The sequence below is a fragment of the Oncorhynchus tshawytscha genome, linkage group LG13 (assembly GCF_018296145.1).
Source record: "Oncorhynchus tshawytscha isolate Ot180627B linkage group LG13, Otsh_v2.0, whole genome shotgun sequence".
Taxonomy (NCBI): Eukaryota; Metazoa; Chordata; class Actinopteri; order Salmoniformes; family Salmonidae; genus Oncorhynchus; species Oncorhynchus tshawytscha.
This window is the reverse complement of record NC_056441.1, coordinates 21289327-21361415: the sequence shown is the minus strand read 5'-3', so window position 1 is coordinate 21361415 and position 72089 is coordinate 21289327. Positions and strand designations below refer to the sequence as shown.

The window sequence follows — 72089 nt, the reverse complement described above, 5'->3', positions numbered from 1 at the left end:
GCTGTATTCAGCATTTCACTGTAAGGCCTACACCTGCTGTATTCAGCATTTCCCTGTAAGGCCTACACCTGTTTGTTGTATTCAGCATTTCACTGTAAGGTCTACACCTGCTGTATTCAGCATTTCCCTGTAACCTACACCTGTATTCAGCATTTCACTGTATTCACCTGTTGTATTCATTTCACTGTAAGGTCTACTACACCTGCTGTATTCAGCATTTCACTGTAAGGTCTACTACACCTGTTGTATTCAGCATTTCACTGTAAGGTCTACTACACCTGCTGTATTCAGCATTTCACTGTAAGGTCTACTACACCTGCTGTATTCAGCATTTCACTGTAAGGTCTACTACACCTGCTGTATTCAGCATTTCACTGTAAGGTCTATTTCCCTAAGGCCTACACCTATTCAGCATTTCCCTGTAAGGTCCTACACCTGTTGTACAGGCCTTACACCTGCTGTATTCAGCATTTCACTGTAAGGTCTACTACACCTGCTGTATTCAGCATTTCACTGTAAGGTCTACTACACCTGTAAGGTTTGTTGTATTCAGCATTTCCCTGTAAGGCCTACACCTGCTGTATTCAGCATTTCCCTGTAAGGCCTACACCTGCTGTATTCAGCATTTCCTGTAAGGTCTACTACACCTGCTGTATTCAGCATTTCACTGTAAGGTCTACTACACCTGCTGTATTCAGCATTTCCCTGTAAGGTCTACTACACCTGTTGTATTCAGCATTTCACTGTAAGGTCTACTACACCTGTTGTATTCAGCATTTCACTGTAAGGTCTACTACACCTGTTGTATTCGGCGCAAGTGACAAATTCGATTAATAAAGTAACAACCAACAGCCAATAACAACAACCAGTGATATTTCTTAGTCAAATAGAGTTTGACTTTGATCGTAATAAAACCATAAAATTATTATTTTGTGAAAGGCTTGCAATAAATGAGTGCTCAGTTACTCAATATTATTACAAATTGTTATAGGTGATTATTGGCAGCATGTAAGCCTATCTCTCTCCAACTGCTTGTTAGGTTACCCTAACAGTAACCTGTTCCAATACTGTATAGTCAACTTTTCTATACTTGCCATAGTTGGCTTCATTGTGACAACGTACAACTGGGTCCAGGCTAGTACAATTGATTTGAGATTAGACAGAGAACATGCTTAACATATAGATGGAAGACAGTAGCATTTAGGGGGCTGGGCTATGGCTGTCTTCATAGACAAATCAATCCGTCCCTCTGTAAGATTTCAGATTTCAGCTCCACTATGGTTTTCAAGACTGCTGTTAATTTAAAAACTACAGAGATTGGATCTTAATTTGAGTCTGTCTGCTACAACAGGAAAATAATCCTGCAGCAACAGGAAATGTAAATTATTATGTGATTATAATTAATGGACATATTGTGTTAGGGTTGATACATTAGTCGTCTGACAATGTAAAGTGGAAATTACAAACTTTAGAAGCCTTTTAAAACCTTAAATACAATAAAAGTTTGCATTTCCTGATGTGCAGGAAAATTCTCAGCAACAAAAGAGTGATCAAATTAAGATCCTACATCTGTCTCATTTTAGTTTGATAGTGTTCTAACACTACATGTTCAACACTTCCTCGACATATCTATGAGGTATCTCTCTAGGCCTAGTTTGTGAATATGCCTGTCTATGCATTCCTTCTCTAAAATATAAAAAGGAAGCCTTTCTTTCTGTATTACAGTTTGTTGTAAATGTAAAAATCTGATGCGTTGACTTCTTTTAGAAGTGTTGTTTGGGAACATTTCTGAAACACAAAAACTGGATTGATTTGCTTACCACATACATATCCTGGCCTTGCATGTCGTTGCTGCTTAGTTGACAATATACAACCTGCGAGCTGCTGTGGTGACAGACCATTTATTATCGAAGCAAGTCGTGCCGGTCTGTTTTAGTAGATATACAGTAGAGCTACTATACACTTGGGTGAGGAATGTATTTCCTGGTGGACCACGCCGGCAGTAAAAGTTTTGTGTTAAGTGGGTCAAGTGAACAGCAGAGCAGTGCCATGTCATCACTTCACATTCATCTTCACTCACAGTGGTACTAACTAACTGCATGGGGATTTGGGTGTTTAAAACCAGATTATACATGGCAAAATGTTGAAATATGATAAAAGTTGAGATATGATGCTGAACATATTTTGTGTCCTTACTGTATGATGTGCCACTCCAAAATACCTGTGCAGACTCACCATAACATAAGACATGCTCCAGTTCCATAAAGTGCAACCATTGGAATGACCGGTGGACAAATATGTACTAGATTGCATGACTCATTGTGCTACTCAATGTACAGGTGTATTATGGATCAAATAAAATGTTACATTGTTTAGAATGCTAAATTGTCCAGTATCCTGTCACACAGGGACTTACTTCTGTAGAGGTGGAGAAACAGAGATGGAATCATGGAAACGGAATTAAAATAGAAATTGAATTATCATTCTATGGATGGAAACTTTTTTACTTTTAGAAGGCCTCTGAAGATGGCTGTTAATAAAGCTTTGTCTCGACCTTCACTGTCTGGTCATTGCAGGTCAGATGGACCCGTATGGGCACTACAAGAGGAAAAAGCACATGGTGCCAAACCTCTAATCTGCCCTTTTGATTGTTGATGCATTAACGTGAATGACAAGCGATTCCTCTCAGTCACAGTTAGTTCACATCAAGGAAACATTTCACAGAAATCATCTCATTTGTCACTCCTATATAATAATGCATGCAGGAACAGGTGTTTTGTTGCTAACTGAAATTTTAATTTCACACAGTCGTTTGGAATCCTGTTAGTGTCATCACAAATGCTTTCTCATTCTGCACTCTTAGAAATAAGGGTTCCTAAAGGGTTCTTCGGCTGTCCCCATAGGAGAACCCTTTTTGGTTCGAAGCAGAATTGTTTTTGGTTCGAGGTAGAACTCTTTTTGGTTCCATGTAGAACCCTCTGGGGAAAGGGTTCTACATGGGACGCAATAGGGTTTTACCTGGAACCAAAAATGGTTCTTCAAAGGGTTTTCCTTAAAAGATGGGAGAAGCAACTTTTAAAGGCCCACTTTAAAAAAAGAAGAAGGATCTTAACAGCTTTTTTTGAGCGTTTAAATAATGGATTCAATTAAATTAAGGAGTTGGACTTTAAGGCTTTGCACACTATTAATCAGACACTTGTGAACACAACAGGACAACTCAGGACATGTACAAACAAGCCTTTGTGAGTATGGTGATACACATTTGGAGGAACAGGGGCAGGTATGAAAAGTGAGGTATAGAAAGGTGTAACCAGACCTAGGCAGGTATGAGTCGGTGGAGAGGCAGGTGTAACCAGACCTAGGCAGGTATGAGTCGGTGGAGAGGCAGGTGTAAGCAGACCTAGGCAGGTATGAGTCGGTGGAGAGGCAGGTGTAAGCAGACCTAGGCAGGTATGAGTCGGTGGAGAGGCAGGTGTAAGCAGACCTAGGCAGGTATGAGTCGGTGGAGAGGCAGGTGTAACCAGACCTAGGCAGGTATGAGTCGGTGGAGAGGCAGGTGTAAGCAGACCTAGGCAGGTATGAGTCGGTGGAGAGGCAGGTGTAAGCAGACCTAGGCAGGTATGAGTCGGTGGAGAGGCAGGTGTAAGCAGACCTAGGCAGGTATGAGTCGGTGGAGAGGCAGGTGTAAGCAGACCTAGGCTGGTATGAGTCGGTGGAGAGGCAGGTGTAAGCAGACCTAGGCAGGTATGAGTCGGTGGAGAGGCAGGTGTAAGCAGACCTAGGCAGGTATGAGTCGGTGGAGAGGCAGGTGTAAGCAGACCTAGGCAGGTATGAGTCGGTGGAGAGGCAGGTGTAAGCAGACCTAGGCAGGTATGAGTCGGTGGACAGGCAGGTGTAAGCAGACCTAGGCAGGTGTGAGTCGGTGGAGAGGCAGGTGTAAGCAGACCTAGGCAGGTATGAGTCGGTGGAGAGGCAGGTGTAAGCAGACCTAGGCAGGTATGAGTCGGTGGAGAGGCAGGTGTAAGCAGACCTAGGCAGGTATGAGTCGGTGGAGAGGCAGGTGTAACCAGACCTAGGCAGGTATGAGTCGGTGGAGAGGCAGGTGTAAGCAGACCTAGGCAGGTATGAGTCGGTGGAGAGGCAGGTGTAAGCAGACCTAGGCAGGTATGAGTCGGTGGAGAGGCAGGTGTAAGCAGACCTAGGCAGGTATGAGTCGGTGGAGAGGCAGGTGTAAGCAGACCTAGGCAGGTATGAGTCGGTGGAGAGGCAGGTGTAAGCAGACCTAGGCTGGTATGAGTCGGTGGAGAGGCAGGTGTAAGCAGACCTAGGCAGGTATGAGTCGGTGGAGAGGGAGGTGTAACCAGACCAGAGCAGTCCCAGGGCAGGAGTAGACCTAAAGGCTGCCCTGAGGGCAGATAGAGAGCAAACACTTTCAGACAAATTCCAGCCCTAGGCGCAGGTTGACGTTTGTTATCAAGAATCTTGCCCTGGAGATATAACTGAGCCATTTCCGCTAGATGGGTCAGCTGCAAAGTCAAAATTGGCAATATTGTAAAAATTCATGACAACCACAATGTGCTTTTTGATCTTAATTTAAGGTTTGGGTTAGGCATTAGGGTTAACAGTGTGGTTAATGTTAGGGTTAGGTTTAAAATCAGATTTAGCTAGCTGTACCAGCTAGTGACTACTCATGATGAAAAATGCTAACCTGCGCCCCAGGCAGCCAGTCTTCTGGATCTGGGACTGTAGGACAGTGTAGTAGGCAGCGTAATAGTAGGCAACATGTTCAGGCAAAGATCTCATGGGGCTGAGAGATATTCACCTGACTAATCACAGGTGTGTGCGTGTACACGCACGCGCGCGCGTGTCTGTGTGCGTGCGTGCGTGCATTTGTGCGTGTGCAGGTGTGTACGTGTGTGTGCGTGCGCGTGCGTGTGTACATGTGTGTGTGAAAGAGAGCACTGAGAAAAGTATGTCAAAGAAAGTTAACTATCTAATCAAATACATTAGAGAATTTTTATGATAGCGATTCATTTTGGATTAATTTTTCGCAGAAAGGAACATTTTCCCAGACTTGTCTCAGTGGGCCTACCATTATGCCAGATAAAAAATCCATGTTTAAGCTCTTTGGCACCAAGATAAGAACTTTCTCCATTTACAACCAGAGTGAAATGTCCTCATAAATGTCTCCCATTCGACATTTATTAGAGTCAATACTGTATATCGCCCCTAAAATATTTAAAACTACTAGACAACTGAGTTATGGAAACATGGCTCTAAAATGATGCAGGAATGTTTGCTCTTTTTGTATGTGCACATAGAATCTGTACAGTTGAGCGTTTCTTATTAATCCTTTTACGGACTTGACATTCACTGTGCCATGTCCCCTCTAGACAAAATGTTATTATTCAATCAGATATGCTACTCCTGACTTTAACACAACATTAAACATTTCAACCATAGAAAACAAAACAGGGCACCATTTGTGAGGCTCACAATGTATGCTTTCTTAGCAATCTCAAAGATGCTCACAAAGTATGCTTTCTAGCAATCTCAAAGATGCTCACAAAGTATGCTTTCAAGCCACGTCAAAGAGGCCTACTTTGGTTCGTAACCGAATTACCACCATGTAGTCGGTTTAAAAGGATTCCTAAACAGAGTGTGTCTGATCACGTAGGCTAGTTCTAATTCCTAGACGTTTGTCATGTCTCCAGTCTCCAGGCCTCCTATCGCATGGCTGTATATGTCCATGGGCTGTATGGGAGATGTCTGTCTGTGGACATGACATGCTATGAGGAACTGGTCATTCCCTAGTGATGTAAAGTCAATAGATATGTTACAGATTTCTTTTCCAGATTGGCTTTCATGATATCAAAAGTCTCCTGTGATCATCTATATCAAATTAAACTTCATTTAAAGTTTGATTTGATTTGAGTCTGTGACACAGATGTAACTATCGAAGCAGTAGACACATCTCATTTAAATGTTGATAATTGGTTGAGTTGTCAATCAAACACAATTCAATATTACTTTTGTAATCCAGTAAATAGCCTACAGTTAAGTCTTCCAAACTAATGTAACATTCTACCTTAAAATAAGTAACATCCATGGCCACATTGAGGTTACTGTACTATACATTTCTTCTTATGTAATCATATAAAGCGTGCATGTTCAAGATAGCATGCATAGGTCTGCACAGGGCTGTGGAGATCTTCTCAATCGCTGTAGCAATCTTCGCAGAATCTCGAACGGCATTGATCAGTTGCACTTTTAATGTAATCTCAACCGCAATCCAAATCAAATCAAATTCAAATCAAATTTATTTATATAGCCCTTCGTACATCAGCTGATATCTCAAAGTGCTGTACAGAAACCCAGCCTAAAACCCCAAACAGCACGCAATGCAGGTGTAGAAGCACGGTGGCTAGGAAAAACTCCCTAGAAAGGCCAAAACCTAGGAAGAAACCTAGAGAGGAACCAGGCTATGTGGGGTGGCCAGTCCTCTTCTGGCTGTGCCGGGTGGAGATTATAACAGAACATGGCCAAGATGTTCAAATGTTCATAAATGACCAGCATGGTCGTATAATAATAAGGCAGAACAGTTGAAACTGGAGCAGCAGCACGGTCAGGTGGACTGGGGACAGCAAGGAGTCATCATGTCAGGTAGTCCTGGGGCATGGTCCTAGGGCTCAGGTCCTCCGAGAGAGAGAAAGAAAGAGAGAATTAGAGAGAGCATATGTGGGGTGGCCAGTCCTCTTCTGGCTGTGCCGGGTGGAGATTATAACAGAACATGGCCAAGATGTTCAAATGTTCATAAATGACCAGCATGGTCGAATAATAATAAGGCAGAACAGTTGAAACTGGAGCAGCAGCACGGCCAGGTGGACTGGGGACAGCAAGGAGTCATCATGTCAGGTAGTCCTGGGGCATGGTCCTAGGGCTCAGGTCCTCCGAGAGAGAGAGAGAGAGAGAGAGAGAGAGAGAGAGAGAGAGAGAGAGAATTAGAGAACGCACACTTAGATTCACACAGGACACCAAATAGGACAGGAGAGGTACTCCAGATATAACAAACTGACCCTAGCCCCCCGACACATTAACTACTGCAGCATAAATACTGGAGGCTGAGACAGGAGGGGTCAGGAGACACTGTGGCCCCATCCGAGGACACCCCCAGACAGGGCCAAACAGGAAGGATATAACCCCACCCACTTTGCCAAAGCACAGCCCCCACACCACTAGAGGGATATCTTCAACCACCAACTTACCATCCTGAGACAAGGCTGAGTATAGCCCACAAAGATCTCCGCCATGGCACAACCCAAGGGGGGGGCGCCAACCCAGACAGGATGACCACATCAGTTAATCAACCCACTCAGGTGACACACCCCTTCCAGGGACGGCCTGAGAGAGCCCCAGTAAGCCAGTGACTCAGCCCCTGTATTAGGGTTAGAGGCAGAGAATCCCAGTGGGAAGAGGGGAACCGGCCAGGCAGAGACAGCAAGGGCGGTTCGTTGCTCCAGAGCCTTTCCGTTCACCTTCCCACTCCTGGGCCAGACTACACTCAATCATATGACCCACTGAAGAGATAAGTCTTCAGTAAGGACTAAAAGGTTGAGACCGAGTTTGCGTCTCTGACATAGGTAGGCATACCGTTCCATAAAAATGGAGCTCTATAGGAGAAAGCCCTGCCTCCAGCTGTTTGCTTAGAAATTCTAGGGACAATTAGGAGGCCTGCGTCTTGTGACCGTAGCGTACGTGTAGGTATGTACGGCAGGACCAAATCCAGGCCACAGTGATAACATATTAATATGTTGTATAAATACACACAATATCTGACATTGTATTCCCATTTTAACTTTCCTGTGCTTTTAAATGGTTGAATGCACACTGATAGACATTTGGGTGATAACTAATCCAAAATCTGACAGGTTCAGGGCAGGGTACTGGGTGGAGGTCAACTAGAACAGTGACTAAAGTTCAGGGCAGGGTACTGGGTGGAGGTCAGCTAGAACAGTGACTAGGTTTAGGGCAGGGTACTAGGTGGAGGTCAACTAGAACAGTGACTAAGGTTCAAGGCAGGGTACTGGGTGGAGGTCAGCTAGAAAAGTGCCTAAGGTTCAGGGCAGGGTACTGGGTGGAGGCAAGCTAGTGGTGACTATGTAACAGTCTGATGGCCCGGAGATAGAAGCTGTTTATTAGTCTCTCGGTCCCAGCTTTGATGCACCTGTACTGTCTCCTCCTTCCAGATGGTAGCGGGGTGAACATACTGTGGCTCGGGTGGCTGAGGTCCTTGATGATTTTCTAAGCCTTCCTGTGACACTGGTTGCTGTAGATGTCCTGAGGGGCAGGCAGTGTGCCCCCGATGATGCATATGACTGACCACGCCACCCTCTGGGGAGCCCTGTGGTTGCGGAAGGTGGAATTGCCATACCAGGCGGTGATACAGCCCGACAGTATGCTCTCAATGGTGCATCTGTAAAAGTTTGTGAGGGTCTTAGGGGCCAGAATAGAATAGATCCAATCAAATCAAAACCATCAGATGGAAAGTGACTGCAAACAGAATAGAATGGCACTATGTGTGTGTTCTACTGGATTAAACTATTCCACTTTCTGCCCATCAGAGGTCTTTGTTCCTGTTCTAAGCTCAGCAAGTTTAAAGAGGAACAACGTGTGGCAGCGGGGGAATGTGATGTGTGGTGTCATCATCATCATCCATCATGGAGCTGCGCCTACAGCCTAGTGTTGTGTAGCATGACGCCACCCTGGTGTTGAGTAGCATGATGCCACCCTGGTGTTGTGTAGCATGATGCCATCCTGGTGTTGAGTAGCATGACGCCACCCTGGTGTTGTGTAGCATGACGCCATCCTGGTGTTGAGTAGCATGATGCCAGCATGATGCCACCCTGGTGTTGTGTAGCATGATGCCACCCTGGTGTTGAGTAGCATGACGCCACCCTGGTGTTGATGATAGCATGATGCCACCCTGGTGTTGAGTAGCATGATGCCACCCTGGTGTTGAGTAGCATGACGCCACCCTGGTGTTGTGTAGCATGACGCCACTCTGGTGTTGCATGAGCCACCCTGGTGTTAGTAGCATGACGCCACCCTGGTGTTGAGTAGCATGACGCCAACCTGGTGTTGTGTAGCATGACGCCACTCTGGTGTTGAGTAGCATGACGCCACCCTGGTGTTGTGTAGCATGACGCCACTCTGGTGTTGAGTAGCATGACGCCACCCTGGTGTTGAGTAGCATGACGCCACCCTGGTGTTGAGTAGCATGACGCCACCCTGGTGTTGAGTAGCATGACGCCACCCTGGTGTTGAGTAGCATTACGCCACCCTGGTGTTGAGTAGCATGACGCCACCCTGGTGTTCGAGACGCATGCATGCACACACACCCATATGCATTAACACCATGTACAGATTTTACACATAAGTATGTACAGTCATACATTCTACGATGTGCAGACACGGGCACACAAAGTAAAGCACACACACACAGAGTAAAACACACACACATTACACAAGCATTCCAGCCAGCCAGTGATGTCATGAGAATGCTCTCTTTCCACGTGCAGCAGCCTCTATCCCTGACATGGCATCAGCTGCACTGCTCCTAGAGTCGTTCATCACACTCCCCTTTGTCCTCCAACACCCGCCCCCCTTCTCTCTCTCTTCATCTTTCTTCCACCCCTCTCCCTCTCTCCCTCCTTCCCACCCTCTATCTCTCCCCCTCACTTTATTTCTCTCTCTCTTTGGGCCACTTGGAGTCGCACCCCGCTTGTCCTCGTCTCCAGGGAACAATTTATCATTCAGAGTCCTCCCCTCTGTCTTGGTGCCAGCGGTTCCTCTGCACCCTGTACCGACCACCGCTTTCTCCTCTCAATAAAGCCAATGCCATGCAGGCACAATACGCCGCCCATACCACTGACACCCCCTCTTCCTGTTACTCATTTGCAAGGGTTTCATTTTATTCTGCCATAGGAAATCAGCATCAACTCTGAAGTGTGTGTGTTTGTGTGTGTGTGTGTGTGTGTCTGCTTTGGACCATCATTGTTCTGTTTTTAGTGTTCACAGAGAAATATGAGGTGTCAGTCTCGTCAATATGCCAGGGTGTTAAACTTCATGAATAGCAGGAGTTCCAATATTTCACAGCACATCAACTCCCTGTCATAGAATCTATGCAAATGAAAAAGTCCTTGAATACAAGTTTGAATAACTACATATAGATAGCTCCTCTACAGTGCAAAGCACATCCTCTGAGCTCTAATGCATAGGTGGGTGTGAAGTCCGGGTGAGGCCCTTTGCTGCACCCATGTGATGTACTGTATATTTACTGGGTGGAGTTGAGTGGCATTTTATACACTTTATTTCAAGACTACTTTGCCTCCAGCCATTTGAATCAACCTTGAAGCCTATTGAGTATAAGATAATAAAATAATCACACCCCCTGCAGACTTGAGAATTCCATGAGGTCTCATTTGTCCTCCAGAGAAGGGAGAGTTTCTCAGTGATTGAATTTAAAGCCCTTCTCTCCATTGAACCTGCTAATATCTATCTGAGAGACCCTCACTGCATTAATTACCAAGAGTGCCGGAGTGGCGTGACTTGAAGGACAAAAGAGGACAGATGTTCCCTGGACTCTCTCTCTCTGTAAGACAAACAGTCTGTGAATGTGAGTGAGTGAGTGAGTGAGTGAGTGAGTGAGTGAGTGAGTGAGTGAGTGAGTGAGTGAGTGAGTGAGTGAGTGAGTGAGTGAAACCCAACGTTTTGCTTGGGTTTAAGAAATGTTTGGAACTACTCACAAGGGAAATCTTCCAATACAGAATTCCAGACAGTCATTGCATTGGGGTTTGTGTGAATCTCTGACTTAGTCTTCTGTTGTTCCTGATAAACACATCTCAGAGGGGTTTGCACGCACGGCACAAGCCTAGAACGTTCTCATGCCTGCAGGAACAAATATTGTGGTATCCCATGAGAAACGCTTACACTGGGAAACTACAGTTAAAGTAACAACTAGATCACATTACCTTTTAAATATGCACATACTCACACTTCAGTTTCTATGACAGCTTATAGCAACTGTTATAATGCCCTATACATGTATCATAAGGCATTATGAATGCACTAATAAAACATATGTCTATGCTTTCTAAAATATGTGCCTCGTAGAAAGTGTCACCAGATTCATTTCTAATTGGATCATTGGACTGAACCGCTGACCAATAGCAGTAGCATTACAGCCTGGATTACAAACTGACATGGTTTGTTTCACCATTTGGTTGTTTCAACATTCAAAGCTTATCAGTTTGGAATCCAGGCTAGTAGTGTAAACCCCTGTCTAATTCTGTTGCTGCATCCTCTGCCTGATGAGATGATAATTAGCAATTAACTTCCCAGGTTTGTGCCTTCAGGGTAAATATCAAGGTCTAGTCTTGATGAAATAGTTCAGCCCCCCATGTGGTTGATTTACTGCTTCGCTGTATTTCACTCTCTCCTTGTCAATTATATCTGCACTCTCTTCTCTCCTTCTTCTCTCTCTCGTCTTCTCTACATCCACCCCCCTCTCTTCCTCTATCATTCCATTTCTCTCTCCTTCCCTCTCTCTCCAACTAGCTCAGTAGGAGCCAGGTGAGTTGGCATTATTCTGCAGTACCTGCCAGGCATCTAACGCCTCCTCTCACTCACTGAGCTAACCATGCCATATAAGTAATGCAGATACAGTACTCTGTCTTTTAATCAGGCGATCACAGACACATTTCAAGATAGAAAGAAGGACATTTTGGCTTTACCTGTGTTGTTTTATTTTTTTGATTTATTTTTTTGATGTGCAAGAAGAGATACTGGTGTGCAAAAGAGCAGAAAAGTAAATAAAATAAAAACAGTATGGGGATGAGGTAGGTACATTGGGTGGGCTATTTACAGATGTACTCGTGACACTGTTTCAGAGGGAGCAGCAACTTCCTTGCCTGGTCATATCTGTTATTGCTGTCTTGCCAACTCCTATAGTTAACAATAAGACAGCAAAGATCTGGGACCAGGCTGGCAGCCTCCTGTGTTCTGCATATTATGCTGCTCAGTGTCTGTCTACATGGGTAGGCACTAGGCAGCATGCACGTGGGGATCGGATTGATGTTCCCATTGTGCAGAGCGGAACAGCAAGTATCACGCATGCACACACACACACACACACACACACGCACACACACACACACACACACACACACACACACACACACACACACACACACACACACACACACACACACACACACACACACACACACACACACACACACACATACAGACAAACACTGATTAGGGAGACCCCTGTTGCCAAATCAAATGTCTTCAGTGGCTTCAGTCAAAGATTGAAATGTTTTCTGTCTGAGGAGTAGGTGATCTGGCACTCCATACACTTCTTTACCTCCTTTGTAGTTGTGATGGAACGCTATGCTATTTGATGGAGTAGGATTAGGCTATATGTACTGTATATTATTTTAAATTCAGCAGATGTATATCTGTGTTCTTACCAGCTTAGTGCTGCCATGCCTTATAGTAGGCCCTTTGGTGTATCATGTGAGAAGTCTATAAGTCTGTAATTGATGCTTAATTACTTTACGGTACACTCTCTTCTCATAGCATCCTGTAGAGCCTGTGTTTTTACAACATTTCACAGTTTCCTGGAAGGTTGAATGGAAGTTGATAAACTGCCTTCCTGTCATCATTTGCCAGATTTTTTATACTCCCAGTTGTTATTAGTGTAATAATAAGGAATTATCCTTGACCACGCCCACAAATTGGGGAAAACCAACATTCTTTCTTATTGATCCACATAATAAAAGAGGCAACTTCCTCGTTGATTTTATTTGTTATACAGAAATAACAAAAGCTGCTGAAAAGCTGCTGTGTTGATCAATGAACACGTAGCCAGGTGTAAAAACCCGACCTAGAGCTACATGTAGCTATGTGTGTGGAAAATATTTCATCACAGGCGTTGTGTCTTTAGTATCATTAAAGGTGAAGACTGTTATTTCATCAAATCAATTCTCTGTAATTATTAGTACGTGATTAAACTAATCATGTAAATGTAATTAACTAGGAAGTCGGGGCACAACGGAAAATCTTCAGATTACAAAGCTATACTTTTCCGAATATAACTCTTCAGATATTTTACTATCTTATCAATTAGTCTTCTATTAATGAAATATTCTTTACCTTACGTCTCATTTCAAACGTCGTAGAATTCTTGGTTATTTGCATGAACCCAGCCTAAATTACGAATCATCCATACACCATTTGGCTTAATCATTTATTTACTAACTAAATAATCACAGAAATGCATACCAAACAAACAGTAGATATTGGTTTGTAACAATGATAGGGAAGATCCCCTAGTGGGCTAAACTGATATGACGGCTTGGTGGACAAAGAAAAGGGGGCGTGGACCGATAAAGGAGCGGGAAAGACAAAATGGATCATTTCACACAGTGGATATTATATTAATTGAAATGCTAATTCTTTGCATTCAGGAATTCTTTGCTCATTCGGGAATAATTACAATCAATATATTTACACCCATGTGTTGTTGTTGTCTTCTCTGTTGGAATCGTTGGTCAGTCTGCTGGAGAGTCAGTACATCAGAGAGTCTCTGGTTACTCATGGTGGTAGCTCTATTGGCGGCTCCTGATAGTATCTGTTGTAATGGATACGTCAGGCGTCCATTGTTCTTAAAGTAGATGTTTCGGCGGTTGTCAGTATTCGCATCCCAGATTTTGTCACGCCCTGACCTGAATATTCTTTGTTTTCTTTATATATTTTGGTTAGGTCAGGGTGTGATATGGGTGATGTATGTGTTTTTGTACTGTCTAGGGTTTTTTGTAGGTTTATGGGGTTGTTTACCATCTAGGTGTTTATGTATGTATATGGTTGCCTAGATTGGTTCTCAATTAGAGGCAGCTGTTTATCGTTGTCTCTGATTGCCGACCATATTTAGGCAGCCATCTTCTTTGGGTATTTTGTGGGTTATTGTCTATGTGATGTTGCATGTTAGCACTCAGTTGCTATAGCGGACACGGTTGTTGTGTTTTTTTGTATAGTTTGTTTAGTGTTTGACTTCATTAATAAATAGAAGATGTATTCATATCACGCTGCGCCTTGGTCTCCTCAATACGACGATCAGATTTACATCATTTCTAGCTGCAGACTAGTAATTAGTATCTAAGATTTGCTCTTATTCTGTAGGAATTGATAGTCTCAGAGTTTCACCATTTCTAGCAGTGTAGCCAATAAGCCACGTGGTATGGTTTTCTCGTCTTGGTACTCAACCATTGCAACCACAGCTCACACTGGGGGTTTGCTTAGTCTGAAGAGGATTTCCTTGGGAGGGGGTTTCATTCGTAACAATAAAAAAGGGCGGTTCCATGATGCCTGATCATGTCTGTGCTCACGGGGGCGTGGCCAATGACTTAGTTAAACTTTACAGTGAATACAATTCTCTCATTCTAAAGGTTAACATCACATTACATCATTTCACAAATAGTTTCATCTTTACTCATTCATTTTATACAAGAATTAGATGCAAACTCCATTCTCACAAGTGGACATATAGTTTCATTCTCACATTTTGGGGATTTAGGAGTTTGGTCAAGTGAAATCCTTTGTTCACTCTGTGGTCTCTCTCTCTGCATGACCAAGGGGAGAGAGACTCCACCAGGAATGTATGGCTTGAGATAACAGAACCTGGGAGTAGGAGAGAGTGAAAGAGAGGGGGAAGCAACGATCTACACCCAGAAAGGGCCACGTCATGACACACGTAAGAAATTTAACTTGTTTAGTTCAGTCTGTTTGTAACTCCACTCACTTCTTGTAGCTAGCACTCACTCACTCAAGTGGCTGCTAGCATCCTCATGAAAAGGGGCATGAGAGAAGCCCTACAATATTAGCTTTTTGTAAGTAGTGAGAATGCTAGGGAGCAGGCAATGTTGAAAATGTATCTTTAGTCGTGTTGTACTTTTCTTAAATGTAGTTTTGTAATTGACTAAAACAAGCAGACAACAAGAAAATTGCATTTTGAAAAAGGATTAAGTTTTTGCTGTGGGCCAATGGAGTAACCTAGGTAACCACAGGTTGTTGTCCCCACAGGAGGCCAGGGTCACGAGATTCTACCTAATACCAACTGGGTCTATATGCCAGTTCCTGTGAAGTAGAGATACAATCGCCTGCTGTAGCAGCTGGATGCATCTCCCCATGCTTGATCTGGTAATAAAACACTTCCTCTCTTCTGGATTCCAGATTTTAATGAACAATCAGACCTGTCTCCAGGGCCAACCTTCACAAATTGCTTTTGCCAACAGAGACAATAGAGGCCAGAGACTCGGGCTGCACTGACCGATGAGTGATGAGCTAGCCTGTCGATCAGTAGCAGTGTTTGTGTGTGTGCGCGTGCACGTGTGTGCTCAGACAGAGGATGACAGAGTGGTAAGGAAAATTATAGAGATTAAGGAGGATGAGTTAATCATTTGCACCTGACCTTCTGAGTCAGTGAGACACCTGGCAAAAGGAATTGATATGCAAACGCAACGCATTAATATATGTACCTGCAGCCTCCTAACAAAATATCAAGTAATATTCATCAGGTTGTTATTGTAAGGAAAATGTTTCATGAATAATGTTTGGAGTCTCATAAGTCGAACCCCACCCAGTGTTTCAAAATGTTTGATTGTTGCTGTTTAAAACTACAGCTGAATCTGTCTTCAATGACAAATCTGCCATGGAGATTTGGTGATGGGAGTAGGGATATTAGAAATTCTATCTCGTATACATGGCTGCTATGCTTTACCTGACTGCAACACAAAAATAATCATGTTTTCTCATAATCAACAACTCCACATTCAAAAAGATGCAAAAACACCTTTTTATTACAAGCATTAGAGTCGTGAGTTTCTCCTCTCTCTCTGATCTAGTCATGGCTCAGTCAGGGCTACTGAGATGGAGCTGGAAAAGAGAAAACAACACATTCTCAGCATCATCCCTTTCACAGAAAACCATTTGATCTGTAGACACAGTTTTCAATGGGCTAAATGTCCCAGCATGGCTGTATGAAACAAAGAGAGCCCATTAATAAGGATGGTTAAGCTCAGGCAAACTCAATCAAGCGCAGCTAAAAAAAGTATTTAAGCCTCCCGAGTGGCGCAGTGGTCTAAGGCACTGCATCACAGTGCTAGCTGTGCCACTAGGTTCACAGTGCTAGCTGTGCCACTGGGTTCACAGTGCTAGCTGTGCCACTGGGTTCGTGCCCGGGATACCCATGGGGCGGCGCACAATTGGCCCAGCGTCGACCGCGTTAGGGGAGGGTTTGGCCAGCAAGGATGTCCTTGTCCCATTGTGCACTAGCGACTCCTGTGGCGGGCCGGGTGCAGTGCATGCTGACACGGTCGCCAGGTGTACAGTGTTTCCTCCGACACATTGGTGCGGCTGTCTTCTGGGCTAAGTGGGCATTGTGTCAAGAAGCAGGGCGGCTTGGTTGGGTTGTGTTTCGGAGGACGCACGGCTCTAGACCTTCACCTCTCCCGAGTCTGTGCAGGAGTTGCAGTGATGAGACAAGACTGTAACTACCAATTGGATATTATGAAAATTGGGTAGAAAAAGGGGTAATAAAATTACAAAATAAAAAGTATTTAAAAGCAAAAAGTTTAAAAACACTATAGCCACCAGTTTTTCACATTCGTGTTTTTTAATCAGAAATTATTGGGTACCTTCATGTGGCTGTAAAATATTACTGTTCTCATATTTTTTATCTATACATTTTAGATGTGTATTCAAATGGATTTTGTTGCAAAATGATGTTCGAATCCTGTATATTTGAACATGATATGTGGTTGTCTCTTTTAGCTACATTAAGATGAATCCACTAACTGTATCTACTAAATGACTATGGGTGTGTTCGTAAATTTAATCTGTAGTGCCAGAGCTTGCTCAGGGTGAGCGCTGGGCATTCGTAAATTCAGAGCGTTGTCAGATTGTCTGTTCATAATTTCTGAGCATTTCGCTTTCAGAGCACACACTGTCACTTGACGCTCTGGCTGAGGAGTAGGGTTGATCCAAGTGTTCTGACCTCACAACGGCAGTCAAGCACCCAAGCTAACTGGCTAAAGTTAGCTAGTTTACTAGCTATTTCCAAACACAATGAGAGAACACCCCACTGTGACCATTTTACTCCCTCTAGCAGAGCTGGTTAGGGTGTTTTCATGTTATCCAGAGAGTTGGTGACTGTAACTGTGCTCCTGGCAACAATTTAATTACTTTTTTTGCCAACATTTACTGACACCGGTCATACTCAACAGGTGTTGTGTGTTTGTAAATTCATCAGTTATTCTGCGCTCTGGAACGCTCAGATGAGAGTGTTCTGAAAAAGAAGTAGATAGCCAGAGTGAATTTACTAACACACCCTAAAATGTCCAATGTAAATATTTGACATACAGATCTCATATTACTGTTTTGATTAATTTATGTTATCTACATTTTAAAGTATTGACGACACAAAATGTATAATTTGTACAGTTCTTTATAAAAAATGTAGTGATTTGTTACATTTGACTGTGTAAAACCAAGCAGTGCTACTTTTTTCTCAGAGAGTGATGCGGATATATAGCGCTTTGCAACAAAACATGATTCTTTGTCTCTCTGAAATGAAATCATCAAGAGATAGATTTCAAACAAATACATGTCTGTAATTTAAATAACCTCATGCCATATTTAGATGTGGAAAATACATGTCTGTAATTTAAATAACCTCATGCCATGATTAGATGTGGAAAATACATGTCTGTAATTTAAATAACCTCATGCCATGATTAGATGTGGAAAATACACATCAATCTCTTTCATAAGTTCTTTAAACAATCAAAGTCAATTTACCAATATTTCTGGAAATGGGTATATAGCGTTATGCAATGAAACTCTTCAAATATGATTTGAACCCAGGTATGATAGTATTAGTATTAAACATCATAAAACTCTAACCTTGTTGGGTGCTGATAATCCATCAGTGAGGCACCCAAATCCATTTGGCAACCCTGGGAGCCACACCCCCTGGGCCACCTGTGTGTCCCCCTCAAACATGCTCCACTCTGCCCTGTACCTCGCGTGAGTCGCATCCCCGCTCTCCCCTCCCATGTCCACCAGCTCCATACGCAGCATCATGTCTCTCCCCCATTGGGCCAGAAACAACTGGGACGCTTCACCACTAAGATAGCTGGAGAGACCAGTATAGCTGGACCCCAGGCACGGGAAACATGGAGGGGCCTGCACCACCTCCTCATCCTCCTCCCGCCTCTCCTCAGCCTGTGGGGATAAAGGGACATCCACCAATCCTATTGGTTTATCTGGCTGTCCGTCATTAGAGGAGTCTGTGTTCCAAGGGCTCCCATTGGTTGAGTCTGAGCTGTCCGGGCACTGTGTGACCTCTGATAGGGAGATGTCCCTTTGTGGCTTGTGTCTGCTGAGGGTGAGACAGCGCAGCGAGGTGAGACAACCAGTAAGCGACGACCACACATCCTGTATTTTCAGCACAGACAATTGGCTGTCACATGTTCTCTTGTCTTCTTTGTCCTTCTCTTTAGACAGTTTACATTCCGTCTCTAGATCTGACTTAACCATCTCTTTGGCTGTCACAAGTCTATTTGTGTCCTTTGTCAACAGTCCATCTTTCATATTCCGTGTCTGGGATGGGTTTTCTGCTTTTCCCCGGAAGCAGACACAGCTGAACCTCCGGCCTTTCTTCATCATAGTCACCACAAGAAGAAAGAGCTCCCTGATGAAGCTGCCTGCTACTGTACAGAGCTGCGATGAAACAAATGTGGAATGAATCTTACCACAGATACACAACACCCTGTGAGCATTGCCTGCCCTGGTCCTTTATGACATAATCACTGCATCAGTGACAGTGACACATCTCAAATGGAAATGTGGAGGATTTCACAGATAGAAGAACCCTGATAATGCTTTAATGTTCTATTCCCATCAGTGAGTGCCTTGAAGGACTGTGATGTCACATTGGACGATGTCATCATACAGGACAAAACCTATACTAATAAAGAGTAATGATTCTTTGGTTTAATGGTTTATGTTTATGTCATGGTTAAGCTAGTTTAAGGGGAACAAAAAGTCACTCCTCCCCATAAAAAAACAAACCATATGAATAAGCATGTCTTTACAAGTGAAATAAGGCTTTTGACTATCGTCCAACAGGCACCATTTTCTAACATATGATTCAATATGAATCCTAATGGGTATTATTGATTATAATGTTAATCATTTCCATTTCCCTATAAATATGACACATCACAACAGCACAGTACAATGCTGTATGGGTCAGTGTCTGTACGGTTGTTCATAGAGAGCAATCTGATATGTGAAACAGCAGCTGTATTGAAAGCAAATACAGGTTTTATATACCTGATTTATGATTGTATGGATCAGATGTTGCTGCTCTGTGTATCAGAGTAATTACTACCCAGACAGGTCTCATGTTGCTTCTCTGTGTATCAGAGGTAATTACTACCCAGACAGGTCTCATGTTGCTTCTCTGTGTATCAGAGGTAATTACTACACAGACAGGTCTCATGTTGCTTCTCTGTGTATCAGAGGTAATTACTACCCAGACAGGTCTCATGTTGCTTCTCTGTGTATCAGAGGTAATTACTACCCAGACAGGTCTCATGTTGCTTCTCTGTGTATCAGAGGTAATTACTACCCAGACAGGTCTCATGTTGCTTCTCTGTGTATCAGAGGTAATTACTACCCAGACAGGTCTCATGTTGCTTCTCTGAGTATCAGAGGTGTGTAATAGCCAGACAGGTCTCATGTTGTTTCTCTGTGTATCAGAGGTAATTACTACACAGACAGGTCTCATGTTGCTTCTCTGTGTATCAAATCAAATCAAATCAAATTTTATTTGTCACATACACATGGTTAGCAGATGTTAATGCGAGTGTAGCGAAATGCTTGTGCTTCTAGTTCCGACAATGCAGTAATAACGAACAAGTGATCTAACTAACAATTCCAAAAAAACTACTGTCTTTTACACAGTGTAAGGGGATAAAGAATATGTACATAAGGATATATGAATGAGTGATGGTACAGAGCAGCATAGGCAAGATACAGTAGATGATATCGAGTACAGTATATACATATGAGATAAGTATGTAAACCAAGTGGCATAGTTAAAGTGGCTAGTGATACATGTATTACATAAGGATGCAGTCGATGATAGAGTACAGTATCAACGTATGCATATGAGATGAACAATGTAGGGTAAGTAACATTATATAAGGTAGCATTGTTTAAAGTGGCTAGTGATATATTTACATCATTTCCCATCAATTCCCATGATTAAAGTGGCTGGAGTAGAGTCAGTGTCATTGACAGTGTGTTGGCAGTAGCCACTCAATGTTAGTGGTGGCTGTTTAACAGTCTGATGGCCTTGAGATAGAAGCTGTTTTTCAGTCTCTCGGTCCCAGCTTTGATGCACCTGTACTGACCTCGCCTTCTGGATGACAGCGGGGTGAACAGGCAGTGGCTCGGGTGGTTGATGTCCTTGATGATCTTTATGGCCTTCCTGTAGCATCGGGTGGTGTAGGTGTCCTGGAGGGCAGGTAGTTTGCCCCGGTGATGCGTTGTGCAGACCTCACTACCCTCTGGAGAGCCTTACGGTTGAGGGCGGTGCAGTTGCCATACCAGGCGGTGATACAGCCCGCCAGGATGCTCTCGATTGTGCATCTGTAGAAGTTTGTGAGTGCTTTTGGTGACAAGCCGAATTTCTTCAGCCTCCTGAGGTTGAAGAGGCGCTGCTGCGCCTTCCTCACGATGCTGTCTGTGTGAGTGGACCAATTCAGTTTGTCTGTGATGTGTATGCCGAGGAACTTAAAACTTGCTACCCTCTCCACTACTGTTCCATCGATGTGGATGGGGGTGTTCCCTCTGCTGTTTCCTGAAGTCCACAATCATCTCCTTAGTTTTGTTGACGTTGAGTGTGAGGTTATTTTCCTGACACCACACTCCGAGGGCCCTCACCTCCTCCCTGTAGGCCGTCTCGTCGTTGTTGGTAATCAAGCCTACCACTGTTGTGTCGTCCGCAAACTTGATGATTGAGTTGGAGGCGTGCATGGCCACGCAGAGTTGTATCAGAGTTGTGTAATAGCCAGACAGGTCTCATGTTGCTTCTCTGTGTATCAGAGGTAATTACTACACAGACAGGTCTCATGTTGCTTCTCTGTGTATCAGAGGTGTGTAATAGCCAGACAGGTCTCATGTTGCTTCTCTGTGTATCAGAGGTAATTACTACCCAGACAGGTCTCATGTTGCTTCTCTGTGTATCAGAGGTGTGTAATAGCCAGACAGGTCTCATGTTGCTTCTCTGTGTATCAGAGGTAATTACTACACAGACAGGTCTCATGTTGCTTCTCTGTGTATCAGAGGTAATTACTACACAGCCAGGTCTCATGTTGCTTCTCTGTGTATCAGAGGTAATTACTACCCAGACAGGTCTCATGTTGCTTCTCTGTGTATCAGAGGTAATTACTACCCAGACAGGTCTCATGTTGCTTCTCTGTGTATCAGAGGTAATTACTACACAGACAGGTCTCATGTTGCTTCTCTGTGTATCAGAGGTGTGTAATAGCCAGACAGGTCTCATGTTGCTTCTCTGTGTATCAGAGGTAATTACTACACAGACAGGTCTCATGTTGCTTCTCTATGTATCAGAGGTGTGTAATAGCCAGACAGGTCTCATGTTGCTTCTCTGTGTATCAGAGGTAATTACTACCCAGACAGGTCTCATGTTGCTTCTCTGTGTATCAGAGGTGTGTAATAGCCAGACAGGTCTCATGTTGCTTCTCTGTGTATCAGAGGTAATTACTACCCAGACAGGTCTCATGTTGCTTCTCTATGTATCAGAGGTGTGTAATAGCCAGACAGGTCTCATGTTGCTTCTCTGTGTATCAGAGGTAATTACTACACAGACAGGTCTCATGTTGCTTCTCTATGTATCAGAGGTGTGTAATAGCCAGACAGGTCTCATGTTGCTTCTCTGTGTATCAGAGGTAATTACTACACAGCCAGGTCTCATGTTGCTTCTCTGTGTATCAGAGGTAATTACTACACAGACAGGTCTCATGTTGCTTCTCTATGTATCAGAGGTGTGTAATAGCCAGACAGGTCTCATGTTGCTTCTCTGTGTATCAGAGGTAATTACTACCCAGACAGGTCTCATGTTGCTTCTCTGTGTATCAGAGGTGTGTAATAGCCAGACAGGTCTCATGTTGCTTCTCTGTGTATCAGAGGTAATTGCTACACAGACAGGTCTCATGTTGCTTCTCTGTGTATCAGAGGTGTGTAATAGCCAGACAGGTCTCATGTTGCTTCTCTGTGTATCAGAGATGTGTACTACCTAGACAGGTCTCATGTTGTTTCATGATGAGGTCCCTGGATATCAATCTCTGACTGATTGGATTCTGATTACACTTTGTGTGTATGCTGCAATCCACACACACACACACACACACACACACACACACACACACACACACACACACACACACACACACACACACACACACACCTTTTACAGTTACAGTAGCATCGCTGGAATCATTTACTGTCCCCCCTGCTTGCAGTGGACTACATCAGAGCTGATGGCAGAATAAAACCATTCCTCCTACAGCCCTGCACCAAATACATTGGACATTCTGAATAATTCAACTTGGAAGAGATCATATAAATACATTGGAAGACATTATCACAAGTTACGGCTTTCCCATCGCTCTGCTTTAATGACACTCCACATAGATGCAAAGAGAGGCTGTCTCTGTGGGTGCAGGTTAGCACTAGCTAGTTTATATGTGATGCATTGAGAGGCTGTCTCTGTGGGTGGAAGTTAGCACTAGCTAGTTTATATGTGATGCATTGAGAGGCTGTCTCTGTGGGTGGAGGTTAGCACTAGCTAGTTTATATGTGATGTATTGAGAGGCTGTCTCTGTGGGTGGAGGTTAGCACTAGCTAGTTTATATGTGATGTATTGAGAGGCTGTCTCTATGTGTGGAGGTTAGCACTAGCTAGTTTATATGTGATGCATTGAGAGGCTGTCTCTATGTGTGGAGGTTAGCACTAGCTAGTTTATATGTGATGCATTGAGAGGCTGTCTCTATGTGTGGAGGTTAGCACTAGCTAGTTTATATGTGATGTATTGAGAGGCTGTCTCTGTGGGTGGAGATTAGCACTAGCTAGTTTATATGTGATGTATTGAGAGGCTGTCTCTATGTGTGGAGATTAGCACTAGCTAGTTTATATTTGATGTATTGAGAGGCTGTCTCTGTGGGTGGAGATTAGCACTAGCTAGTTTATATGTGATGTATTGAGAGGCTGTCTCTGTGGGTGGAGGTTAGCACTAGCTAGTTTATATGTGATGCATTGAGAGGCTGTCTCTGTGGGTGGAGGTTAGCACTAGCTAGTTTATATTTGATGTATTGAGAGGCTGTCTCTGTGGGTGGAGATTAGCACTAGCTAGTTTATATGTGATGTATTGAGAGGCTGTCTCTGTGGGTGGAGGTTAGCACTAGCTAGTTTATATGTGATGCATTGAGAGGCTGTCTCTGTGGGTGGAGGTTAGCACTAGCTAGTTTATATGTGATGTATTGAGAGGCTGTCTCTATGTGTGGAGGTTAGCACTAGCTAGTTTATATGTGATGCATTGAGAGGCTGTCTCTATGTGTGGAGGTTAGCACTAGCTAGTTTATATGTGATGTATTGAGAGGCTGTCTCTGTGGGTGGAGGTTAGCACTAGCTAGTTTATATTTGATGTAATGAGAGGCTGTCTCTGTGGGTGGAGATTAGCACTAGCTAGTTTATATGTGATGTATTGAGAGGCTGTCTCTGTGGGTGGAGGTTAGCACTAGCTAGTTTATATGTGATGCATTGAGAGGCTGTCTCTATGTGTGGAGGTTAGCACTAGCTAGTTTATATGTGATGCATTGAGAGGCTGTCTCTATGTGTGGAGGTTAGCACTAGCTAGTTTATATGTGATGCATTGAGAGGCTGTCTCTATGTGTGGAGGTTAGCACTAGCTAGTTTATATGTGATGTATTGAGAGGCTGTCTCTGTGGGTGGAGATTAGCACTAGCTAGTTTATATGTGATGTATTGAGAGGCTGTCTCTATGTGTGGAGATTAGCACTAGCTAGTTTATATTTGATGTATTGAGAGGCTGTCTCTGTGGGTGGAGATTAGCACTAGCTAGTTTATATGTGATGTATTGAGAGGCTGTCTCTGTGGGTGGAGGTTAGCACTAGCTAGTTTATATGTGATGCATTGAGAGGCTGTCTCTGTGGGTGGAGGTTAGCACTAGCTAGTTTATATTTGATGTATTGAGAGGCTGTCTCTGTGGGTGGAGATTAGCACTAGCTAGTTTATATGTGATGTATTGAGAGGCTGTCTCTGTGGGTGGAGGTTAGCACTAGCTAGTTTATATGTGATGCATTGAGAGGCTGTCTCTGTGGGTGGAGGTTAGCACTAGCTAGTTTATATTTGATGTATTGAGAGGCTGTCTCTGTGGGTGGAGGTTAGCACTAGCTAGTTTATATGTGATGTATTGAGAGGCTGTCTCTATGTGTGGAGGTTAGCACTAGCTAGTTTATATGTGATGTATTGAGAGGCTGTCTCTATGTGTGGAGGTTAGCACTAGCTAGTTTATATGTGATGTATTGAGAGGCTGTCTCTATGTGTGGAGGTTAGCACTAGCTAGTTTATATGTGATGTATTGAGAGGCTGTCTCTATGTGTGGAGGTTAGCACTAGCTAGTTTATATGTGATGTATTGAGAGGCTGTCTCTATGTGTGGAGGTTAGCACTAGCTAGTTTATATTTGATGTAATGAGAGGCTGTCTCTGTGGGTGGAGGTTAGCACTAGCTAGTTTATATGTGATGTATTGAGAGGCTGTCTCTGTGGGTGGAGGTTAGCACTAGCTAGTTTATATGTGATGTATTGAGAGGCTGTCTCTGTGGGTGGAGGTTAGCACTAGCTAGTTTATATGTGATGTATTGAGAGGCTGTCTCTATGTGTGGAGGTTAGCACTAGCTAGTTTATATGTGATGTATTGAGAGGCTGTCTCTATGTGTGGAGGTTAGCACTAGCTAGTTTATATTTGATGTAATGAGAGGCTGTCTCTGTGGGTGGAGGTTAGCACTAGCTAGTTTATATGTGATGTATTGAGAGGCTGTCTCTATGTGTGGAGGTTAGCACTAGCTAGTTTATATGTGATGTATTGAGAGGCTGTCTCTATGTGTGGAGGTTAGCACTAGCTAGTTTATATGTGATGTATTGAGAGGCTGTCTCTGTGGGTGGAGGTTAGCACTAGCTAGTTTATATGTGATGTATTGAGAGGCTGTCTCTGTGGGTGGAGGTTAGCACTAGCTAGTTTATATGTGATGTATTGAGAGGCTGTCTCTGTGGGTGGAGGTTAGCACTAGCTAGTTTATATGTGATGTATTGAGAGGCTGTCTCTATGTGTGGAGGTTAGCACTAGCTAGTTTATATGTGATGTATTGAGAGGCTGTCTATGTGTGGAGGTTAGCACTAGCTAGTTTATATGTGATGTATTGAGAGGCTGTCTCTATGTGTGGAGGTTAGCACTAGCTAGTTTATATTTGATGTAATGAGAGGCTGTCTCTGTGGGTGGAGGTTAGCACTAGCTAGTTTATATTTGATGTATTGAGAGGCTGTCTCTATGTGTGCAGGTTAGCACTAGCTAGTTTATATGTGATGTATTGAGAGGCTGTCTCTGTGGGTGGAGGTTAGCACTAGCTAGTTTATATTTGATGTATTGAGAGGCTGTCTCTATGGGTGGAGGTTAGCACTAGCTAGTTTATATTTTATGTACTGCTCTAGGACTGTGGCTTCTGCATCACTGGAATAAATAACTCATCACAATAAGCGCCTACCTTGTTTTATACTGATGTTGCAGCCAGGTGCACAAAGAGCTCTTCCTGAGAGTTAAAGCAGCAAAAGCAAATGATGTATCTATTATTATAAACAATGTGAGTAGTGTATGTCATGTCAAGACAACTCCAGTGACTTGGATGCCTTGGGATAATCTGAACACATAATTGAAAGGAATGTAGTCACGGTAAACGTTGTAGTAAATCTGCGGTGACGCTGCTGACGATGACATGGCAATATATTTCACTGGCAAACATCTTTGTCATGTCCCTGAGGGAGAACAGGAGAATAAACTGTGTTGAGGCTTCTGGTGTGTGTGTGTGTTGTGTTGTGCGTGCGTGTGTGTGTGTGCGTGCTTTCCCTGGTGGTGTCAGTGTGAGGGTCTGTCTGTTGACTGGAACTGGTCCCTGGGAGACTGTGATCTGCAGTTCACTTCCCAAATCCGCTCTCTTCTATCATCTGGCAGTGTTGGATAGCCACTCATCTGAATGAGCTGAAAACTGCCTCCCAAATGGCACCCTATTCCATATACAGGACCAGTCAAAAGTTTGGACACACCTACTCATTCAAAGGTTTTTCTTTATTTTTACAATTTTCTACATTGTAGAATAATAGTGAAGACATCAAAACAATTAAATAACACATATGGAATCATGTAGTAAACAAATAAGTGTTAAACAAATCAAAATATATTTTATATTTGATTCATCAAAGTAGCCACCCTTTGCCTTGATCACTCTGCGCTCCAACTCATCCCAAACCATCTCAATTGGGTTGAGGTCGGGTGATTGCAAAACTGAAAGCACGAACCACTGCTTTTAATCATGGCAAGGCAACCAGAAACATGACTGAATAAAAACAGTGTAGCTATTCCCTCCACAAGGCAATCAAACAAGCTAAGCGACAGTATAGAGACAAAGTAGAGTCGCAATTCACTGGCTCAGACACAAGATGTATGTGGCAGGGTCTACAGTCAATCACGGATTACAAAAAGAAAACCTGCCCCGTCGTGGACACAAACGTCTTGCTCCCAGACAAATTAAACATCTTCTTTGCTCGCTTTGAGGACAATATGGTGCCACTGACACAGCCCGCTACCAAAACCTGCAGGCTCTCCTTCACCGTGGCCAACGTGAGTAAAACATTTAAACGTGTTAACCCTCGCAGGGCTGCCGGCCCAGACGGCATCCCTACCCGCGTCCTCAGAGCATGCGCAGACCAGTTGCCTGCTGTGTTTACAGACATATTCAATCAATCCCTATCCCAGTCTGCTGTTCCCACATTCTTCAATTGGGCCACCATTGTTCCTGTTCCCAAGAAAGCTAAGGTAACTGAGCTAAACGACTAGTACTTCCGTCATCATGAAGTGCTTTGAGAGACCAGTCAAGGATCATATCACCTCCACCCTACCTGACACCCTAGACCCACTCCAATTTGCTTACCACCCCAATAGGTACACAGATGATGCAATCACACTGCACACTGTCCTAACCCATCTGGACAAGAGGGATACCTATGTAAGAATGCTGTTCATCGATTACAGCTCAGCATTTAACACTATAGTACCCTCCAAACTCATCACTAAGCTCGAGACCGTGGGTCTCGACCCCTCCCTGTGCAACTGGGTCATGGACTTCCTGACGGGCCGCCCCCAGGTGGTGAGGGTAGGAAACAACATCTCCACCCCGCTGATCCTCAACACTGGGGCCCCACAAGGGTGCGTTCTCAGCCCTCTCCTGTACTCCCTGTTCACCCATGACTGCGTAGCCATGCACGCCTCCAACTCAATCATCAAGATTGCAGACGACACTACAGCGGTAGGCTCGATTACCAACAACAACGAGACGGCCTACAGGGAGGAGGTGAGGGCCCTCAGAGTGTGGTGTCAGGAAAATAACCTCACACTCAACGTCAACAAAACAAATAATCTGATTGTGGACTTCAGGAAACAGCAGAGGGAGCACTCCCCTATCCACATCGATGGGACAGTAGTGGAGAAGGTGGAAAGTTTTAAGTTCCTCGGCGTACATATTACGGACAAACTGAAATGGTCCACCCACACAGACAGTGTGGTAAAGAAGGAGCAACAACAACTTGTCACCGAGAACACTCACAAACTTCTACAGATGCACAATCGAGAGCATCCTATCGGGGTGCATCACCGCCTGGTACGGCAACTGCTCCGCCTACATCCGTAAGGCTCTCCAGAGGGTAGTGAGATCTGCACAACGCATCACCGGGGGAAAACTACCTGCCCTCCAGGACACCTACACCACCCGATGTCACAGGAAGGCCAAAAAGATCATCAAAGACAACAACCACCCGAGCCACTGCCTGTTCACCCCGCTATCATTCACAAGGCGAGGTCAGCACAGGAGCATCAAAGCTGGGACCGAGAGACTGAAAAAAAGCTTCTATCTCAAGGCCATCAGACTGTTAAACAGCCATCAATAACATTGAGTGGCTGCTGCCAACATACTGACTCAAATCTCTAGCCACTTTAATAATTAAAAATTTAATTTAAAAAAATGTATCACTAGTCACTTTAAGCAATGCCACTTTATATAATGTTTACATGCGCTACATTACTCATCTCATATGTATATACTGTACTCTATACCATCTACTGCATCTTGCCTGTGCCGCACAGCCATCGCTCATCCATATATTTATATGTACATATTCTTATTCATTCCTTTACACTTGTGTGTGTATAAGGTAGTTGTTGTGAAATTGTTAGATTACTTGTAAGATATTACTGCACGGTCGGAACTAGAAGCACAAACATTTCGCTACACTCGCATTAACATCTGTGTCATGTTCTGACCTTAGTTCCTTTGTTTCGGCGAATGGAGTTTGCACGATGATCAAGGAAGCCCAAAGGCAGCCCCCAAAATGTTTTGGGGTGGGGCACACAGGGAGTGTGGCTAAGTCAGGTAGGAGACCTGAGCCAACTCCCCGTGCTTACCGGAGAGCGAGAGGCACCGTGTTAAGCCGTGAGGCGCACGGTGTCCCCGGTGCGTGTGCATAGCCCGGTGCGGTACATTGCAGTGCCTCGTATCGGCCAGGCTAGAGTGGGCATCGAGCCAGGTGCCATGAAGCCTGCTCAGCACATCTGGTCTCCAGTGCGTCTCCTCGGGCCGGTGTACATGGCACCAGCCTTACGCATGGTGTCCCCGGTTCGCCAGCACAGCCCAGTGCGGGCTATACCACCTCGCCGCACTAGCCTGGCTACGGGGACCATTCAACCAGGTAAGGTTGGGCAGGCTCGGTGCTCAAGAGCTCCAGTCCGCCTTCACGGTCCGGTCTACCCGGTGCCACCTCCATGCACCAGCCCTCCAGTGTCAGCCCCCCGCACCAGGCTGTCTCTCCGTCTTCTCCCTACAGGTGCTCCCGCCTGTCCAGCGCTGCCAGAGCATTCCTCCTGCCCAGCGCTGCCAGAGTCTCCCGGCTGCCCTGAGCTGCCAGAGTCTCCCGTCTGTCCTGAGCTGCCGGAGTCTCCCGTCTGTCCTGAGCTGCCAGAGCCGCCAGTCTGTCCTGAGCTGCCAGAGCCGCCAGTCTGTCCTGAGCTGCCAGAGCCGCCAGTCTGTCCTGTGCTGCCAGAGCCGCCAGTCTGTCCTGAGCTGCCAGAGCCGCCAGTCTGTCCTGGGCTGCCAGAGCCTCCAGTCTGTCCTGAGCTATCAGAGCCGTCAGTCAGCCAGGAGCTGCCAGAGCTGCCTGTCACGCCGGCGATGCCAGAATCGCCCTTCACTTCGGAGCTGCCGGAATCTCCCGCCTGTCCGGTGCTGCCGGAGTCTCCCGCCTGTCCGGTGCTGCCAGAGTCGTCCTTCACTATGGTTCTGCCGGAATCTCCCGTCCATTCGGGACCCGTGGCTAGGGTCCCCAGTCCGAGGTCGGCGGCGAGGGTCGCCGCTCTTAAGAGGCGGTTAAGGAGGCGGAGAAAGACTATGGTGGAGTGGGGTCCACGTCCCGCGCCAGAGCCGTCACCGCGGACAGACTCCCACCCAGACCCTCCCCTATAGGTTCAGGTTTTGCTGCACCTTTGGGGGGGGTACTGTCACGTTCTGACCTTAGTTCATTTGTTTCGTCTTTTGTTTTAGTATGGTCAGGGCGTGAGTTGGGTGGGTTGTCTATGTTAGTTTGTCTATGATTTTCTATTTCTGTGTTTGGCCTGGTATGGTTCTCAATCAGAGGCAGCTGTCAATCGTTGTCCCTGGTTGAGAACCATATTTAGGTAGCCTGTTTTCCATTGTGTTTTGTGGGTGGTTGTTTCCTGTTTGGTGTTTTTGTTTCACCTTTCAGGACTGTTTGTTGTTTTTGTCTAGTGTTGCATATTTTATTTAATAATATAAACACTTACCACTCTGCACCTTGGTCCTCCTCTCCTTCCTCAGACGACAAGCGTTACAATCTGCTAACCATGTGTATGTGACCAATAAAATTGGATTTGATTTTTGATTGTGGAGGCCAGGTCATCTGATGCACCACTCCATCACTCTCCTTCTTGGTCAAATAGCCCTTACACAGCCTGGAGGTGTGTTGGGTCAGTGTCAAGTTGAAAAACAAATGATAGTCCCACTATGTGCAAACCAGATGGGATGGCGTATCACTGCAGAATGCTGGTTAAGTGTGCCTTGAATTCAAAATAAATCACTGACAGTGTCACCAGCAAAGCACCCCACACCATCACACCTCCACCTCCATGCTTCATGGTGGGAACCACACATGCAGAGATCATCCGTTCACCTACTCTGCATCTCTCAAATTTGGACTCATCAAGACCAAAGGACAGATTTCCACTGGTCTAATATCCATTGCTCATGTTTCTTGGCCCATACAAGTCTCTTCTTCTTATTGGTGTCCATTAGTAGAAATTTCTTTGCAGCAATTCGACCATTAAGGCTTGATTCATGCGGTCTCCTCTGAACAGTTGATGTTGAGATGTGTCTGTTACTTGAACTCTGTGAATCATTTATTTGGGCTGCAATTTCTGAGGTTGGTAAATCTAATGAATTTATCGTTGAAGAAACTTTCAAAGTTCTTTAAATTTTCCAGATTGACTGACCTGTCATTTCACTTTGCTTATTTGTGCTGTTCTTGCCATAATATGGACTTGGTCTTTTACCAAATAGGGCTATCTTCTGTATACCAACCCTATCTTGTCATAACACAACTGATTGGCTCAAACGCATTAAGAAGGAAAGAAATTCCACAAATTAACTTTCAACAAGGCGCACCTGTTAATTGAAATGTATTCCAGGTGACTACCTCATGAAGCTGGTTGACAGAATGCCAAGAGTGTGCAAAGCTGTTATCAAGACAAAGGTTGGCTACTTTGAAGAATCTCAAATATAAAATATATTTTGATTTGTTTAACACTGTTTTGGTTACAGTGTTAAAATAGTGAAAATAAAGAAAAACCCTTGAATGAGTAGGTGTCCAAACTTTTAACTGGTACTGTATAGTGCACTACTTTTGACCTGAGCCCCATGGGCCCTGGTCAAAATTGGTGAAATAAATACGGAATATGGTGTCATTTAGGACACAAGCAGCCCAAATCAAAAGAGAATACAAAGAGATTCAATGTATGTGATTTGCAATCCATTTAGGTGAAACAGCATTAGACTAGCTGCAGCAGAAGTGAACACTGATTGTTTCTGACCGGCAGACTCGATGGGCGGCCCAGGCCAAGCTCGCTGATGACCGGCAGACTCGATGGGCGGCCCAGGCCAAGCTCGCTGATGACCGGCAGACTCGATGGGCGGCCCAGGCCAAGCTCGCTGATGACCGGCAGACTCGATGGGCGGCCCAGGCCAAGCTCGCTGATGACCGGCAGACTCGATGGGCGGCCCAGGCCAAGCTCGCTGATGACCGGCAGACTCGATGGGCGGCCCAGGCCAAACTCGCTGATGTCCTTTGGCAGGGTGCAGGAGGTCAGACGGTTGGCTGAGCTGAACACCACACTTATACATTGACAACACAATTCAGTTCAAGCTGGATTGTGTCACTCACTCTCAGCCAGGGTTGGACTCAATTCAAACCGAAGGAAGTCAATTCAGGAAGTGATTTGAATTTAACATTCAGACATTTAAAAACTTTTGAAATAAATAGCTTCTACTTTTCATTTTATTAAGAAGCCATTGGAAATAAATGCCCTTTTTTCGAGTATTGAATTGTAACTTTAGTTTTCTTACTGAATTGACTGCCTTCAATTCAAATTGTGTACAACCCTGCTCTCAGCTAGGCTTTCATGTTTTAATCCATATTACATTTCTCCTGTTATCCTATTTTCATGTCAGTAGAACTGAGGATCAAATACCAATTTATACAGTCATTGTCACACACAGTCATTTATTTGCAAAGCAATATATATTCAGACTTGGTGGAGGACATGATGTGGCAAAATGTCCCTCTCTGTGAAAATTGTAGAAATTCGACTTACAAAGTTATTTAGATGGGAAAATATCATAGAAAATAATAAATACTACATTTGCATCCAGCTGCCATGCAACTTCGACGGACTCAAATTGTATTTTTATGTCAGTATGGATGGAGGTCGTTGACAGAGTCACCTCCGACCTATAATCACACACACACACACACACACACACACACACACACACACACACACACACTGCTGTGTTTCTTTCTATTGATTTCATGCATGTCAACATGTGAATATAGGGCTTGTGTTTCTCTGTGGGAACGACTGCATTTCATTATAACCATCCAATAACTGTATGATATGTTTCCATATTATAGTGCCTGTCATCAAGGGAGCTTTACAGACACAAATAATATAATGCTCACCTTTCTTTATTAGATCTTACTAGTGAAGACCACAAGATGTAATTAAGAGTGGTTGCGGAAAGGTGACTTTGACTAACAGGTAGGGAGCGAATATAACTGGGGAAACCTCAGAAACAACCACATGTTTAGTGCTCAACCAGTCTACCTGTCAAATTATTTATCCAGGTCTCATTCTGTACATGCTTGCAAATGCTTGTCTGACTTACACAGTAGGCTACTGAATGTCAACAACATAGAGACAGGTTGTAGGCCTATACCTAGCTCTAGCCAACGTACAGGAATAGACTGCTCACTGGGCACACGGCAAGGGTGTGTATTGGGCAATAACGATGGGAGATTTTTGCATTGAACATTCAGATGCTTTTGAAAGTAAGCACAGAAATAAATGGTTGGGGTGCACATAGTCCTCTACTGCTGCTATTTCTGATCACTAGCCTATTTCAATGCATTATTAATTCATATGCAGCTCTCAACATACAACTCAAGCCACTCTATACCAGCTATGTCCATGTATAGTCAACTCTTATCAAGCAGGTGAAAGACCCATAGACTTATGAGAGGTCCAACGAGCTGCACACTCTGGAGAAAACCCCAGAAGGGGGCGCCTCTGTTGTCCTCATCATGCATTGTAGCCACGAGATGGTCTCGTTTGAATATGGTATGTGCTATTCGGACTCCTTGGGACGTCCCTACCCCATTGAAATTGAAATGGTTAAGGTACGGGTTAAGGTTAGTTATAGGTAAGGGTTATGGCTATGGTTAGGGTAGGGGCTTAAGTTTGGGGTTAGGATTCGGTCTTCGGTCTTCGGCATTCGGTCTTCAAGGAGATCTGGAGTGCCGCACTGAAAATATTTTATATTTCCTTGACTCTAAATAGTCAAAAATGTATCCTCTATCCATCATGTTTTGAATGTTCTATTCTCCCTGACTGTCTACTGATTATTGGCGGGCTGGACAATCAAGAAACTGTATGAATATTTTTCCATTATCATTTTTATACCGTTTCGATTTCGTTGTAGTTATTTTAAAGGTTTTTTAGTTCGTCCACCACCGGAAAAAAAAAATTCACAATTCACAAGTTTTATTTGTTTTACTCAGCCGTACTGAACCATCTCACGGTTTGACACCCCTGGATTAGGTTTTAGCATAGGGATGTCCCAAGGATCCCGGATTGCACTAGCCGTTTGGATATGACGGTGATCGCGGGTGCAAGCCTCATATGCTAAACGCATTGTAATTGGCTGTTTCGGAGTAGCCAGTGCTTTGCATAGCAATTCATTGATATAGTTTACCGCTGGTAGGGAGTGTTTGGCTGCCATACGAAGTGAGAGGGTTTGGAAAGTGGACGAAGGTTTGATGTAGGGTCTCAAAAGAGGAATACCGTGGTTGTGTTATTATTTTAAAAGAGGTATAGACCAAATATAAAATACTAGACAGCCAAAATGCTTTGCCATGTTACCCGTCCGGATTCGGTGGTTATGGAAGTGGAAGTTGATTCGAAGGCGAATGGTGAAGACTGTCTGAATAAGGTAGATACTCATTTTAATTCTTCCTTTTTGTTATTTTTCTGTTTTCGGGTTGTTTATAGGTTATTTTTAGGTTATAAATACATTTGTCGAAACACAGTGAAAATTGTCCTGCAAGTGCACATTTTTTTGTGGATTAAATCGCAACACTTTGTCGGCATGAACGTGTTTTTTTGTTGCCGAGATGAGAAATCCACATTTTGATGTTCAAAGTTCCTGTTTATTGTTAGATTTTCTGTCGCCAGGATCAGTTCTCCCTAAACAGCATTGTCTGTCACTGGATATGTATGCTACATTGCCACACACAGCGATACAAATGTGCTTCCTCAATCGTGCAACGATGTTGCTTTGTTTGGAAACAAGTTGGCTACATTTTCCGTAACAAAGAAAGAGCCCACAATTTTGACTTGTGGTACAATTCAACTCGTGATGATTGAGTTGGTGATTTTCGAAATGAGTATGAAGGTGCCATCTGAGGGAGTTGCTTCCTGGTAGTCTAGTCGCGAGGAAAGTATATGGCTTTGTCAAGCAAAGGTTACTTCAGTTCATGTTGGTCCCTGTGCATGCTTAGCAATGTTGTGTAGCTTCAATGGGTGTTCTCACGAAAATAGCCTACTGTTGACTTAATTAACCTTGAATATCCAATAGTGGTCTACCACATTGCAATAATCCTTTTTTAGATTTTATAAATACCAAAGTCGTTACATCAATGATCATGGGTTACTACGTTATGGTGCCAATGATGTAGGCCTAGTCATCAATCCGTAAACATGTGAATTTGTCAGAGGGCCTAATCGTTGTCTTCTAATGAATTCTAAATACATTCTAAGCTCCTATCTCATATACACAGCGCGTTGACATGTCCTTTGAATCGGTATAGTTATCTCACCCTCCGTCCCCTCTGGATTTCGGCTACACTTGACGTTACATAACTCCGTTCCTTTCCTGCTGCTGGTGAGAGGCTCGTGATGAAGTTTATTACCGCGGGAAAAAGATCTACATTTATTTCCCACTTAACTGCTCCCACCGGCTTTACTGCCTTGATATTGATGTATGGCATATGCAAAAATGATAATAAAGAAACATGCTAAACTGTCTCATATTTTCTTGAAGCTTCTCGGCCTACACAAACTGCGGTTAGGCAACTTTGGTTTTACTTTGGTTTTTACGTTGTTGTTTTTTCTTCTCCATACTGACTTCTTCCTCTTTTATTCCAAAGGTGTGTAGGAAATTGGGAATCATAGAGGTGGACTACTTTGGCCTGCAGTTCTCGGGCAGTAAGGGAGAGAACCTGTGGCTCAACCTGAGGAACAGAATCTGTCAGCAGATGGACAATCTGACTCCCTGCCGACTCAGGCTTAGAGTCAAATTCTTTGTGGAACCACATCTCATACTCCAGGAACAGACTAGGTATGGATGTTGTATATCGCACACAGACAAAATTCAACACCACATCATGAGCATACATGCATATTTAACCATCTCATTACAATAGTCATTCTCTTCCATCCCTGCATCATCTTGTTAAAATGAGAAAGGGAGAGAAAGAACCTAGGGAAGTTACTTACTAAATATACATATTACAACATAATCTCTAACTCAACCATTCAGATTCCAGTCATGTACTATAGGAGGAGGAGGATCAGGGGGAAAGAGAAACAACCAGATCTGTCATAGCCTGTGAAGTTAGTTGTGACTTCCTGATTCTGCTGTACAGTGAAACGGCCTACAGTAACCCCGCAGCACACAGGGTTACTACAGGTCATTGTGGCGCAGAGCCGGGCAGGAGGCAGTAAGGAAATATGATCTCTGTAGAGGTTCCAGACTCCTTTACCGCTGCCCCAGGGTCCCTCTGCCTGGCCCTGCCTGCTGAGAGCTACACCCCCCCTCCAGACATCCCATGCTGGCTCTCATTCAAACGAATGATGACGTGAGCTCACTTCGGTTTCTTTTGTCTTTCGTATACTTTTTCTCATTCAGGAGAGGTGTCCTTATTAACACTTTTGTTGATGTTGTGCTTTTGCCTTGGTTTCTTTTGTCTTGGATTTTTACAAAGTCTCGAAGGACATCTCAAAGTTGTAACTTTGTTTAGATGTTAAAAGTGCTTTTTACTACAAACTCTGAAAAAATGTTTGAGTTGAAAGAACAAAAAAAACTTGTTTTCATAGTTTTTTTCAGACACCAATGTAAAAGGCTTTATTTGGTGTAGTTTTCTCTAGTTTGCTCTGTGTTCCGTCAGCCTCATTTTAAAAATCATTCTTCCTCTCGTACACAAAGACTGTAATATAAATTAACCAGAGAAGAAATTGCCCAGTCTTCTAAACTTGTTGAAACGTATCTCCAGCGAAAGGCCTGACACACTGACTTCTGGCTGATGGATAACAGGACCTTTGGAGTCTAGTTTAGTTCTTTCCTCCCAGCCCTTTAGAGGTCCTCTCTAGTTAGAAGTCTCCATACAAAGTAACACATCCTAACACGCTTGATCCTGACTGAATCTTAGACTGATTGCAAATGGGACCCTATTCCCTATAGGGGCTTTGTTCATAAGTAGTGCACTAAATAGGGAATAGGGTGCCATCTGCTTTTTTGACTGTAACACCAGTGTTACACTAGTGTATACACCCTTATGTTATACTAGGGAAATTGTTTCCATAACTAGGGCTGGCAGTGAGGACTTGTGAAGAGTAGAATTAACAACCTCGGTGTAATCAAAAGATGCTTTGTGGGTTAAAGTCCGGTGAGCCATTGTAATGTAAAAGTACCAATTGTCAGGCTTTGTCCCCAGGTTAGAGCAGGTCCGCTGGAGCCATGGCCCAGTGAGTTACGGGTGCCGAACCGCTTAGGTGGAAACTGAAAAGTCTGAGCCTTTTGGGTAAAACACTGGTTTAGGTCCTGTATGTAAAAAGGTGTGATGCGTCCGCGCTCAAAAATATGTTGTAAATCCTGTATGGAAATGCACCAGCAGAGAATCAACTCAGCACTTCTCTTTTGCTGTTACTAATAGGGTGCTCTGCTCTCATTGCTAACCCCACCACCCCCCAGTAAAGTTTTGCATGCAGCATTCACGTTAATATCATCATATCTTTCCACAGCTGTAGGACAGATACGGTATCATTAAAAGTAGATACTAACCCCAGGCAGTCTGCCAGGGAAGGCATCTGATAACATGCTGTTAGAGGAGAGGGAGTTGTGTGTGTGTGTGTGTGTGTGTGGGGCTGAGCCTCTGAGCTTCTTAGCTCCTCTCGCTCTCTCTCCAGGCAAGGTCGGCCAGTAACTGTTCATTAAACTGAGATCTATCCCTCTTGCCCCCCTCCCAGCTGTCTCTGTCTGGACTATAAGTACACACTACCACTCCCTCCCCCTGGCTTGGAGGGCAAGTCCTTTTTCCTTTCATTGTCTGTCTTTGAGGATTTTTATTTGATTTATTTTAATTTTAATTTAACTAGGCAAGTCAGTTAAGAACAAATTCTTATTTTCTACGACAGCCTAGGAACAGTGGGTTAACTGCCTTGTTCAGGGGCAGAACGACAGATCTTTACCTTGTCAGCTCGAGGATTCGATCTTGCAACCTTTCGGTTTACAAGACCAACCCTCTAACCACTAGGCTACCTGCCACCCAATGGACTTTGTGTTTCTTTAAGACTGGACAGCGTGCATGTGCAGTTAAGGGGAAGAAAAGGGGAGTTGACCGGGGGGGGAGTTGACCAGGGGAGCTAAGGGGTGAGGAAGCTAAAAAGCAGTCTCTCTGAGGACAGTTTTAGGATGCGCGCACACGTCGATCTGCCATTCGGCACGGTGTGTTTTTAGGGACCATCCGCCGGTAAGCGCATGGCTGCTGACGACTCTACATGTAGAATCGTTTTTCAAATTACGTCTGGTACTCTGTTCAGAGGCGCTAAGTCCTCTCGGCCAGAAAAGACTATTGGTGTGTGTGCTATTGGAAGACGTCAGGACCCATGGCAGTTCATCCACTGCTGACCTCTGGCAGATTAGGAGGGTCTTTAACAGATGGTGAGGAGAGAGGGTGTGTGTGGAACCGGGGACAAGAGGAAAGGGGAGATAAAGATGGGGGGGGGGTATAGAGGGAGGGGATGGTAATGTGTGAGTCTTAGTTAAAAGTAGCAAAGGTTTTGCGCACACACAGTTGTGGTGGGTAGAGCTCGGCTCAACAATTTTATTTTTGGCCCGTACGCTGTTACTACCAGATGTAGGATCATTTAAAGTGGTTGAGGATGGGGCCCCATCTCTCGCTCTCTCTGGATGGTTTTCAAGACAATGAGGACCAGATTTTCAGATAGGAAAGAAGGGGCCATTTTGACTTCCTCTGCATCTTTCTCTAGAGAACAGGCCTGTGAGATCACCACACTGGTTCACAACTCATGGAAACTCTCCACACTCATGATGTATATTTCTGTTAGCATGCTGTGTGCTCTCTACTCTCTCTGTTCTAGTGGTGGTATTTGTGACTCAGTGGTTACTGGAAGGTCATGTCTCTCAGTGGTGAAAACAGGTCTTTGTTCCCTGTGTGTGTGTGTGTGGCAGGGAGCGAGATGAGCAGCAGTGGTACGGGAGGCCGGCAGGGTTCCCTTAAAGCCTTCTGCTTGCTTTGGTTCAGCTGGCGTCTAGCCTACATTTTGGTGCGCATCAACAGCCGTAAAAACTCTTAACGTCACAATGTCGTCATGTGCCTTAACCCTCCTTTGTGCTTTCACATTTCCCCTCGTTGGGCTACTGCTGCTTCCCTCCGGCCGTCACTCAGACCACAAACGGACAGGCTTGCAGGCAGAAATAGATACACTCGTAAACACACATATTCGTAAACACATATTCGTAAACACAGATACAAAACGCATAAGTTGGTACTCATAGTGAGGGCAGAACATCTTAGTAAGTAGATGTGGAATGCGTGACTGTCTCAAATCAAATTTTGTCACATGTGCCTTATACCATAGGTGTAGACCTTACAGTGAAATGATTACTTACAAGCCCTTAACCAACAATGCAGTTTTAAGAAAATCCCCCCCAAAAAGTAAGAGAAATAAATAGCAAATTATTAAAGAGCAGCAGTAAAATAACAATAGCGGGGCTATATACAGGGGGTACCAGTACAGAGTCAATGTGCGGGGGCACCAGTGTTGAGGTAATATGTACATGTAGGCAGAGTTATTAAAGTGACTATGCATAGATAATAACAGAGTATCAGCAGCGTTTCAGAAGGAGGGGCAATGCAAATAGTCTGGAGAGCAGGTTGATTAGCTGTTCAGGAGTCTTATGGCTGGGGGTAGAAGCTATTTAGGAGCCTCTTGGACCAAGACTTGGCGCTCCGGTACCGCTTACTGTGCGGTAGCAGAGAGAACAGTCTCTGACTAGTGTCCCTCTATCTCTTATCTGCATGTGTTTTAGTCTCTGTTTGAATCCATTGACTTGGTCTGATAGCTTCAAGTGTTGCACTGTCAGTTGGTGCATGAGAGAGAGACCACCGAATAGTTTACTAGTGAGGGACACCTCTTAGAAACTAAAATAAACAAATGGAACGTGCTCAAACTAATATCCACCAATAAAACAGAGTGTTCTTGGCAAGTAACAGTGCTGGGTGGTGACCTGACCCAGGGGCCAGGGGATTTTCCAGCATTATAGGGCACACACACTCCTAAAACGTAATGTCCTGGTACAGGTAAACCTGTGGGTAGTAACAGGTGTGTGTACGAAATGTCCTTAGTGGGTGCAGACAGACAAGCTTGGCCCTCCGAGTGCCAGTACACACACACGCCTACTTCTCTCGCCCTCTTTCAGCCCGGGTTACATAACATATGGTGGATACGGCACACATACAATTAAAATAAAAAAATCTGCTTACATAAGCTTGGCCATTTACAGAATATTCACTAAATCCTGCTGCTATCCCATTATCCTCGAGTAGTTAAAAATCCTTTTTTACCAGAGACGTCCGCTCTATGCCAGACATGGGGATTATTAAGTGTGAGGTTGAGTGTTGGAGACATCAGCTAGTGTGCGTTTTACTGTTTTACAGTTGACTATTTAGGCATCCCATGTTTCTGTGTTATAATAGACGAGGAGTAAAACCCTAAGGTGCAGCTAGCCACTCCCAGGAAACGGTGATCCATTGCAGGGTTTAACCTGTGTGTGTGGAGGGGTCTAAAGAGATTCAGTAACACATGCACTTTCTATAAATACACACACACGGCTCTCGTCTGTAGTACTGGCTCAATTTGGTCCGATTTCTGCAGTTCCTCTTGTCCTATAAATACACACACACAGCTCTCGTCTGTAGTACTGGCTCAATTTGGTCCGATTTCTGCAGTTCCTCTTGTCCTATAAATACACACACACAGCTCTCGTCTGTAGTACTGGCTCAATTTGGTCCGATTTCTGCAGTTCCTCTTGTCCTCCCAACATCAAACAAACCCCCCCATCCTGATCCTGTAGCTTTGAGATCCCAGAATTTCTCAGCTCCGCTCTGCCCCGGTAGCTTCTGAAACACCCTGCCTGGTCTTTGACCATGGCTTGAGGCAGCCTTGTGTGTGTACACTGCACTGACCAGATATGGGCAGTTTAATATCTACTTCTGCATTTGGTGGGTATTTCCAGAGAAGTAGTAGACTTCCTATTTGTTTTAGAAGCTATTTGCTCAAACCACAACCATGTCCTCTTTTTATTAAACTTTCTGACATTTCTATTGGTTCAGAGATTGAGTTGGCCCCATAGAAATATAATTATTAGAATGTCAGTTCTGTTCTAATAGTTCTAATTCTATGGTTGAAACTTGTCCCCCTCAATGAATGGTGTACTATCTGCATCATTACCCCTCACTAGCCTGGAGGTAGTGTGTGTTCCATGCTTGTCTAAATGAACATGTTTTCCCCTTGTTGTGCAGTGTTTTAGCATTCTGATCAGGTCAACAGTTGGTCGGGGGGGTTAGCTATCCAGAGGGCACAACCATTAACAGACCTCATCTGCCATGAATAAGAAAAGGAATGTTTTTAGTGCCTTTCCCATAGAAATAGAATCTCTTGAAGGGACTCGGAGCCCCTAACCCTAGCAATTTGACTGGTTAATTCAGTTAATGCTGTGTTCAGAATGACCAAGGAAGGAAATTATTAAAGGGACAGTGCAGTTAATGTGATTTCCTTTTTTCTATTATGAAATAATCTGAAATTGTGAAAATGACGATAATGCATATGTGGAGTTCTATTTAAAAATGTGTTTTGGTTGTGTTACAAGTTGAGGGGATGCATTGCCTCTCAGAACGCTGTTAATTGAGTCAAGGTCTTGTTGAATTGATTTGTTACTGTATCTGTCTGCTGTCCACGTTAATCTAATGTGAATTTCGTTATCATAGAGAGGAGATGGAGGAGAAATTGCAAAAAAAGTTTGATAGTGTACTTGAATTTTTATTTGGGTGCAAATGCAGGTCGTCAGATGTTTTTCTGCTTTGCAACCCAACTCCAACAGTTTTGATGTCCTCCCCCTAAACCTGAGGAGAGCAGTTTGTATTATCCAGATCCGCCAACTCCAGATGTCTTTGCCAAAACTGTCTGTCTTTACATGTTTGCTGAAGCAGAACGTTCTAGATATTTTCACCACCAGGCAAATGTTTTTCCCTGACGTTAAGACCATTCGTGTTGTCACAGCATTGCAGCCAGTAGGATTAGTTAGGGAGGCAAGATGGTTGTCACAGTCCCTGTCCCCCACCCAGACTTGTTTAACTTTCCTTTTAATTTCTCTGAACTCAAGTAGCCTTCCCTCATATCTGGTTTGAACCCATAATATTAGTCCCTGGCCAGGAAGGATGGCTGTGTCAGGCTCTGGGCTTGTGTGACTCCTGCCCAAAGCGCCCTGGCTCAGCCTGGGTTATGTTTAATTACCCTTCTACAATCCGTTAATCTGGAACACTCTCTCCCCTTAACCAGAGGTCGATTTAGCTTACAAACAACTTCTTTGTTCACCTCAAAATGGCAGTTGTTGGATTCATGAGTTCACTCGGCCCAGAACTAAATGTTTCTCTTGTTTATTTGGTGTTTTGTTTCCCCACTTTTTAACATTTTCTTTATTGCTCTCGTTCCGTTGGTTAAACTATTTGATTAACATCCTTGTTGTGATGTTTCCATTGAGAGACTGTAAAACTGGTCCCTGGACTGGGGTTACTAGAGTTCGTTGACTGGGAGTTACCTCTAGCGCACAGCTCTGGGCTGTGTTATTTGTTACTTCTACAAACCACATTGTTTAGAGCCTGGTCCTGTGAGCTCTGAAACTGACACTTCTCATTGGCTGACACGGTGCAGTAACTAGGCAGAGGTTTATAATTTCATTTCACAGGGACATTTTGTTCTTCTGGAGACAGAGCTCTGTGACTAATGTCTTCTCTCTTACTACTGAGAGAAGGCAAGTTGAAACAATTATTTTATAGGCCAGGATGGTAAGAAGAACAAAAAGTTTCACCAAATTGCCCTATAATCTGTCATCGGCTTCTTTTGAGAATGTTTACTCTGAAATAAGTTCATTAAAAACAGTTAGCCATGTGAACAAGCAACAGCTTACAGTGGCACTCCAGTCCCCTGTTCACCTCATTTAACACTTGATTTACTTTTTTTTAAAAGGCACATCTCAGTGGGTGGTCCAGGTATGTCATGACATAGGTATCATGCCTTTCCTATTTTGTTCTCCATTGTTCCTTGAGCAAGGGGGTGGGTGGGGGGGGGCTGATGACAACCCAAATTCCTATCCGAATGCCATACTCTGAGTTTGCACTTGGGATATTGCTTATCAACAGTTAAAGTTTTTTTTTAAATCGCCGGAGGAAAAAGTAAAGACAGGATGTCAGGAAAAGAGATTTTAACACAAACAAATCTGTCAAAGAGATGAGTGTGTGAAATGCACTACATTTTGGGGAAATCCTTGAAGTTAACTTTGACAATCTAAAACTCCACAGGGCTGCTCTCTCTAAAACAGTAGAAATGTCACTAATAAACCCAGAACTAAGCAAGTAATCCCTCTTCTCCTCCTGCATCTTCCATCTGTCACAGAAAGGGAGCAATGACCCCATATTCCTCCCAGCTACGGCCGTGCCAGGCTACGGTGCACTTTAATTGAATTATTCCAGCTATGTAATGAAGTGTTTAACATTCCAGCAGGAGAACAGATGACTTTGTTGGAGCACCCACTGTCATCTATTGCCTGGTGTGTGTGTGTGTGTGAACAGTAAATCTACCATGCGGTCCCTTGGTCTGAGAGCAGCCGTTCCGTGCCCCCCTTTTCTTTCCCTTCATCAAGATGACTGTCGTGAATGTCTTAAGAGGCTTTATTCTTCCCAGTTGTATTTAAACTGAGATGGTGGGGGGGGGGTCAAGTATTTTCTTCTCCTGTATTAGATTCCCTATAGGCTTAATGGGAGACCCCCCACTGTTTTGTCTCTGTGGCCTTCTCCCTTGACAGACAGTGGGCAGCGGTGCGGAGATGTGGGTAGGGACCAGTATGTTGTGTGGGCAGGGAAGTGACTGGTATGGTGTTGGCAGTCTGGGCACCTCTGGACTGTAATGCTTCTCTGTCCTGATGCAGCCTGGCATTTCTGCCCTCCAGCCGCTGTAGGAGTTAAAGTTAGAGCCGTGAGCCTGTCTGCACCGGTCACTGTCCTGCACAGTGGATAGTCAGACCAGTTTACAACCCCTCCACATCACCACCCTCCACAGTCCACATCAAAGCACTGGGGGAGAGGGGGATATACTCACCCTGCTGCCCTGGATGTCTACCTCCATAACGGGGTGCTGCTTCCAGAGCCTCCCTCCTAGTCTCTGCTCTTTGTCTCCCAGTGGGGTGTGCTATAGGGTCTGACAGGGGCAGACTCCCCTGATAGAGGAGCTCCCACATAGCCAGGAGCCAGGCTCAGGCCCCCCGGCTGGGCAGTCTGGAATCAGCAGACCCACAGAGAGTTGTCAAGCAGGGATGGATGAGAAATCATGTGTGCTTCAACGACCTGGAAGAGCCAAGAAAAAGCATGTGAGGAGTTTACTCCCATATTTCTTACGCCTGTATTCTCCTAAAGGAAGTGTACAAGTGCACACGAAGGGCAGAAGGGTAGATAATTGGGATGCAATGTTACACTCTGTACAGACTTTGCACAGGCTAGACTGTTGAGGGGTTAAGCAGGGATAGATGAGAAATCCACGTGTGCATCAACAACCAGGAAGAGCCAGGAAGAAATAAAGAGTAGGAAGGAAATCATTACAGTACTCTGTGCACACTAGACTTGACTGGTTCCTGTACAGTATATTACCCCATGTAGACCATGACCTTGTAAACACCCACCTAGTATTGCAATTCTTACTACGAGGAATGTTCCAGATACTCTATACACCCAAACATGGTAACCTAGTCCATGTTCTAAGCATAGAATAAACCACTCTAGAGTGCAGCATTAGATGGGGGGGGGTGGGGGGTGAAAAAGGAGGGGTCATTTTCAATTTCCACTGGGTGGTGAGGGAGAACAGCCAGGCCAGGAGGGCCTGTGGCCTATAGTAACCCCCAGGTAGTCACAGCCCTTTGTTTCCAACTGGCCAGGTAGCAGCCTACTGGTCACTGTGCTGCTGCTGGACCTAACACAATACAGGAAACGGACAGCTGTGTGTACTGTTCCAGCTAGGGCAGGAGCTGCTGGGAAAGGAGGCCAGGGCTGGGACTTTCTGGAATAGATCTACTTGGGCGGTTTGTTGAACACCATCTCAACTACTATTGTTTAGATCTCCTTTTATTGTATGGTAATATTCCTCTCAATTCTTGTCCTGGAGTGATTCTTCTTCTTTTGTGTATCTGCTCCCTGCTAAAGCCAAGCGGTTCAGAGGAGGCAGGAAGACTGAGTGCCAACCAAGCTGTGTTCCCATGCCCCCTCTCCTGCCCATAAGGCACTGGGGGCAGGATGAGACCCGTCAACAGTACATCTCTTTTCAAGGCACACTGTCACACATTCTTACTCGGTGGGAGTGCTATTTTCCATTGCTTTTTGTTAAGGATGTTGCGTAGTTCTGTGTTATTAATTTGTACAGATTGCCTCTGGTGGTGGTATGCCTGGTTATAGCTGTCTGTCACGTTTAATAGCCGGGCAACGGCACACATTTCAGCAAATAAACACCTGTTTCAAATATACGCCGGGTCTAAATGAATTGTTTACGAGGTTTGGTTTCGATTTGTTATATTACGTAATTTAGTAATGAGTTGAAAAAATGATGGCAATTTTTTGTCGCCCCCCCCCCCCTCAAAGTTTTATAATTGGAATGTGATACAAAACCAGGCAATGGTGTGCTTAAGGACCATGCGGCTATCTCTGAGCAGTAGGGTAGGCTGTTTATGCCCCCCCCCACCACTTCTAAAACCAAAGTTGTGCCCCTGTTTGTTATCACCAGTAAGAAACTGCCATTGGCTGATAACTGCTAGTTAACTGGCAAGCACGAAAGGTCAACAACTTTGGGAATACAGACCACCAGAAATGGGGAAATTGCTATTCTGTCAAGCGAAAGTTGGTATGCCTCCATTTCGTAGAAGAAAAAAAAGAAGATACAAAAATGTTTGTGTGTAAATGATAACGCATTGGTGCAGGAAATGAAGAAATTGATTGAAATGCTGGAAGTGAATGCTGGGATTAAATTAACTACGCAAGTGAGCAAAAACTGTGTACATCAATGAAATGGACACCTGGCTCAAATAGAAGCCTGTCTCCAAGTGCCTGTTCAGTGATTTAAGCAAATAAAGGCCTGGGATATTTTTTAATTTCAGTTTTATGGTATGTGTGAGAAAAACAAGAAGGGAGTCTGGTTTGGTTCACCCCCGTTGAATTCATCCCATCTGAGGGGGTAGAGAGAGGGAGGGAGGGAAGGTTACCTGACTGGCTTGTGCTAGTTTTCAGTTTAGAGACTAGGCCACTAGTTCACCCTCCTTTTGATGGGAGAGAATGAGTCCTCTGTCACTGCCTCTGTCATATTACTAGTTACTGTTTAACCCAGGGTTTCCAAAACTCAGGGAAAGCCTGGTTTTACCAACCATAAATACAGTCCAGGAGAATAGGCTTTTCCTGTTGAAAGTGTTATCATGTCACATAGGTCAGATGGACCTTGACCTTGAACATCTAATAATTTGTGACATCTCTGAAACTAATAAACAAGAAACAAAGCTTTCGGCGAAAACAATGAACGCCTCCTTGACTCTGGTTGTTTTGTATTTGGCTCGCCGCAGCCTAGTGTTCTGCACACAGATCTACAAAGTCTTCCTTGTTTTATCACATTTTCCCCCATGCCCCCCTCCCCCTCCACACTTTGAATTTGCCATAATAACAAGCGTTTACCGACAACCAGGAAGGTCCCTTACCTTGCCAAAAGAACAAGATTATAGCATTGTGTTGCCATTACATTGACTTAGCCCCGTCTTTGTGGGCTTGTGTTGGTGTTTAACGGGAAAACATGAGCCAGGCAGAAGGGACGGAGGGAAGGATTGGGGGATGCCTAGGCTAAATGGTGCTATCGTACCCAGACCCCACAGTGTTACATCACAACAGCAGTAGCAACCTGGCTGCTTATCGCGCCGCAGCACACCACTGGGGTTAGTGAATAGGCAGGCAATGCAGAAGGTGTACAGGGCTAGCTGCTGCTCCTCTGAACACTATGGTAATGGCTATAGGGCTCTGTGTGTGTGTACACTGCACTCTGCCACCATGATGAGAGCTATGGAGCAATTAGAACACACTGGGTTAAAAGTCAAACCACGTCACACACTGACTGGGAACCGCTTTCACTAATTAGCTTGTGTGTGTGTGTGTGTCTGTAACCCAACCTCTAACCACCTGCTCCATTCTGTGTCCCTCTCTGATCTACCAACCATCACCTGTTTGGTTCCAGGCCCTGTGTACCCCCTCTCCTCCCCAATCCATGTCTAACAACTCCTGCCCCTCTCTCTTCCCTCCACCAGGCATGTGTTCTTCATGCATGTCAAGGAGGACCTCCACAGCGGCCACCTGAGGATGTGTTCAGAGCAGGCTGAGGTGCTGAGTGCCCTACTGGCCCAGGCCGAGTTCAGAGACTACAACCAGAACACTGCCAAATACTGCTACTCTGAGCTGTGTGGGAGCGAACCCTGCCCGGCAACAGTCGACAGGTAAGGGCAGGGGACATCTGGGGATATGTTAGACAATGAGTGTAGACTGGACACCGATGCTCGCTCACGCGCACACACACACACACCCCTGTGGTGTGTTTAAAAAAGGATTTGAGCTTGCTTGAGCCGTAATGCTAATTGGTTGGAGTTTGCAGGACATGAATACACTGTTGGAATTTTGAAAGCAAAGCTACCCTTGACAAGGTTGCCGGCTGGCTGGGTTGGGTAGGTTACTTTCTAAATGTAATCCATTAGTTACTAGTTACCTGTCCCAAATTGTAGTCAGTAATGTAGCTTTTGGATTACCCAAACTCAGTAATGTAATCTGATTACATTCAGTTACTTTTAGATTACTTTCCTCTTAAGCGGTATTAGAAGGAGACAAAAATGTATGTTACCAATTGCAAGATAAATCAAAGTTTACATAGCTGGCCATAAATGGATGTTACATTTGACTTAATGGGTTGGTTATGAAGGCCTCTTCTAACCCATCTCTTTCTACTACATCAAGTAATATGATTAAATTATATCTTTAGATTAAAAACCAAAGTCTATCAGAATTCCAGTCATTCCAATAAATGTTATACTCTTTGATCTTCAAGAATAGGATTTATAGAAGTATAGATTAGCCAAATTGTTTAACCTGGGTTATGCTAACCCCAAAACTAAGGACTTAGCCAGCCCTACTGTGGTGTTTAGGATTTTGTTGTAATGGAGGACTGATGCTGTGCCCATGGAATGGCATGCTTTGAGCACTACTGAAAAGTGCTATTTACATGTGAAAAGCGAATGCCATATGCTGCATTTGCTATAGGCCTGTTTACCATTTTTTTGTTGGTGAAACTTTATCTTGATAATATGCAGCTGTTTTAAAAGGCAAATTCACAGATGAAACAATAACAAAATGGTTGCCCGCCTCTGTTTTGGTAAACCGCTGAGGAATGGACCAGGAGAAATGGAACCACTGTCAGATTAATAAACAGAGCTATGGAATCAAGGACTGACCATCCGTGACATCAACATTATAGTTTTAACCATGTTATGAGGCTGTACAGTGTTTATTTACATTTACAATGTATACAAACATTGGAGAAAAATAAGCTTGTTTTGGGTTCTCATGGAGTGTGACAGTTGAATTAAGCTCATGAGGCATTTATAAGTTATATTCTTCAACAATTGATGGATATATGTATGTATGCATGTACAGTTGAAGTCGGAAGTTTACATACACTTACGTTGGAGTCATAACTTGTTTTTCAACCACTCCACAAATTTCTTGTTAAAAAACTATGGTTTTGGCATGTCGGTTAGGACACCTACTTTGTGCATGACACAAGTAATTTTTCCAACAATTGTTTAGAGACAGATTATTTCACTTATAATTCACTGTATCACAATTCCAGTGGGTCAGAAGTTTACATACACTAAGTTGACTGTGCCTATAAACAGCTTGGACAAACCCAGAAAATGATGTCATGGCTTTGGAAGCTTCTGATTAGCTAATTGACATAATTTGAGTCAATTGGAGGTGTACCTGTGGATGTATTTTAAGGCCTACCCTCAAACTCAGTGCCTCTTTGCTTGACATCATTGGAAAATCAAAATAAATCAGCCAAGATTGTACTTTTTGGAGAAATGTCCTCTGGTCTGATTAAACAAAAATATAACTGTTTGGCCATAAAGACCATCGTTAAGTTCAGAGGAAAAAGGGGGAGGCTTTCAAGCCGAAGAACACTATCCCAACCATGAAGCACGGGGGTGGCAGCATCATGTTGTGGGGGTGCTTTGCTGCAGGAGGGACTGGTGCACTTCACAAAATAGATGGCATCATGAGGTATAAAAAATTATGTGGATATATTAAAGCAGCATCTCAAGACATCAGTCAGGAAGTTAAATCTTGGTCACAAATGGGTCTTCCAAATGGACAATGACCCCAAGCATACTTCCAAAGTTGTCAAAATGGCTTAAGGACAACAAAGTCAAAGTATTGGAGTGGCCATCACAAAGCCCTGGCCTCAATCCTATAGAAAATGTGTGGGCAGAACTGAAAAAGCATGTGCGAACAAGGAATCCTACAAAACTGACTCGGCTACAACAGCTCTCAGGAGAAATGGGCCAAAATTCACCCAATTTATTGTGGGAAGCTTGTGGAAGGCTACCCTAAATGTTTGACCCAAGTTAAACCATTTAAAGGCAATGCTACCAAATACTAATTGGGTGTATGTATACTGACCCACTGGGAATGTGATGAAAGAAATAACAGCTGATATAAAGTGACATTTCATATTCTGACATTTCACATTCTTAAAATAAAGTGGTGATCCTAACTGACCTAAAACAGGGAATTTTTACTAGGATTAAATGTTAGGAATTGTGGAAAACTGAGTTTAAATGTAGTTGGCTAAGGTGTATGTAAACTTCCGACTTCAACTGTAGCTTGTACTGTAGCCTACGAAAGCCCATTCCTGATCTTTTCCCGCGACCCATCAAACACATTTGGTGTGTCGTCATAGTGGTCTCTGACGTATGTTTTTAAGGAACAAACTTAAACGTGCCTCTTAATGTTTTTTAATGCAATGAATGTCATTGAGTAAATACAAGTGTCAAAGATTCTTTTCCGCAAACATCCTTTCTGAATTTAAAAGTAATCCTCAAAGTAAATCATCTAGTTTTTCAAAAGTATCTGTAATCTGACTACAGTACTTTAGCTGGTAATGGATTAAAGTTACCGATATTTTTGTAATCCCTGACATGTAATCCGTTACTCCCCAATCCTGCTGGCTGGTTTAGTGAACAGATATGGTAGACCGTAATGTTATGGTAGGCTTATGATATGGAAGTATCAAAATCCAGCTGAACCAAGTGCCAGATGTGGTGTTAATGATTCATCCAACATCAGTCAGGCATCTAGTCAGGTGCTTCAAAGAGAAATTCCCAATGTTTAAAATTGATCCCGAAACAGATTTATACCTTTAATAATTTATGACCATAATTTACATGAAATGAACTTCTGTTGCTTTGGCCAGACTTGTACCCAAGCTGTGTACCTATTCCCAAGAATCTATGGTTGGTAAAAGACTATAATTTACTACACCCTAACCCCTGATTTGCTCCAAGCCGTAACCTTGCCTTCTACTTTTTGGATATGAACCAGTCAGTCGTGTGCAGCTGACATAAACATTTGTGCCATGAGAACCGGGTATGAGTTACTCTGGCAATGCAGACAGCAGCACAGTTTGGAAATCCAACACTCAGACATAATTTACAAACAAAGCAGTCTGTTTAGGGAGCCTGCCAGATCAGAGGCAGTAGAGATGTTCTCTTGATAAGTGTGTGAACTGGACCATTTTCCTGTCAAAATGTAACATGTACTTTTGGGTGTCAGGGAAAATGTATGGAGTAAAATGTACATTCATTTCTTTAGAAAAAAAGTAAAGTATAAATAGTAAAGTTCAGAAAAAAATGACTTAACTACTTTACAAAACTGGATAACACCACAACTCAGAGGGGTTGAGTTAAAAGTGTAAGTCAGATTTTGTTTGGACCCTGTGTGCGATTGGCCAATAAAGTGATCTTTAATTTGTATCTTAAACAACACGTGCTCACAAGGTTCCATCTACGGAAAGAAAGCATCCCCTCCCATGTTGTCTCCATGCACCCACTTGTTTTCCACCAGCAGAGGTAGGTTTGCAATTGGAACAACAAAGTTTGACCCACATGATATCACCCAGTGTGACATGAGCAACAGACGCAGGAAACTTGGGTTGTGTCTGAAATGGCTCCCTATAGCTAGCTAGTGTCAAAAATGGCACACTATTTCCCCATCGGCTCTGGTCAAAAGTAGTGCAGATGGGGAAAGGGGTGCCATTTTGGACGCAAACTGGACAACACATGGTCACAATGTTCCCTTTACGGAGACACACCCCTCCCATGTTCCTACCATGCAGCCACTTGTTTTTCTTAGTCATGAACCAAACCTGTTCAGGCATTGAACTGAACACCTAAGGGACAATTAGAGCTACAGTAGCAGGTTTGAGTTTTAGCCGGTTAAATGTCTTACATATTCTGGAAACACTCTAAATCCAAACTTTAAATAGGAATAATATTTCATCTGACTTGACCCATTCCTTTAAACAGCCATAAAACAACAGGACTATAGCTAGGTGTTAAACATCAACTTATCCTTTCTGTGAAACTAAACCTAAAAGCGCGGTCAACGCTCACATCAGTTTAGTTTTCTACCACCAACCCATAAAGCCCACAATAGACAGTCTCTCTCTCACAGAACCATGCCAGGGAGTAGCACAGCAGCTCGTTGACTGGTTAAATCAACAGTTTGAGAAGCAGCAGTTTGGGTGCAGGCCAATCTAAACTAGGGACTGTTTGTGCAAGGTCAGAGGATGGATCTATCACTGTGTTTACACACTCTAGGATCCCACCTGAGATCATAATTGGAGGGTAAATGCAGATGTCAATGTACTGGGTTAATCAGGATTAAATGGACACGATGCTCTCTTGTTAGTGTTTTCAAAATTATAATAGCCAATTTGGTCATTTATTCAGCTCTGATTTTAGTAATTGGCGAAAGCATATTTCTATTGCACTATGGGTAATTTTATGGAAGTTCTCGCTCCGCCTAATCAAGCTTATGTCTTGGGATGATAACACAGTACAGATATTGGTTGTGCCGTGTCATAATTTTAGCATAGCTGTAAATGCTAAGATTGGAAACAGCTTTCCAATGCCCGAGGAAAAAATGTCATGCATATCATTCTACCATATTGAAGCAATTACTGCAGGAAAATATAGTCACTGTTGTGGCAGTTTCCGAACAGCAAAGCTGTCTGTAAAGGAAAAGTATTGACATTTTCCATTGACAGGACAGACATCAGTGCATCAGTAGCTGTATGAGTAATGTTCATAAGAACTGAGGAAGTAAAGGCTTAGTCCATGAGTAATGTTAACTCAATAATGGCTCACTTCATACTCTAATTCACACTGCACATATAGTGAGGAGAGAACTACTAGCAGCGCAAGCAGAGGCTCACATTACATTATAGTAACTGATTCCCTTATTATTTGATCAGATTAGGGGTATGATGGGTTTATATTAGAGAATCTGCTCTCTGGGTGACAGACTCACTGCTCAGGCAGCACCCTGCAGTCTGTCATGTTGTTCAGCTGTGTGAAGATGGGATTTCTGTACTGTTTTCTCACAGCCCTCACAGGAAATAAATACAGAATATGAACTATTTGAAGCATGGTGGCTCTGTGTAAGTCTTTGAAGCAATGAGGCTCTGGATGTGAACCAGTAGTGACACTGCTGTCTCTCTCTATCCATCACTTCACAGTATCATCTCTAAGCACAAGGCGTTGGAGGGTCAGAGCCTGGGGTCGGTGGAGTACCAGGCCCTACAGCTGGTGTCCAGTTTGGAGCACTACGGGGTGGAGTGGCACTGGGCCAGGGATGCAGAGGCACAGAGGCTGGCCATAGGGGTGGGCCCGGAGGGCATCACTGTCTGTAAAGAGGACTTCAGCCTGGTCAACAGGTAAATGAAGGCTCTTCGGGCTACTTAACCAACTGCTCCATCTCTTGTGCAGTCAGCTCAAACATAATATAGACTAAAGTCATATTAGAGCACTTTGTATGTGGGGTGCACAATATACAATTTACTGTACATAGTTCAGAGTATCTCCTACAAATACTGTGCTTTACTGAAATGTCCATATATATATATATATATATATATATATGAAGTGTAATGTCCACCTGATTTATCCCAAAATCTTTTCCTTCGAGGAAATCTCTTATTGTTCTGAGATTGTCATCATGGAACTGAAATCCTGTAATATTACACAGTATTGCAAAATGTTGTACAACATTCTAATGTTACAGGATTTAGTTTAAAGAATAGTTTCCACCTTCAACTTGTCTTTATCCATTCTAGGATCAGCTATCCCATAATCCAAATAGCCACCCAGTCAGGGAAGAGTGTTTACCTGACGGTGATCAAGGATACCAGCGATAGTGTGGTTCTACTATTCAAGCTAATCAGCAACCGGGCTGCCAGCGGCCTGTACCGGGCCATCACAGAGACACATGCCTTCTACAGGTGAGGGGACAGGAGAGGATCCACTTGTGGGGAGCCAAAACACAGTCATGCAGTCCAATTATACAGTGCACTCTACATATAGTCATCATCATTGTGCAGTTAGATTTGATCACCAAGTGATCCAAGGCATTATTGATCAAATGTTCCATGATGAAACCTTTTAGGGACTGGCTTTTCCGCTAACTATTTAATAGGGTTGCAAGGAGTGCTTCTGAGTATAGTATAGAGCTACAAACACTGACAACCACCCATGGGCTGCACTGTCATGCTAATGAATTGACAAAATGCTTATTTACACTACCGACTGGATCATTCTCTCTAAATGGTATTTCTGTCACTTATTCAGCCGACTTTACGGCCCTCAGAATACACGAATGCTCCTAAAGCACTGTAGAGTTCTACTGCCTAGGGGGGCAGCTAACCAGTTAAGCATTTTACTTCCCCATTTAGAAGTCCTGATGGGTCAGGTTCTCTCAATCACTTCCACTCAACATTTTGCTCTGTTTAACATGGAGTGCTGCTCGGTGAATATGCATCCTGAATTACAGTTGTACACATTCCCTGAGACTATGCTATGGTCCTTAAGGAGGAAGTTTGTTGAGGCCACTATATACCAAATCCTTTTACATGTTCTTGGTCTGAAGTGATTGATAAAGCCATAGACTGTAACGGTGTTGATATTAATGAAAAAGTGCTTTATTCTTCCTGGAAAATGTCATTTTTCCCAGAGCAATGAGATTGTTCACAGCTAGGTAGTCACAAAGATGATGGGCAGAATTTTTTGTCTTTCCCCAGGTTGTGGTGATGGGCTTGTTCTGTACTTGAGAGCTTAGTGTAGTAACTGTTTCTGGATCAGATTTAGAGGATTTCTAGTCCTTTACTGCTATTAAACATGATCAATCCCATGTATAGGTTGAGTCAAAGTGGAGAATTGGGAAATCAATTGATTAAAACAATTGTCTAATGTTCAATTGACTGATGAAGAAAGGTTAGATTGACTTTTTGGTTAATAACGTCTCGCTTTCTCCTCCAGGTGTGACACGGTGACCAACGCAGTGATGATGCAGTACAGCCGTGACTTCAAGGGCCACCTGGCGTCTCTCTTCCTCAACGAGAACATAAACCTGGGCAAGAAGTACGTCTTCGACATCCGACGCACCTCCAAGGAGGTCTACGACTACGCACGCCGGGCACTCTACAACGCCGGCATCGTGGACCTGGTGGCACGTGCAGCGGGGACGGGCGGCGAGAGGACGCCTTCGGGGCACAGTCCCCTTCGTGGCCAGGGGGAGGGGATGGGGGAGGATTGTGGCAGCTGCCAGCAGAGCAGGGCACTGCTGGAGAGACTAGAGAAGCTCAGGGAGGCTCTGCTGTGTATGCTGTGCTGTGAGGAGGAGATAGACGCAGCCTTCTGCCCCTGTGGACACATGGTATGCTGCCAGACATGCGCCAACCAACTACCGGTGAGGAGACAGACGAAAGTCAATGCTTGTAAATTATTGAATGTTGTGCATGTTGGTTTTGGTCAAATTGAGAAACAACTACTAGTCAATGAACACCAACTTTGCACAATTTTTTTATGGTTTTTGGTCAAGTCGACATTTGGATGCCACCACTACCATCTACCCCCATGAATATGAAAGCTGTCTCGCTAGGTTTAATGTCTTCCTTTTCTGGTAGTCCTTGGCACAACACAACAAGCACACTCTAGGGTTCTAGCTGTGTAATACCATGAGTGGCAGAGCACAGATTCAAGGAGAATACTTGACTTTTCTCCTGAGTTACTGCTCAGAGGGAGTGACCTCTCTTTCTCTCATATCCACTTTATGACTTTTAAAAACCGATCCAGTATTTTGCTCATGTATGGGTTCAGCTCACGTGATTGGCCCTCCCACTAAACTCCTAAATTTTGCTTGAACTGCCGTCGCAGATGGTGAGATAGCGGCTGTGGATTAAAGCTGCCGGCAGCAGGCCAGCAAATGTCTATTCCACTAAATCCACAGGGAAATGTGTCGTTTTATGTGGCTGGACCAAAACGCAGTGAGAGGAGAGAACTGCCACGCAGGGAGAACATTCCGGGGAGAAAAAAATAATTCCAACATGGCCGCCCCCTTAGTCTTTTCTGAACAGTGTATCGTGGATAATTCCATCTAGTGGTCCCGGGTTGGTTAACAGGCTTTTACAATAATACAATTGACTGGTTGAATTAAATTGGAGTGTTATTCCACTGCTCTTCACTGTCACTGACAGACTGGTTAGTATAATTAGTCTGTTCTGGATGTCTTCAATATGATTCTGAGAATCAGGCTGCCTGGTCCATTCTGCAGCCCAGGGCTTGTGGTGGGTATTTGTGCTTTTATGGAATGAGTTCGACTCACACGTGAACAACCAAAACACTATATGCCAGTGGAGGCTGCTGAGGGGAGGACGGCTCATAATATTGGTGTAAATGGAATGGTATCAAATACATGGTTTCATGTGGTTGATTCCATTACACTCCATTCCAGCCATCACTATAAGCTGTCCTCCCCTCAACAGCTTCCAGTGATAAATAGGGTGGTGTGTGAACCCTTTGAAGCGGTGTGTGAACCCTTTGAAGCGGTGTGTGAACCCTTTGAAGCGGTGTGTGAACCCTTTGAAGCGGTGTGTGAACCCTTTGAAGCGGTGTGTGAACCCTTTGAAGCGGTGTGTGAACCCTTTGAAGCGGTGTGTGAACCCGCATGTGCAGTACTTGTAGCACACAGTGGTCCAAAGACCGTAGTAACAGTGCCATTGCTTTAACAAACCACTGACAGCCATGTCTTCATGTTCTTTGATATATTTGACCTGTTCCATTTCTGTAACTTAACAAGTGACAGCTAGTCTTATGTTGACATTCAATTATCTCTCCCCAGTTGTGTCCGGTGTGTCGATCTGAGGTGGAACACGTGCAGCATGTCTACCTGCCCACCTGCACCAGTCTCCTAAACCTCAGCAACACCTCCCACGACGACGACAGAAGCCCCGTCCACAGAGCTATAGGTGGGCTAGCATATACCTGCCACACCAAAGACCACTCCAACACCAACAACCACCACGACTCCAACAAGATCTACCAGACTGAGACATAAACCACTCCCCCACTTCCAGACTGCATCCCAAATAGCACCCTGGCACCCTACATAGTGCTGTCCACAGTAATGCACTAATTAGGGAATATGATGCCATTCCAGACACAGTCCAGTCCCAACACCACAGTTTCTTTGTTTATCACCTTTACCATTCTGACAGTGGTATTTTTCCACTGTCGATATTTATTTTTTTAAACCAATGATAGATTTGGGATTTTGAATTTCCATTTTAATTTTAGGGTTATTGCCTATTATATTTTCTTAATTGAACTGCAGCTGTTGATTTGATCAGCAGTAGCGGTGTGATCGGATTTATTTCATTTGGATTGTGCTTTTGTTTGTTTTTTTGCTCCATATCCGTGTACAGAATGTGAATTATCTATTGGGCTCATAACCTGCAACGCTTGTACAATATGAGGGAATTCTGTGTTCTAGGAGAATAGTAGGCAACGTACATAATCGTTCAGTTGTTCTATAAGTATATTTGCATTTTTTAAGTTTCTTCGTTTTAAGCTTTTAGAATCTCATTTTATGGTTCTAATGGAGTGAAATGCATTTTTTTGTTCTGTTTCCATGCCAATGAGAAGTTATTTGGGGGTAGGAATCTGGCCCTGGTACAGCACTGCATTCTGATTTTAGAGAAGTACTGTCCCAAAAGGCACCCTATTTCCTATGTACAGTAGTGCACCACTTTTGACCAGTGGTGTACTTTGCAGGGAAGGGGTGCAATTTGGGATGCAACCAAGGGGAAGTCTTGACGATAAGCCCGGTATTAATGTGTATATGAGTGCCAGGGTTCTGGAACCAAACCAGAACTCTGACAGGGAAAGATAAATGGTTGAATCTCCTAGTCCATTCCCAATGGGTCATATAAAGTAACTCCACTCGTACGGAACTCTATGAGCTCCAGACATTCAGCATTCTATCCCATAACAGAACCTTCACAGACGGGGGCCCCAAAATAAGATGCTCCCTGTAATTCTTTTACTCAATAAGTGATCTGTGATTATTTATTAGTAAGGCTGTTTTTTTAACCTGATCCCAGATCGGCTTGTGTTGTATAACTAACCCAGATTTTAGGAGTTAGCTATACAGCACAAGCAGTTCTGGGACCAGGCTACTGTTTTTCAGCCTCTACTGTGTAGCGGTGTGTGTGTGTCCTCAACTTCTGTTCTATGTGGTCAACTAGGGAGTTCCTTATGATTTTATTATTAAAGGGTACTAGTCGATCTGTCAGTGCAATACGAGCTGCTTTTTGAGGGTTTTTTTGGGGGGGGTGGAAGAATGAATACACTGTCACTTTACCAAGGAAACTTCACCAGTGTTTTATCCATAGGGTTTTGCCTTAATGTAGCAACACTGGCTTGCGTCTCAAGTGGCACCATATTCCCTATGCAGTGCAGTACTTTTGACCAGAGCCCATAGCACTCTGGTTGAAATTAGTGCACTGTTTAGGAATAGGGTGCCATTTGAGACAGCGACATTGTGTTTTGATATGCATTCTTTCTTTGCACAGACTTTGTTTTAAAGATGAGGAATATGTTGTCTTTATTGCTGACACCATTTGGCACATAGTCACTGCAGGGGATTGATTATTTGATCACTTTGTTCAAGTAGGATTTGTTTCTGTTTTCTGAAGCAAAAACTATGCTCTGCAAATGTAGAAAGAACTGTCTTTTATATTGTATTTCTTTGAACTAGAAAAGTATTAATAAAGTTTTTTTTAAACAAGCATTTGAGTTTTTTAAAATTGTATTTTTTTGGGGGGAAATGTGTTCATTGATTTGATTGGCTTTGACTGTTCAAGTTACCCCCTTTCACCTCACTCACTTGTTCTTATTCTCAATGGGGACAGTCACAACTGAAAGGTCAGATAAAGATATGGGGTTAGATGACTGAGGCTCTCGTTACTAAAGATTGATGGAGGCTCATAGGGTTAAAAGTTCATGCCTGGCCTGGTATGCCACCTTATTTAATTAATGCTTTTGTTGCCTGTCATTTTAAGTAGTAAATCCATTATGGTTTCTGTGTACTGATCTTGTATCAGAATGCATGTGTTCAAATTGCACTAACAGTACAGTGCAATTAGTATTGATTTATTTTAGGATAAGATTGCTTCACTGTGATAATAGTTTGAAGATCGAGGGGAGGTGACACCATAGACCATTGCAGAGTATTGATCCCTATCTGTGTACACGCCACACACAGTCAGACAAAATCAATGCTGTTAGATTCCAAGGGCACTGTTGACTGCTGGAACAGAGGGAGGGTTCAGGAAGACTGTGGTGATTGCTGCTCATTGACAGAGAACCCCTAAGCCTTTCTTTACCAAAAGCCTTAAACTTGCTGCCTTGCTGTCACACAGAAAATGGTGCCTTTTTTTCCCCACCTGAATGTCTAGTGACAATCTGCAATATTTACAGCTGTTCAATAGTCCTTTTCAATTAATGATTTATAAATGCTCATTTTGATTCTTGAAGAATATGACTTCAAACCAAGTGGTGGGGCTGAAAACATTTGGCTACCAAACGAATTGCAGATTATGGCTTTAACCCTGATCTTCCTCAGTACAAGCAACAGTGTTAGTCTACAGTGGCTTGCGAAAGTATTCACCCCCATTGGCATTTTTCCTATTTTGTTACCTTACAACCTGGAATTTTTTGGGGGTTTTGTATCATTTGATTTACCCAACAAGTGTACCACTTTGAAAATGCTAAATATTTTTAATTGTGAAACAAACAAGAAATAAGACTAAAACAGAACTTGAGCGTGCATAACTATTCAACCCCCCATAGTCAATACTTTGTAGAGCCACCTTTTGCAATTACAGCTGCAAGTCTCTTGGGGTATGTCTCTATAAGCTTGGCACATCTAGCCACTGGGATGTTTGCCTATTCAAGGCAAAAATGCTCCAGCTCCTTCAAGTTGGATGGGTTCCGTTGGTGTACAGCAAACTTTAAGTCATACCACAGATTCTCAATTGGCTTGAGGTCTGGGCTTTGACTAGGCCATTCCAATACATTTAAATGTTTCCCCTTAAACCACTACATTTTTTCTTTAGCAGTATGCTTAGGGACATTGTCCTGCTGGAAGGTGAACCTCTGTCCCAGTCTCAAATCTCTGGAAGACTGAAATAGGTTTTCCTTAAGAATTTCCCTGTATTTAGCAGCATCCATCATTCCTTCAATTCTGACCAGTTTCCCAGTCCCTGCCGATGGAAAAACATCCCCACTGCGGAGATGGTGTTCTTGGGGTGATGTGTTGGGTTTGCGCCAAACATAGTGTTTTCCTTGATGGCCAAAAAGCTAAATTTTAATCTCATCTGACCAGAGTTCCTTCTTCCATATGTTTGGGGAGTCTCCCACATGCCTTTTGGCAAACACCAAATGTGTTTGCTTATTTTCTTCTTTAATCAATGGCTTTTTTCTGGCCACTCTTCCGTAAAGCCCTGCTCTGTGCCGTGTACGACTTAAAATGGTCCTATGGACAGATACTCCAATCTCCGCTGTGGAGCTTTGTAGCTAATTCAGGGTTACCTTTGGTCTCTTTGTTGCCTCTGATTAATGCCCTCATTGCCTGATCTGTGAGTTTTGGTGGGCAGCCCTCTCTTGGCAGGTTTGTTGTGGTGCCATGTTTTTTCAATTTTTTAATAATGGATATAATGGTAATGCTCCTTGGGATGTTCAGTTTTGGATATTTTTTTGTAACCCAACCCTGATCTGAACTTCTCCACAACTTTGTCCCTGATCTGTTTGCAGAGCTCCTTGGTCTTCATAGTGCCGCTTGCTTGGCGGTACCCCTTGCTTAGTGATGTTGCAGACTCTGGGGCCTTTCAGAACAGATGTGTATATATAATGAGATCATGTGACAGATCATGTGACACTTAGATTGCACACAGGTGGACTTTATTTAACTAATTATGTAACTTCTGAAGGTAATTGGTTGCACCAGATCTTATTTAGGGGCTTTATAGCAAAGGGGCTGAATACATATACATGCACCACTTTTACGTTTAAAAAAAAAAAAAAAAAAATTTAAACAAGTAATTTTTGAAATTTCACTTCACCCATTTGGACTATTTTGTGTATGTCCATTACAAAATCCATTTAAATTAGAGGTTGTAATGAAACAAAAACACCAAAGGGGGTGAATACTTTTGTATGGCACTGTATATGGAGATCAGTAGGAGGCAACATAGTGTTGGTCTATATGGAGATCAATACGAGGCAACATAGTGTTGGTCTATATGGAGATCAATAGGAGGCAACATAGTGTTGGTCTATATGAAGATCAATAGGAGACGACATAGTGTTGGTCTATATGGAGATCAATAGGAGGCAACATAGTGTTGGTCTATATGGAGATCAATAGGAGACAACATAGTGTTGGTCTATATGGAGATCAGTAGGAGGCAACATAGTGTTGGTCTATATGGAGATCAATAGGAGACAACATAGTGTTGGTCTATATGGAGATCAGTAGGAGGCAACATAGTGTTGGTCTATATGGAGATCAATAGGAGACAACATAGTGTTGGTCTATATGGAGATCAATAGGAGACGACATAGTGTTGGTCTATATGGAGATCAATAGGAGACGACATAGTGTTGGTCTATATGGAGATCAATAGGAGGCAACATAGTGTTGGTCTATATGGAGATCAGTAGGAGGCAACATAGTGTTGGTCTATATGGAGATCAATAGGAGGCGACATAGTGTTGGTCTATATGGAGATCAATAGGAGGCGACATAGTGTTGGTCTATATGGAGATCAATAGGAGACAACATAGTGTTGGTCTATATGGAGATCAGTAGGAGACGACATAGTGTTGGTCTATATGGAGATCAATAGGAGACGACATAGTGTTGGTCTATATGGAGATCAATACGAGGCAACATAGTGTTGGTCTATATGGAGATCAATACGAGGCAACATAGTGTTGGTCTATATGGAGATCAATAGGAGACAACATAGTGTTGGTCTATATGGAGATCAGTAGGAGACGACATAGTGTTGGTCTATATGGAGATCAATAGGAGACGACATAGTGTTGGTCTATATGAAGATCAATAGGAGGCGACATAGTGTTGGTCTATATGGAGATCAATAGCAGACAACATAGTGTTGGTCTATATGGAGATCAATAGGAGACGACATAGTGTTGGTCTATATGGAGATCAATAGGAGGCGACATAGTGTTGGCCTATATGGAGATCAATAGGAGGCAACATAGTGTTGGTCTATATGGAGATCAATAGGAGACAACATAGTGTTGGTCTATATGGAGATCAATAGGAGGCGACATAGTGTTGGTCTATATGGAGATCAATCGGAGACAACATAGTGTTGGTCTATATGGAGATCAATAGGAGACGACATAGTGTTGGTCTATATGGAGATCAATAGGAGAGGACATAGTGTTGGTCTATATGGAGATCAATAGGAGGCGACATAGTGTTGGTCTATATGGAGATCAATAGGAGACGACATAGTGTTGGTCTATATGGAGATCAATAGGAGGCGACATAGTGTTGGTCTATATGGAGATCAGTAGGAGGCAACATAGTGTTGGTCTATATGGAGATCAATAGGAGGCAACATAGTGTTGGTCTTTGCCTTTTGTTGTGCAGTTTCCACAGTCCAGCCGTGGGGCCAGAGGCAGCCAGTAACCCAGATGGGAGTAGAAACATAGAAGTAGGCCACTTAGGGTTTTCTGCTCTGTTGCACTGCAACAGAATATATACCTAGCTGTCATATGGTCAAAAGCACACAGGCAAAACATATTAGTCATATGTCAGAAAAGAATGTGAAACTATATCAAGTTTATGGGGATTATGTGTGGAAATTAAAATATATAATGCCTGACAAAAGTGTATAAATAGTAACGTTAACACAGAGAGAACAGGAGGGAGAGGATGACAAACAGAGAGAAAGAGCGAGAGAACAGGAGGGAGAGGTTAACACAGAGAGAACAGGAGGGAGAGGATGACAAACAGAGAGAAAGAGCGAGAGGGAGAGAACAGGAGGGAGAGGTTAACACAGAGAGAACAGGAGGGAGAGGATGACAAACAGAGAGAAAGAGCGAGAGGGAGAAAACAGGAGGGAGAGGTTAACACAGAGAGAACAGGAGGGAGAGGTTAACACAGAGAGAACAGGAGGGAGAGGATAACACAGAGAGAACAGGAGGGAGAGGGAGAGAACAGGAGGGAGAGGTTAACACAGAGAGAACAGGAGGGAGAGGGAGAGAACAGGAGGGAGAGGTTAACACAGAGAGAACAGGAGGGAGAGGGAGAGAACAGGAGGGAGAGGTTAACACAGAGAGAACAGGAGGGAGAGGTTAACACAGAGAGTACAGGAAGGAGAGATTTATACAGATAGAACAGGAGGGAGAGGATGACAAACAGAGACAAAGAGCGAGAGGGAGAGAACAGGAGGGAGAGGTTAATACAGAGAGAACAGGAGGGAGAGGGAGAGAACAGGAGGGAGAGGTTAACACAGAGAGTACCGGAGGGAGAGGTTAACACAGAGAGAACAGGAGGGAGAGGTTAACACAGAGAGTACAGGAGGGAGAGGTTAACACAGAGAAAACAGGAGGGAGAGATTAATACAGAGAGTACAAGAGGGAGAGGTTAACACAGAGAGTACAGGAGGGAGAGGTTAACACAGAGAAAACAGGAGGGAGAGATTAACACAGAGAGTACAGGAGGGAGAGGTTAACACAGAGAAAACAGGGGGGAGAGGTTAACACAGAGAGTACAGGGGGAGAGGGAGATAACAGGAGGGAGAGGTTAACACAGAGAGAACAGGAGGGAGAGGTTAACACACAGAGAACAGGAGGGAGAGGTTAACACAGAGAGAACAGGAGGGAGAGGATAACACAGAGAGAACAGGAGGGAGAGGGAGAGAACAGGAGGGAGAGGTTAACACAGAGAGAACAGGAGGGAGAGGTTAACACAGAGAGAACAGGAGGGAGAGGGAGAGAACAGGAGGGAGAGGTTAACACAGAGAGAACAGGAGGGAGAGGTTAACACAGAGAGTACAGGAAGGAGAGATTTATACAGATAGAACAGGAGGGAGAGGATGACAAACAGAGACAAAGAGCGAGAGGGAGAGAACAGGAGGGAGAGGTTAATACAGAGAGAACAGGAGGGAGAGGGAGAGAACAGGAGGGAGAGGTTAACACAGAGAGTACCGGAGGGAGAGGTTAACACAGAGAGAACAGGAGGGAGAGGTTAACACAGAGAGTACAGGAGGGAGAGGTTAACACAGAGAAAACAGGAGGGAGAGATTAATACAGAGAGTACAAGAGGGAGAGGTTAACACAGAGAGTACAGGAGGGAGAGATTAACACAGAGAAAACAGGAGGGAGAGATTAACACAGAGAGTACAGGAGGGAGAGGTTAACACAGAGAAAACAGGGGGAGAGGTTAACACAGAGAGTACAGGGGGAGAGGGAGATAACAGGAGGGAGAGGTTAACACAGAGAGAACAGGAGGGAGAGGTTAACACACAGAGAACAGGAGGGAGAGGTTAACACAGAGAACAGGAGGGAGAGGGAGAGAACAGGAGGGAGAGGTTAACACAGAGAGAACAGGGGGAGAGGTTAACACAGAGAACAGGAGGGAGAGGGAGAGAACAGGAGGGAGAGGTTAACACAGAGAACAGGAGGGAGAGGGAGAGAACAGAAAGGAGAGGTTAACACAGAGAGAACATGGGGGAGAGGTTAACACAGAGAGTACAGGAGGGAGAGGGAGATAACAGGAGGGAGAGGTTAACACAGAGAGAACAGGAGGGAGAGGTTAACACACAGAGAACAGGAGGGAGAGGTTAACACAGAGAGAACAGGAGGGAGAGGATAACACAGAGAGAACAGGAGGGAGAGGGAGAGAACAGGAGGGAGAGGTTAACACAGAGAGAACAGGAGGGAGAGGGAGAGAACAGGAGGGAGAGGTTAACACAGAGAGAACAGGAGGGAGAGGGAGAGAACAGGAGGGAGAGGTTAACACAGAGAGAACAGGAGGGAGAGGTTAACACAGAGAGTACAGGAAGGAGAGATTTATACAGATAGAACAGGAGGGAGAGGATGACAAACAGAGACAAAGAGCGAGAGGGAGAGAACAGGAGGGAGAGGTTAATACAGAGAGAACAGGAGGGAGAGGGAGAGAACAGGAGGGAGAGGTTAACACAGAGAGTACCGGAGGGAGAGGTTAACACAGAGAGAACAGGAGGGAGAGGTTAACACAGAGAGTACAGGAGGGAGAGGTTAACACAGAGAAAACAGGAGGGAGAGATTAATACAGAGAGTACAAGAGGGAGAGGTTAACACAGAGAGTACAGGAGGGAGAGGTTAACACAGAGAAAACAGGAGGGAGAGATTAACACAGAGAGTACAGGAGGGAGAGGTTAACACAGAGAAAACGGGGGAGAGGTTAACACAGAGAGTACAGGGGGAGAGGGAGATAACAGGAGGGAGAGGTTAACACAGAGAGAACAGGAGGGAGAGGTTAACACACAGAGAACAGGAGGGAGAGGTTAACACAGAGAACAGGAGGGAGAGGGAGAGAACAGGAGGGAGAGGTTAACACAGAGAGAACAGGGGGAGAGGTTAACACAGAGAACAGGAGGGAGAGGGAGAGAACAGGAGGGAGAGGTTAACACAGAGAACAGGAGGGAGAGGGAGAGAACAGAAAGGAGAGGTTAACACAGAGAGAACATGGGGAGAGGTTAACACAGAGAGTACAGGAGGGAGAGGTTAACACAGAGAACAGGAGGGAGAGGTTAACACAGAGAGTACAGGAGGGAGAGGTTAACACAGAGAGAACAAGAGGGAGAGGTTAACACAGAGAGTACAGGAGGGAGAGGTTAATACAGAGAACAGGAGGGAGAGGGAGAGAACAGGAGGGAGAGGTTAACACAGAGAGAACAGAAAGGAGAGGTTAACACAGAGAGGACAGGAGGGAGAGGTTAACACAGAGAGAACAGGAGGGAGAGATTAATACAGAGAACAGGAGGGAGAGGGAGAGAACAGGAGGGAGAGGTTAACACAGAGAGAACAGAAAGGAGAGGTTAACACAGAGAGAACAGAAAGGAGAGGTTAACACAGAGAGAACAGGGGGAGAGGTTAACACAGAGAGAACAGGAGGGAGAGGTTAACACAGAGAGAACAGGAGGGAGAGGTTAACACAGAGAGAACAAGAGGGAGAGGTTAACACAGAGAGAACAGGAGGGAGAGGTTAACACAGAGAGAACAAGATGGAGAGGTTAACACAGAGAGAACAAGAGGGAGAGGTTAACACAGAGAGAAAGAGTGAGAGAGAGAGAGAGAGAGAGAGAGAGAACAGGATGGTGAGAGATAGAAAGAAAAAGGGAGGGGTAAACTAGAAATCCAATGAAAGTCTAATCTATTAATCCATGCTGGAGTCATTATCTTAAATACCCGTCCAGCGTGTTCCAACTTCATCTCTGTTGACTTTATATTCTCAAGTTATCTTCAGACACTCTCCAATCTCATGGCTAGGCAGAGATAGCTTTCAAGGGCTTAGGTATCATTACAGTTTACAGACCCATGCAGACAGAGTGAGAGAGTGGCCGGAGGTCTCAGTGTGAATGTAATGCATTGAATTGCATCCAGCTCCTTGATGGTTGGTGAGTGCAAGTCCTCCTTATTTTAGTTTGAAAGAAATCATCAGTTTAGAATGCTCATTTTGTATCAAAAGATAAAAGGATTCTACCATTCAATGAGGGTTCCATTTAGAACCCTTAGATTATAAAATACATAGGTTTTAAGTAGACACTTTAATAGATGGGTCTCGGTAGAACCATTTACAAGGAGTTAGAGGAAGAACCCTTTATAGGGGGTTCTAGGTAGAACATTTGGCAGGGCTCTACATACTAGACTAGCCACTATAGATCTAGTTAGCAGCACCCTTGTCTTCTAAGAGGGTATTTTTAAGTGTGTTCTCAGAAGGAGAGTGACCTACAGCAAAAGGAACAGCACTCGTTTTAAGTAAACAACTCTAACATTCCTTTCCTTGTATTGTACACGTTCTTCTGGCCTACTTAAAGTCTTGTATCATCTTTACTTACAGATACTTGGTCTACGTCTGAAATGACATACTGTGGCCTATTTAGTGCATGGCGCAAAATACAATTGACTTAGAGTTACTGTTACGAAAGATAATCAAACTCATACCAGGAGGCATCCTGAACCCCCCCCCCCATTGCTTATTATGTACCCTGCTGTTTTCATGTCTGCTCTAGTCTGCCAAATTAGAAGCCCCTTTCCTCTCATTTCCCAAATAGTGTTTCCCTTCCCACATACACATACTGTACATTCATGGCCGCGGGAAAATGTTTTGGGTTGGGGGTGCTGTTGATAGGAGGGAGGGGAGGGGTGGAGGGTGCTGTTGATAGGAGGGAGGGGAGGGGTGGAGGGTGCTGTTGATAGGAGGGAGGGGAGGGATGGAGGGTGCTTTTGATAGGAGGGAGGGGATGGGTGGAGGGTGCTGTTGATAGGAGGGAAGGGAGGGATGGAGGGTGCTGTTGATAGGAGGGAGGGGAGGGGTGGAGGGTGCTGTTGATAGGAGGGAGGGGAGGGGTGGAGGGTGCTGTTGATAGGAGGGAGGGGAGGGGTGGAGGGGTGGAGGGTGCTGTTGATAGGAGGGAGGGGAGGGGTTGGGGGTGCTGTTGCTAGGAGGGAGGGGAGGGGTTGGAGGTGCTGTTGATAGGAGGGAGGGTGCTGTTGATAGGAGGGGAGGGGTTGGGGGTGCTGTTGCTAGGAGGGAGGGGAGGGGTGGAGGGTGCTGTTGATATGAGGGAGGGGAGGGGTGGAGGGTGCTGTTGATAGGAGGGAGGGGAGGGGTGGAGGGTGCTGTTGATAGGAGGGAGGGGAGGTTGGAGGGTGCTGTTGATAGGAGGGAGGGGAGGGGTGGAGGGTGCTGTTGATAGGAGGGAGGGGAGGGGTGGAGGGTGCTGTTGATAGGAGGGAGGGGAGGGGTGGAGGGGTGGAGGGTGCTGTTGATAGGAGGGAGGGGAGGGGTTGGGGGTGCTGTTGCTAGGAGGGAGGGGAGGGGTTGGAGGTGCTGTTGATAGGAGGGAGGGTGCTGTTGATAGGAGGGGAGGGGGGGGGGTTGGGGGTGCTGTTGCTAGGAGGGAGGGGAGGGGTGGAGGGTGCTGTTGATAGGAGGGAGGGAGGGGTGGAGGGTGCTGTTGATAGGAGGGAGGGGAGGTTGGAGGGTGCTGTTGATAGGAGGGAGGGGAGGGTGCTGTTGATAGGAGGGAGGGGAGGGGTGGAGGGTGCAGTTGATAGGAGGGAGGGGAGGGGTTGTGGGTGCTGTTGATAGGAGGGAGGGGAGGGGTGCTGTTGATAGGAGGGAGGGGTGGAGGGTGCTGTTGATAGGAGGGAGGGGAGGGGTGGAGGGTGCTGTTGATAGGAGGGGTGGAGGGTGCTGTTGATGGGAGGGAGGGGAGGGGTGGAGGGTGCTGTTGGTAGGAGGGAGGGGAGGGGTGGAGGGTGCTGTTGATAGGAGGGAGGGGAGGGGTGGAGGGTGCTGTTGATGGGAGGGAGGGGAGGGGTGGAGGGTGCTGTTGATAGGAGGGAGGGAGGGTTGGAGGGTGCTGTTGATAGGAGGGAGGGGAGGGGTGGAGGGTGCTGTTGATAGGAGGGAAGGGAGGGGTGGAGGGTGAGAGGAGTATTTTTATCCACTCATACAGGAGTATTGAAGTCCTAGTCCACTCCAATGTTTTATTTATTTCGCCCCCTCAGCACCCCTACTTCCCACAGCTATGTGTATATTAATTAGCCTGCTTACAGATGGATGAGAAACACAGGGGGAGATGGCTTAAGAGGGAGTAAAGAGCTCACATGGGGATTGAACCCTGGTCTCTAGGGTTGCAGGAATGCATAGAGCCAGGAGGATCTGCACAGCATTTGGATTTTTTAATGATATATGATGATGTAGTTTTTGTTGTCAATCATTGTTTGCAGATAGCCATTTCAATCAAATAGATCCCCCAACCCATGAGTCATCTGTCAGTGACACATTCATGGCCTAAGCCTGCCTCTCCTCTGTGTTGTTCTCTGACAGGAGAATGTTTAGAGGGGAAAAAGAGAAAAAAGACCTAAGGATATAAAATGTTCTCCACGCAAACAATTCAAACCATCTGTTCTGTTCTCAGCTACTTGGCTTTACTAAAGATGTCTGTCACTGACCTACTCCCCAGTAGTTACAGACACACAAACACAAACACACACAACCAGCATTGACCGAGTGCACTTCCACCTACATATTTCCAGTGTCACACACACCGATAACACACACACAGCACGCACGCACGCACGCACGCACGCACGCACGCACGCACGCACGCACGCACGCACGCACGCACGCACGCACGCACACACACACACACACACACACACACACACACACACACACACACACACACACACACACACTCACACACACACACACACACACGTGAAGTCTCATCTTGTTCAGCTTGCTGACGCAGGTTTATATGGTGTACATTCTGTAAAGTACACTAGGCTGCTTCTTATGCTGGATATTTCTTGCAGTGATACATAGGAATAAAGAATCCCTGGGTAAACCCTAAGCACCATGGGTAAATAGATGGCTAAAACCTAATGCAAAAACACATCTATGGTAATAGACGGGTCAACCCTGTTACGACCTGGCTCATAGTTCCTAACAACAAAGGGAGACCATGCATGACTTACATGTAAAAAGGAACACGTTTATTAAACTAAATATTAACAAATACAAAAATGTAACATAAGCTGTGGACGTATGTAGGATCATTAGTGTACGCTGTGTGTGGATGAGTGGAGAGGGTGTTGTATGGTGAAAACAGACCAAAAAAAACTAAAGATGGTGGAAGCCAGCCTACCAGTCAGGGAAGAGAGAGAGTGTTGGCTGATGTGGACACCCTTTATAGCCTGCAGGCCAAGCCTGCCCAGGTGCACCACATCAGCTGACGATCCTCCCAGCTCAGCCCACTGGTCTACAGCAACAAGCAGACCACCAAACAGGAGATCCCAGCAGACAAAGTGGGAGGGACGTCACAACCCTAATCATAAAATAATAAGTTCCCCCTCCCTCCACTATAGTGGCCATACTTGCAGTGGTGGTGACCACGTGCACGTTCACCTACTATACATACGCTACATGGCCGAAAGTATGTGGACACCCTTTAAATGAGTGGATTCGGCAATTTCAGCCGCACCCATTGCTGACAGGTGTGAAATCAAGCACACAGCCATGCAATCTCTATAGACAAACAATAGCATTAGAATGGCCAGTACTGAAGAGCTCAGTGACTTTCAACGTGGCTGTCATAGGATGCCACCTTTCCAATAAGTCAGTTCATCAAATGTCCGCCCTGCTAGAGCTTCCCCGGTCAATTGTAAGTAATGTTATTTTGAAGTGTAAACGTCTAGGAGCAACAACGGATCAGCCGTGAAGTGGTAGGCCGCACAAGCTCATAGAACGGGACCACTGAGTGCTGAAGCGTGTAACACGTACAAATCGTCTGTCCTCGGTTGCAACACTCCCTACCGAGTACCGTACTTCCTCTGGAAGCAACTTCAGCACTAGAACTATTTATCGGGATCTTCATAGAATGGGTTTCCATGGCCGTGCAGCCGCACACAAGCCTAAGATCACTATGCTCAATACCAAGCATCAGCTGGAGTGGTGTAAAGCTCACCGACTCTGGAGCAGTGGAACGAGTTCTCAAATCAAATCAAATCAAATTTGATTTGTCACATACACATGGTTAGCAGATGTTAATGCGAGTGTATCGAAATGCTTGTGCTTCTAGTTCCGACAATGCAGTAATAACCAACAAGTAATCTAGCTAACAATTCCAAAACTACTACCTTATAGACACAAGTGTAAGGGGATAAAGAATATGTACATAAAGATATATGAATGAGTGATGGTACAGAGCGGCATAGGCAAGATACAGTAGATGGTATTGAGTGCAGTATATACATATGAGATGAGTATGTAAACAAAGTGGCATAGTTAAAGTGGCTAGTGATACATGTATTACATAAAGATGCAGTAGATGATATAGAGTACAGTATATACATACACATATGAGATGAATAATGTAGGGTATGTAAACATTACATTAGGTAGCATTGTTTAAAGTGGCTAGTGATACATCATTTCCCATCAATTCCCATTATTAAAGTGGCTGGAGTTGAGTCAGTGTGTTGGCAGCAGCCACTCAATGTTAGTGGTGGCTGTTTAACAGTCTGATGGCCTTGAGATAGAAGCTGTTTTTCAGTCTCTCGGTCCCAGCTTTGATGCACCTGTACTGACCTCGCCTTCTGGACGATAGCGGGGTGAACAGGCAGTGGCTCGGGTGGTTGTTGTCCTTGATGATCTTTATGGCCTTCCTGTGACATCGGGTGGTGTAGGTGTCCTGGAGGGCAGGTAGTTTGCCCCCGGTGATGCGTTGTGCAGACCTCACTACCCTCTGGAGAGCCTTACGGTTGTGGGCGGAGCAGTTGCCGTACCAGGCGGTGATACAGCCCGACAGGATGCTCTCGATTGTGCATCTGTAGAAGTTTGTGAGTGCTTTTGGTGACAAGCCACATTTCTTCAGCCTCCTGAGGTTGAAGAGGCGCTGCTGCACCTTCTTCACGATGCTGTCTGTGTGGGTGGACCAATTCAGTTTGTCTGTGATGTGTACGCCGAGGAACTTAAAACTTACTACCCTCTCCACTACTGTTCCATCAATGTGGATAGGGGGGTGTTCCCTCTGCTGTTTCCTGAAGTCCACAATCATCTCCTTAGTTTTGTTGACGTTGAGTGTGAGGTTATTTTCCTGACACCACACTCCGAGGGCCCTCACCTCCTCCCTGTAGACCGTCTCGTCATTGTTGGTAATCAAGCCTACCACTGTTGTGTCGTCCGCAAACTTGATGATTGAGTTGGAGGCGTGCATGGCCACGCAGTCGTGGGTGAACAGGGAGTACAGGAGAGGGCTCAGAACGCACCCTTGTGGGGCCCCAGTGTTGAGGATCAGCGGGGTGGAAATGTTGTTGCCTACCCTCACCACCTGGGGGCGGCCCGTCAGGAAGTCCAGTACCCAGTTGCACAGGGCGGGGTCGAGACCCAGGGTCTCAAGCTTGATGACGAGCTTGGAGGGCACTATGGTGTTAAATGCCGAGCTGTAGTCGATGAACAGCATTCTCACATAGGTATTCCTCTTGTCCAGATGGGTTAGGGCAGTGTGCAGTGTGGTTGAGATTGCATCGTCTGTGGACCTATTTGGGCGGTAAGCAAATTGGAGTGGGTCTAGGGTGTCAGGTAGGGTGGAGGTGATATGGTCCTTGACTAGTCTCTCAA

General features: G+C 44.5%; 1 protein-coding gene across 1 annotated transcript; it reads left to right on the top strand.

The window, feature by feature from the left end:
• Positions 1 to 34001: 34001 nt before the first annotated feature.
• Positions 34002 to 58439, top strand: LOC112264450 (E3 ubiquitin-protein ligase MYLIP-A). Its single transcript, XM_024441062.2, has 7 exons — positions 34002 to 34330; positions 35547 to 35737; positions 47297 to 47482; positions 52834 to 53031; positions 53431 to 53595; positions 54629 to 55058; positions 56490 to 58439. The coding sequence occupies exons 1-7, from the start codon at positions 34244 to 34246 to the stop codon at positions 56703 to 56705; spliced, it is 1473 nt and encodes a 490-aa protein (XP_024296830.1). The 5' UTR covers positions 34002 to 34243; the 3' UTR covers positions 56706 to 58439.
• Positions 58440 to 72089: the final 13650 nt, after the last annotated feature.

What these genes read in the sequence shown, in the direction of transcription:
- LOC112264450 (XM_024441062.2), top strand. Translation starts at nt 34,244, where the DNA reads ATGCTTTGCCATGTTACCCGTCCGGATTCGGTGGTTATGGAAGTGGAA. An exon ending in GTGAAGACTGTCTGAATAAG is followed by an intron (nt 34,331 to 35,546) that starts GTAGATACTCAT and finishes TTTATTCCAAAG; the next exon opens with GTGTGTAGGAAATTGGGAAT. An exon ending in ATACTCCAGGAACAGACTAG is followed by an intron (nt 35,738 to 47,296) that starts GTATGGATGTTG and finishes TCCCTCCACCAG; the next exon opens with GCATGTGTTCTTCATGCATG.